The following is a 72,089-nucleotide window of genomic DNA, read 5'->3' on the forward strand; positions in this document are numbered from 1 at the left end:
TAAGCCAAGAAAATATTTAATCGACCCCTACCCCCAATTTGGATAGCCAGACGCCAATATTGACCATACCTACCTTGGATCTTTTCACCCTAAGGACCAAACTGAGCCTATCATTGGTCTTTACAAGGTGTCATTTTCATCGTAAAGGCCTTGGCAAACTTTAAGATGTGTTTTCCAACATAAATTGGTTCCTCATTAAGCGGAAAACACAATAAACCATCATAAAAGCCTAGAAAAACCAACATAAAGGCAAATATCCATAAGAGTGAAAATCTTCCCCCAGCACCGCCCAGGCATGCCATTGGAGTATGTTATAGCTCAAACTAAAGCTAAGGGTGTCTACTACATGCCTGAATCTTTATTTATACTAGAATATGTGGAGGTAAGTTAAGAAAATATTTAATCGACCCCTACCCCCAATTTGGATAGCCAGACGCCAATATTGACCATAACTACCCCGGATCTTTTCACCCTAGGGACCAAACTGAGCCTATCATTGGTCTTTACAAGGTGTCATTTTCATCGTATAGGCCTTGACTTACTAAAAGATGTGTTTTCCAACATAAATTGGTTCCTCATTAAGCGGAAAACATGATAAACCATCATAAAAGCCTAGATAACAAACATAAAGGCAAATATCCATCAGAGTGAAAATCTTCCCCCAGCACCGCCCATGCATGCCATTGGGGTATGTTATAGCTCAAACTAAAGCTAAGAGTGTCTACTACATGCCTGAATCTTTATTTATACTAAAATATGTGGTGGTTAGCCAAAAAAAATATTTAATCGACCCCTACCCCCAATTTGGATAGCCAGACAACAATATTGACCATACCAACACCGGATCTTTTCACCCTAGGGGCCAAACTGAGACTGTCATTGACCTATACAAGGTAACATTTTCATCGTAAAGGCCTTGGCTATCTTGAAGATGTGTTTTTCAACATAAATAGTTTCCTCATTAGGCGGAAATCACGATAAACCATCATAAAGCATAGAAAACCAACATAAATGCAAATATCCATAAAAGTGAAAAATTCCCCCAGCACCGCCAAGGCATGTCATTGGGGTATATTATAGCTCAAACTAATGCTTAGGGTGTCTACTACATGCCTGAATCTTTATTTATACTAAAATATGTGAACGGTAGCCAAGAAAATATTTAATCGACCCCTACCACCAATTTGGATAGCCAGACGCCAATATTGACCATACCTACCCCTGATCTTTTCACCCTGGGGACCAAACTGAGCCTATCATTGGTCTTTACAAGGTGTCATTTTCATCGTAAAGGCCTTGGCTAACTAAAAGATGTGTTTTCCAACATAAATTGGTTCCTCATTAAGCGGAAAACACGATAAACCATCATAAAAGCCTAGAAAACAAACATAAAGGCAAATATCCATAAGAGTGAAAATCTTCCCCCAGCATCGCCCAGGCATGCCATTGGGGAATGTTATAGCTCAAACTAAAGCTAAGGGTGTCTACTACATGCCTGAATCTTTATTTATACTAAAATATGTGGAGGTAAGCCAAGAAAATATTTAATCGACCCCTACCCCCAATTTGGATAGCCAGACGCCAATATTGACCATAACTACCGCGGATCTTTTCACCCTAGGGACCAAACTGAGCCTATCATTGGTCTTTACAAGGTGTCATTTTCATCGTAAAGGCATTGGCTAACTAAAAGATGTGTTTTCCAACATAAATTGGTTCCTCATTAAGCGGAAAACACGATAAACCATCATAAAAGCCTAGAAAACAAACATGAAGGCAAATATCCATAAGAGTGAAAATCTTCCCACAGCACCGCCAAGCCATGCCATTGGAGTATGTTAAAGCTCAAACTAAAGCTAAGGGTGTCTACTACATGCCTGAATCTTTATTTATACTAAAATATGTGGAGGTTAGCCAAAAAAATATTTAATCGACCCCTACTCCCAATTTGGATAGCCAGACAACAATATTGACCATACCAACACCGGATCTGTTCACCCTAGTGACCAAACTGAGCCTATCATTGACCTATACAAGGTGTCATTTTCATCGTAAAGGCCTTGGCTATCTTTAAGATGTGTTTTTCAACATAAATAGTTTCCTCATTAAGCGGAAATCACGATAAACCATCATAAAAGCATAGAAAACCAACATAAAGGCAAATATCCATAAAAGTGAAAAATTCCCCCAGCACCGCCAAGGCATGCCATTGGGGTATATTATAGCTCAAACTAATGCTTAGGGTGTCTTCTACATGCCTGAATCTTTATTTATACTAAAATATGTGAACATAAGCCAACAAAATATTTAATCGACCCCTACCCCCAATTTGGATAGCCAGACGCCAATATTGACCATACCTACCCCGGATCTTTTCACCCTAGGGACCAAACTGAGCCTTTCATTGGTCTTTACAAGGTGTCATTTTCATCGTAAAGGCCTTGGCAAACTTTAAGATGTGTTTTCCAACATAAATTGGTTCCTCATTAAGCGGAAAACACGATAAACCGTCATAAAAGCCTAAAAAACAAACATAAAGGCAAATATCCATAAGAGTGAAAATCTTCCCCCCAGCAACGCCAAGGCATGCCATTGGAGTATGTTATAGCTCAAACTAAAGCTAAGGGTGTCTACTACATGCCTGAATCTTTATTTATACTAAAATATGTGGAGGTTAGCCAAAAAAATATTTAATCGACCCCTACCCCCAATTTGGACAGCCAGACGCCAATATTGAGCATACCTACCCCGGATCTTTTCACCCTAGGGACCAAACTGAGCCTTTCATTGGTCTATACAAGGTGTCATTTTCATCGTAAAGGCCTTGGCTAACTAAAAGATGTGTTTTTCAATTTAAATAGGTGCATCATCAAGCGGAAAACACGTTAAACTACCATAAAAGCTTAGAAAACCAACAAAAAGTCAACTACCCATAAGAGTGTAAATCTTCCCTCAGCACCACCCAGGCATGCCATTGGGGTATACTATAGCTCAAACTAATGCATACGGTGTTTACTACATGCCTGAATCTTTATATATACTAAAATATGTGAACGTAGGCCAAAAAAATGTTACATCCACCCCTACCCCCACTTTGTATAGCAAGAAGCTAATATTGACCATACCAACCCCGGATCTTTTTACCCTAGGGTTCAAACTGAGCATGTCATTGGTCTATACAAGGTGTCATTGTTATCGTAAACGCCTTGGCTAACTTTAAGATGTGTTTTTCAACATAAAATAGGTGCATCATTAAGCGGAAAACACGTTAAACCACCATAAGAAGCTAGAAAACCAACATAAAGGAAAATACCAATAGGAGTGAAAATCTTCCCCAGCACCGCCCAGGCATGCCATTGGGGTGTTTTATAGCTCAAACTAAAGCCAAGGGTGTCTACTACATGCCTGAATCTTTATTTATACTAAAATATGAGGAGGTAAGCCAAAAAAATATTTAATCGACCCCTACCCCCAATTTGGATAGCCAGACGGCAATATTGACCATACCAACCCCGGATCTTTTCACCCTAGGGCCAATCTGAGCATATTATTGGTCTATACAAGGTAAAGGCCTTGGCTAACTTTAAGATGTGTTTCCCAACCTTAATAGGTGCCTCATTAAGCGGAAAACACGATAAACCATTATCAAAGCCTAGAAAACCAACATAAAGGCAACTACCCATAAGAGTGTAAATCTTCCCCAGCACCGACCAGGCATGCCATTGGGGTATATTATAGCTCAAACTAATGCTTAGGGTGTCTACTACATGCCTGAATCTTTATTTATACTGAATTATGTAAATGCAAGCCAAAAAAATATTTAATCGACCCCTACCCCCAATTTGTTTAGCCCGACGCCAATATTGATCATACCAACCCCGGATCTTTTCACCCTAGAGACCAAACTGAGAATATCATTGGTTTTTACAAGGTGTCATTTTCATCGTAAAGGCCTTGGCTAACTTGAAGACGTATTTTCTAACATTAATAGGTGCTTCATTAAGCGGAAAACACGATGAACCATCATCAAAGCCTAGAATACCAACATAAAGGCAACTACCCATCAGAGTGAAAATCTTCCCCAAGCACCGCCCAGGCATGCCATTGGGGTATATTATAGCTCAAACTAATGTTTAGGGTGTTTTCTACATGCCTGAATCTTTATTTATACTAAAATATGTCAATGGAAGCCAAAAAAATATTTAATCGACCCCTACCCCCAATTTGTTTAGCCAGACGGCAATATTGACCATACCAACCCCGGATCCTTTCACCCTAGGGGCCAATCTGAGCATATTATTGGTCTATACAAGGTGTCATTTTCATCGTAAAGGCCTTGGCTAACTTTAAGATGTGTTTTCCAACCTAAGTAGGTGCCTCATTAAGCGGAAAACACGATAAACCATCATCAAAGCCTAGAAAACAAATATAAAGGCAACTACCCATAAGAGTGTAAATCTTCCCCAGCACCGACCAGGCATGCCATTGGGGTATATTATAGCTCAAACTAATGCTTATGGTGTCTTCTACATGCCTGAATCTTTATTTATACTGAATTATGTAAATGTAAGCCCAAAAAATATTTAATCGACCCCTACCCCCAATTTGTTTAGCCCGACGCCAATATTGACCATACCAACCCCGGATCTTTTCACCCTAGGGACCAAACTGAGAATATCATTCGTCTATACAAGGTGGCATTTTTATCATAAAGGCCTCGGTTAACTAAAAGATGTGTTTTTCAACATAAATAGGTGCATCATCAAACGGAAAACACGTTATACCACCATAAAAGCCTTGAAAACCAACATAAAGGCAACTACTCATAAGAGTTAAAGTCTTCCCCCAGCACCGCCCAGGCATGTCATTGGGGTATATTATAGCTCAAACTAAAGCTTAGGGTGCCTACTACATGCTTGAATCTTTATGTATACTAAAATATGTGGAGGTAAGCCAAACCAATATTTAATCGATCCCTACCCCCAATTTGGATAGCCAGACAACAACATTGACCATACCAACCTCGGATCTTTTCACCCTAGGGACCAAACTGAGCATATCATTGGTCTATACAAGGTGTTATTTTCATCGTAAAGGCCTTGGCTAACTTTAAGATGCATTTTCTAACATGAATAGGTGCTTCATAAAGCGGAAAACACGATGAACCATCTTCAAAGCCTAGAAAACCGACACAAAGGCAACTACCCATAAGAATGAAAATCTTTCCAAAGCACCACCCAGGCATGCCATTGGGGTATATTATAGCTCAAACTAAGGCTCTGGGTATCTACTACATGCCTGAATCTTTATTTATACTAAAATATGTGGAGGTAAGCCAAAAAAATATTTAATCGACCCCTACCCCAAATTTGTTTAGTCCGACGCCAATATTGACCATACCAACCCCGGATCTTTTCACCCTAGGGACCACACTGAGAATATTATTGGTCTATACAAGGTTTCATTTTCACCGTAAAGGCCTTGGCTAACTTTAAGATGTGTTTTTCAGCATAAATAGGTGCATCATCAAGCGGAAAACACGTTAAACTACCGCAAAAGCCTAGAAACCCAACATAAAGGCAACTACCCATAATAGTGTAAATCTTCACCAGCACCGCCCAGGCATGCCATTGGGGTATACTATAGCTCAAACTAATGCATACGGTGTTTACTACATGCCTGAATCTTTATATATACTAAAATATGTGAACGTAAACCAAAATAATATTTAATCCACCCCTACCCCACTTTGTATAGCCAGAAGCCAATATTGACCATACCAACCCGGGATCTTTTCACCCTAGGGTTCTAATTGAGCATATCATTGGTCTATACAAGGTGTCATTGTCATCGTAAAGGCCTTGGCTAACTTTAAGATGTATTTTCTAACATTAATAGGTGCTTCATTAAGCGGAAAACACGATGAACCATCTTCAAAGCCTAGAAAACCAACATAAAGGCAACTACCCATAAGAGTAAAAATCTTCCCCCAGCACCGCCCAGGCATGCCATTGGGGTATATTATAGCTCAAACTAAGGCTTAGGGTGTATACTACATGCTTGAACCTTTATTTATACTAAAATATGCAGAGGAAAGCCAAAAAAATATTTAATCGACCCCTACCCCCAATTTGGATAGCCCGACGCCAATATTGACCATACCAACCCCGGATCTTTTCACCCTAGTGACCAAGCTGAGCATATCATTGGTCTATACAAGGTGTCATTTTCACCGTAAAGGCCTTGGCTAACTAAAAGATGTCATTTTCAACAAAAATAGGTGCATCATCAAGCGGAAAACACGATAATCCATCATAAAAGCCTAAAAAACCAACATAAAGGCAACTACCCATAAGAGTGTAAATCTTCCCCAAGCACCGTCCAGGCATGCCATTTGTGTTTTTTATAGCACAAACTAATGCTTAGGGTGTCTACTTCATGTCTGAATCTTTATTTATACTAAAATTTGTGGAGGTAAGCCAAAAAAATATTTATTCGACCCCTACCCCCAATTTGGATAGCCAGATGGGAATATTGACCATACCAACCCCGCATCTTTTAACCCTAGGGACCAACTTGGGCATATCATTGGTCTATACAAGGTGTTATTTTCACCGCAAAGGCCATGGCTAACTTAAAGATGTGTTTTCCAACCTAAATATGTGTCTCATTAAGCGGTTAAAAACGATAAACCATCATAAAAGCCTAGAAACAAAAATAAATAAAACTACCCATAAGAGTGTAAATCTTCCCCCAGCACCGCCCAGGCATGTCATTGGGGTATATTATAGCTCAAACTAATGCTTAGGGTGTCTACTACATGCCTGAATCTTTATTTATACTAAAATATGTAAATGTAAGCCAACAAAATATTTAATCGAACCCTACCCCAAATTTGTTTAGTCCGACGCCAATATTGACCACCATACCAACCCCGGATCTTTTCACCCTAGGGTTCAAACTGAGCATATTAATGGTCTAAACAAGCTGTCATTTTCATCGTAAAGGCCTTGGCTAACTTTTAGATGTGTTTTCTAACATTAATAGGTGCTTCATTAAGCGGAAAATACGATGAACCATCATCAAAGCCTAGAAAACCAACATAAAGGCAAATACCCATAAAAGTGAAAATATTCCCCAAGCACCGGCCAGGCATGCCATTGGGGGTATATTATAGCTCAAACTAAAGCTAAGGGTGTCTACTACATGCCTGAATCTTTATTTATACTCAAATATGTGGAGGTAAGCCAAAAAAATATTTAATCGACCCCTACCCTTAATTTGGATAGCCTGACGTCAATATTGACCATACCAACCCCGGATCTTTTCACCCTAGGGACCAAACTGAGCATATCATTGGTCTATACAAGGTGTCATTTTCATCGTAAAGGCCTTGGCTAACTTAAAGATGTGTTTTCCAACATAAATAGGTGCATCATCAAGCGGAAAACACGTTAAACCACCATAAAAGCATAGAAAACCAACATAAAGGCAACTACCCATAAGAGTGAAAATCTTCCCCCAGCACCGCCCAGGCATGCCATTGAAGTATATTATAGCTCAAACTAAAGCTAAGGGTGCCTACTACATGCCTGAATCTTTATTTATACTCAAATATGTGGAGGTAAGCCAAAAAAATATTTAATCGACCCCTACCCTAATTTGGATAGCCAGACTCCAATATTGACCATACCAACCCCGGATCTTTTCACCCTAGGGACCAAACTGAGCATATAATTGGTCTATACAAGGTGTCATTTTCATCGTAAAGGCCTTGGCTAACATAAAGATGTGTTTTCCAACATAAATAGGTGCATCATCAAACGGAACACACGTTAAACCACCATAAAAGCCTAGAAAACCAACATGAAGGCAAATATCAATGAGTGAAAATCTTCCCACAGCACCGCCCAGGCATGCCATTGTGGTATATCATAGCTCAAACTGATGCTTAGGGGGTTTACTACATGCTTGGATCTTTATATATACTAAAATATGTGAACGTAAGCCAAACAAATATTTAGTCCACCCCTACCCCCAATTTGTATAGCTAGAAGCCAATATTGACTATACCAACCCCGGATCTTTTCACCCTAGGGACCAAACTGAGCATATCATTGGTCTATACAAGTTTTCAATTTCATTGTAAAGGTCTAGGCTAACTTTAAGATGTGTTTTCCAATATAAATATGTGCCTCTTTATAAAAAGAACACAGGATAAACCATCATCAAAGCCTAGAAAACCAACATAAAGGCAACTACCCATAAGAGTGAAAATCTTTCCCCAGCACCGCCCAGGCATGCCATTGTGGTATATTACAGCTCAAACTAATGCTTGGGGTGTTTACTACATGCTTGAATCTTTATATATACTAAAATATGTGAACGTAAGCCAAACAAATATTTAATCGACCCCTACCCCCAATTCGGATAGCCCGACGCCAATATTGACCATACCAAACCCGGATCTTTTCACCCTAGGGAGCAAACTGAGCATATCATTGGTCTATACACGGTGTCATTTTCATCGTAAAGTCCTTGGCTAACTAAAAGATGTGTTTTTCGATATGAATAGGTGCTTCATTAAGCGGAAAACACGATAAACCATCATAAAAGCCTAGAAAATCAACATAAAGGCAAATATCAATAAGAGTGAAAATCTTCCCCCAGCACCGCCCATATTGAGGACAGGATATTTAGGCGGTCCTAGTAAACGTGTTGAGATTTTCTTCCTTAACTCGTATATGTGTGGGCATTTATCTCTTGTCAAATGAAAACCTACCAAATTGCTTTTATACCACTCCGGATATTTCCGGACTTCTTTCTCCGGTCGGAGGGAATTATTGAGATTTTCACCTACTAGTAGAATACGTATACGTCTGGACTTTCGACCTCGATCAAAGGGGAACAAACGAAATTTTGTTAGTAGTTTACCACTCTGATTATTTCCGGACTTCTTTCATCGATCTGAAGAAATCAATTGAAATTTCCACCCATGATCCGGTCATATCCGGATATTCATTAAAAGTCAAAGAAAACCTAGCAAAATTGTTATTGTACTACTCCGGACTACTTTCGCTGGTCTGAAGGAACTTATTGAGACATACACAGGTAATCCGTATACGTCCGGACATTCGTTCCTGGTCAAAGGGAGAACGACGAAATTGTTATTATACCACTCCGGATAATTCTGGACTTCTTTCGTCGGTCTGATTGAAATTATTTGGATTTCAATCCATAATCCGGATATGTCCGGACTTTCACCCACAGGAACCTAGCGAAATGTTGATTCAATTCATCAGGGTATTTCAAAATCTTCTGTTACTGGATGGCGTGATCTATTGAGATTTACTTCTACCATACGTTGTCATTAAAGGCTAATAAGCAAAATTAAAATCCAGTCAAACCAGAGTTTAATTATTTTACTTTACGACTATAAATGTTCTGTCATGTCATTTGCTAAAAACAAAGGAAATAATTTTTGATAAAACATTTTATTCATCGCTGCAAATATCACGAAGGGCCAATATAAGACTTGGACTATCCATGAATCTGAATATAAATTTTCTAAGGTAACGTCAATGGTGTTGATTGATGACGTCAAGTTAATTTCTTTTTTTTTTTTCATTTTCTCCTCGTTTTCTGTATATTTGTTCTCTTTTTTTTTGCTTTTTTTTTTTAGCACATTTTTTTTTATAACCTTATTGAAAATTTTGACTTATGAAAATTATCAACTGCATGCAAAAGAACTTAGTGTCAATAAAGCATAATCTGGATTGGTGCAGACTTTTATCTCCCGTCAAATGGAAATTAACGAAATTTGTATTGTATCGGTCCGGATATTTCCGGACTTGTACCACCGGTCTGAGGGAATTTAATGAGATTTTCACCAAGAATCCGGAAATATCCGGACTTTCAACCCCGGTCAAAGGTAAACCGACGCAATTGTTATTAGAACACTCTGTATAATTCCAGACTTCTTTCACCAATCTGAGGGAACTTGAGATTACCACCCATAATGCGGTTATGTCCGGACATTCAACGGAGGTCAAAGAGAAGATAGCTAAATTATTATCATATCACTCCCGATATTCAGGACAGGATATTTAGGCGGTCTAAGTAAAGGTATTGAGATTTCCTTCTTTAACTCTTATATGTTTGGGCATTTATCTCTTATTTAAAAAAAACCTACAAAATTACTTGTATACCACTCCGGATATTTCCGGACTTCTTTATCCGGTCGGAGGGAATTATTGAGATTTCTACATATAATACGTATACGTCTGGACTTTCGACCTCGATCAAAGGGGAACAAACGAAATTTTGTTAGTAGTTTACCACTCTGATTATTTCCGGACTTCTTTCATCGATCTGAAGAAATCAATTGAAATTTCCACCAATGATCCGGTCATATCCGGATATTCATTGAAAGTCAAAGGAAACCTAGCAAAATTGTTATTGTACTACTCCGGACTACTTTCGCTGGTCTGAAGGAACTTATTGAGATATACACAGGTAATCTGTATACGTCCGGACTTTCGTTCCTGATCGAAGGGAAACCGACAAAATTGTTATTATACCACTCCGGATAATTCTGGACTTCTTTCGTCGGTCTGATTGAAATTGGGATTTCAATCCATAATCCGGATATGTCCGGACTTTCACCCACAGGAACCTAGCGAAATGTTGATTCAATTCATCAGGATATTTCAAAACTTCTGTCACTATTGAGATTTACTACTACCATACGTTGTCATTAAAGGCTAATACACAATTTTAAATCCAAATAAAGCAGAGTTTAATTATTTTATTGACTTTAAATTTTCTGCCATGTCATTTGCTAAAAACAAAGGAAATAATTTTTGATAAAACATGTTATTCATCGCGGCAAAAATAACGAGAGGTTAATATAAGACTTGGACTATCGTCCATGTACCTGAATATGAATTTTCTAAGGTAACGTCAATGGCGTCGATTTAGAACGTCAAGTTAATTCCCGTTTTGATTTTTTCAATTTTTTTCTCGTTTTCGGTGTATTTGTTCTCTTCTTGTTTGTATTGGGGCATATTAGTTTTTTATAACCTTATTGAAATTTAAGACTTATTAAGTGATTCAAAAGAACTTAGTGGCAATAAAGCATAATCTGGATTGGTCCAGACTTCTATTTCCGGTCCAATGGAAATTAACGAAATTTGTATTGTATCGGTCCGGATATTTCCGGACTTGTACCACCGGTCTGAGGGAATTTAATGAGATTTTCACCAAAAATCCGGAAATATCCGGACTTTCAACCCCGGTCAAAGAGAACACGGCGAAATGATTATCATATCGCTCCCGATATTCAGGACAGAATATTTAGGCGGTCTAAGTAAACTTATTGAGATTTCTTTCTTTAACTCGTATATGTCTTGTCATTTATCTCTTGTCAAATAAAAACCTACAAATTTACTTTTATACCATTCCGGATATTTCCGGACTTCTTTATCCGGTCGGAGGGAATTATTGAGATGTCCATTTTATTTCATAAGGTATGGTTGTTACTAATTAATTCATCATTAAAGGTCTTATGTTATCTTTTTATATAAAAAAAATGTTTAAGACATCTTTTATGACAATAAGTAATATGATAAACAAAACTGGGCGTAAATAATATTTTGTTTGTAGTATTATTATTGAAACATTTTAAACTGATTGTCGTCATCCTTTTCTTTTAGGCATTTGTTTTATATAAGGCGTTATGTGAAACATTTGGTTTGAAATGTGTTGCAGGTGGCAATACTATTATCTTATTAAATCAACCCGTTTTAACTATTTATAAGTTGTATATTTCATAATTCATATTAAACTATAAAATTAAGATGTATTTTCTGAAATATTTGCCACTGCACGTTAAATAACCAAAACTGTATTAATATTTCGACTCCAGTCAAAGGTGACCAACTGATTTGTTATTTTAATCACTACGGATATTTCCAGGCTTCTTTGACCGGTCTGTGAAAGAATATATTGAGATGTCCATCCATTGTCCAGACATGTTTTTATCACCAGAAAAAGGAAACCACCAAAAAATATAGATGCCACCAAGGCAACAAGTGTTTTACGATATTTCTTCACACAAGACAGTTAAATTTAAGAATCGAACAATTATTTGAAACTTTGTACACAGTAAAATGTTTGAAAAGTACGTCCAGTGACAACTATATGTCATGAATATTCTGAACGATGGCAATTTTTAATCGAGTAGCAATTACTAATAATGAAACATTGTCATTGAGAAATTAATAACTACAATAAATTGTTTTATTTCTCAGAATACAAATTGCTGTTTTCAACTACAAAGAGAGTTCCAAATTAATCAAATCGTTAAAAAAAATACGTAGTATGAGTGCCAATGAGACAACGCTTTACAGCAGTCCAAATGACACTATATTCTAATTTATGTTAATATGTTCCGAACCATATGAGTATTTGGACCGTACGGTCTGACTAATTTTAAGAAGTTGGTCAAGTTCACTGATTAGACTAAAATATATATTACAGATCAAGATAACAGAAATCTCGAATCAATTTTAAAAGTCAAATTGTAAACTGAATAAAAACTAAATATTTTGACTATTTAAAAAAAAGACAGATTATTTCAATCGGTTAATCTCCTGTGTTTAGCAAATTACATGGATTGAACTTTCAATCATTGAAATTGAAGTTATTGGAAGTAATCATAATGTTTGAAGATCTTCTTTTGAGAATATTTACGAACTTTACCACAAAAACCGACAAAAACACTGGACAGAAATTAATAAAATTAATAAAAAAAATATATGGATATAAATTAAGTAATAAAAAAAATAAGGATTCATTAAGACAATTAAATAAATACTTAATTTCAATTGATTAAAATCAAATGTTCACTTATTCACTTTATTCATCTAATTGTTATAATATTGATTTTTAAAAAAACCAATAAAAGATATGTTCCAGCTCGTTATAGACTGTACGAGTATTCGCATACGTGGCACATACGGTCCGGACCGTACGCGTATTGTCCAAATACTCAATATGGTTACGAGTATACATTTGTACGCATACGGTCCGGACCGTGCGCGTATTACATGTCCAATTACTCATATGGTCTGGAACAAATTTAATACTTTTTTGTTAATGATTTTTACGGAAGCGTATTAGCGCCCACATTTTTTCCCCTATCTTTGCGTATAACGTTCTAACGCAAACATTTGCGTTTAACGCAAACCTTTCAATTATTCATTAAGTTTTGTATATATGTCCGTCTGTCATTCATTTCGGATGTGATTTACTAGTAGATAATAAAAGAAACATACATACAAGGCCAAATCATTATAATGAATATGCATAGGAATAATGGAATACTTGAAGTTCAATTATACATAAATTATGACTGATTTGTGTGTCAGAAAGGTATATAATTTAACAAGAAAATAGATATAGTTTAGTAAATAGTCATATTCAAAGTGAAAGATCAAAAATAATGTCATACAATTGCGAAACCTCCAAGTCAAATAGACAAAATGATCTTTCTGCTTTAAAATGAATTATTAATAAGGAAACATTTTTTTTAAATCTCAGAATATGATCAAGATTCTTTGATAGAAAGTCATTGAATTTTCATTTCAATATAATGAAGTATTTTTCAGATGCTTGGGTAGCAATTTGAATAGAGAGAACATAATTTTATTAATAAAACCTCTTCATTCTATACATTTATTGCCAACGGGTAGCTTGTTTAAATCTAACCTACTTTACACAGTTCTCAAACGAGAGCTTACTTTGGAAGTATATATTTATATTCGGTTATAGCTATATTAGCAGGGTTGATTTTTTTCTTCGGTATAACCTCAATTTACTCGATTTTCAATATGGATATCGTTTTGGGGGACCTTTATAGTTTGTTGTTCAGTGTGAGCCAATGCTCCGTGTTGAAGGCCATACTTCGGCCTATGATGGTTTACTTTTACGAATAGTGACTTAGATGGAGAGTTTTCTTATTGGTACTCATACCACATCTTCTTATGTTATTTTGCTCATTATTGGTAAATGATCTAATTATTCAAGCATTTTATTTTGCAATGACTACAAAGGTGATAAATTTTAATATATACAGCCTCCTCCATTAATAGCTACTGTTTCCTTTGAATCTTAAATAAGAAATAAGATAAAACAAATGTTTGCGTTACACAAATGTTTGCGTTATACCGCAAAGGTTTGCGTTATTTCGCAAATGTTTGCGTTATATCGTAAATGTTTGCATTATAACGCAAAGGTTTGCGTTTAACGCAAACATAGGAAGAAAAAATAAAAAAAATGTGTGGCGCTAATACGCTTCCGTAGATTTTCATTAATAATTGATAACTTTGTAGGGACATATTGAACATCCAATTATCGTAGGATACTGTAGGTTAAAAGGAAGTAATTAAATATGATTTCATCTAGTTTTAGTGGACACAACATAATGAGCATGGTAAGGGGAGAGTTTGGCGCCCGCTAACATGTTTAACACCGTCACATTCTGTATGTATTGATATGAACTAAGTTAGGAACCTGTTGTTCAGTGTCGTTTGTTGCTAGCTTGCTAAGTCACATATTTGCTTTTTAGTTTATTGTTTTGTGTATAGCTTAGGCTGCATTGGTTAGTTTTTCTCGATTAAATTGTTTAACATTTGTCATTTCTGGACCTTTTGTAGCTGATTATGCAGTATACGCTTTGATCATTGCTGAAAGCCGTAAGGTGAACTTTTGTTCTTAATTTTGGCGTCTTGTGAAGAGTTTTCTCATTGGCAATCTTACCCCATCATATATAAAGCCTTTTTATGACGTAACAATTGGAAATTTGAAGAAAAAAAAACAAGAAGAGTACGTATCATTAACGTGATTTAATCAAAGGACAAACGAATGAAATTAAATTAAACATGGGCCATGCTTTCCCAAGACGGTTCCGTCCTCACCGCATCATGTGCATGAGGGTCTGTTTGTCCGTACCCAGTCCCTAATTTCAGGTCCATAGGCTGGATTCTGCCAGGATTTTTTGGTACGTCGCCTTTAGATTCCTTTTAAAGGTTTTGTCACTGCTGAACTAGAAATATATAAATGTACACTCAATAAATAAGAATGAATCAATGCATGCAATTCCTTTTTCTCAAACACCTATTTTAAACAAACAAATAAAATGTGATATGACGGTTTAGCATTACGACATGCATTTTAATATGTGACATAAGTATTTTACCTACCATTTTTTTCTGAGAAGATACGCAAGATCGTCAGAAGAATTTCAGTGACTATCGGTTTTGGAACTACTTTTCTATTGTACCAGTATTATGTTCAGTTTTACAGATATATGAAAATCAGTCAATATTTATTCTGGATACTTTTTTTCAATATGAAACAAAGGTCTGTGAATTCGTTCTTGTTAACACGACAATGAATTGCAGATTGTATTGGCATCAAAATAATATTTTTTATATTTCTGTCTTCTCAAACTATAACAAGTATCTGTCATAGGTCGCTATTATCAAATTGTTTTTGTTAAGTGCGTTTTTGCTATTTTGTGTTTGTGCTGACTGCTGAGATAGTAGGACAATGGTTCGAGAAGAAATGCAACGTAACATCAGTGTTATGACATAACCATATAACGTTTTTTGTATGTAGATTTTTCTACTTCTTGATAAATAAAAATATATTTTTGTAATTTATCACCTTTCCCAAAATTCCTCTCTGCATAATGTCATAGGAAACGCGCTCCCATTCAGATGTTTAATCTTTGGTGGGTCTGTTACAATTTTATTTAGATCATGCTGTAAATTATATTTATAAACCATTTATTTGTAAATATCGCATATCTGCTCACTGTTTGAATATAGAAACTGGCCGATTTTATAATATTAAGAGACATCTGAGACTTTGTAATATGTGTGATAAACAAGTAATTGAAGATGAATATCATTTTATTTTAGTATGTGAAAGGTATAATGAACTTCGAAAGAAATTTATCAAACCATATTATTGGAGAAAACCATCGAATTTTAAACTCATACAACTGCTATCTGTTCATAACGTAAAGGAACTTAACAATTTAGGGAAGCTTTTATTTCTGGCCAAAAATGCACGTAATTAATTTTTTCATTAGGAATGCTTAATATGTGTTATGTTTTACCATACTCTGTTGTTCTGTTATATATGGGTATACTTACTTATATGATTTTTGACTAATTGTTTAAATGTAAATATATTTCACTGATGTAATTGAATATTTGTAATATTTATAATTCTGTAAGCTGTATTGCTTACGAATAAAAGATTATTAATTATTAACACTGGACACTTTTAATTTGCAAAACACTCATTTGCAAATCCGCCGCCGCCTCAAACAAGAGCTACAATATCATGTATATAACCAAAATGTGCAGAATAACATGGGATTCAATAATTTCATTGGTTTTCTACAGTTACTTTCATATTTATTTTGCAATTTGAATTATAAAAACATGGGATTTTCAATATCCCATGGGACAGGGCAAAATCCCATGGGATTTACCATTATCCCATGGGATTTTGGTTAAATCCCATGGGATTTTTTTTTGTCCCATGGGATTATTGTAGTCCCATGGGATATTTGTTGTCCCATGGGACAAAAAAAATCCCATGGGATTTTTATTATCCCATGGGATTTTTAATATCCCATGGGACAAATTAAAATCCTATGGGATTCTAATTGTAAATATATAGATATAAATAAACAGTAATGTGTATGTTACAATGTTTTCTATTTGGTAGTAAATTATTATAGGATGAATCTTTTTAATTGAATATCTTTTTTTCTTGGGAAATGTTAATTTAGCATATATTGTTCTTTAACTGTTCAAAACTTAACTTTTAAACAACAAAGCAGATAATGTAAGTATCAATATATGTTTATTCATGAATTATAGAATACTTTCTTGAAACACAATTATTTGCCATTTGAAATCAATAAAAACTCTATTGTTAGGCTTAACATACTAGTAGCTATTTAAGTAAATCTATTTTTTTTCACAATATCCCTCAACACAAAACATTAATAGTTTCTTATCATCCAGCATTGTTTGATGGTATAGTCCACTTTTTGTACATTCAGCACAGAACTTTGACATTATTGTGGTTTCAATATTTTTTTGAATTTAAAAGAACTTCAAATCATTGACAGAGTGATGAAAATAATAACTGATCCAACTTTTGTCTTTGAATTTATTCTGGTCTTGTTTCTATGTTTTCTCCATTTATTCTAGGTGGTGAATTTCAATCCTTCTGAAAAAGAACCAATAAAATCTAAAGTAATGGATTATACAAAATTGTTTTCATACATGTAGCAATAATATGATTTTCAATAAAAATAGCTATGCGATATGGATTTTACTGATTGTTAAAGGTTGTCCAGTGTCATCAGTTGCTAACGGCCTACATCCTTTGGTCTCTGATGGAGGGTTGTCAAATTAGCAATATACCACATCTTCCTATTCTAATACCATATAACAATCAATTAATTTATTCTTCTTTATAACATTTGGGTATTTTCCCAAGTTATATACATAATATATATATATATACTGTAAATTCGGAATTAATGCGAGTTTTTTTTTATTGCGAAAAATGCAACGGAGTTGTAAACGCAATAATTTAAACTCGCATTATGAAATATTTTATATGGATTAAACAGGATTTTTCTCAAAATCGTAAAATTTAAAATCGCATTTAAGTCTAAAATGACAGAATCGCAATAATAAATGCACGCAATAATTTATGAATTTACAGTATAAAGATCAATGTTAAAACTTTAGACAATTATAATAACATTCCATTATTCACAAGAATTTGCAATATATTATACAAAATGCAGACAACAGAAACAATATTTCTTTAAGCTTTTGAAGTTCAGACAGATTTCAATTTGTGTTTTATTTCAATGAAAAAATACCTTGAACATATTGGAAATTATAACATTGATACAAAAAAAAATATGTATGTTTTATCCTTATTTTTTGTGTTGTTGGCTTGCTGTCTCATTTTAATATACATTTAAACATACATCAATAATCTTCTTCTTTATTAAAAGTAAAAATGGGATATTTTTGATTTTATATCCCAAAACATTATAGTTCTATCAAACACCAATGTGTTTGATATTAATTTTAAGACATGTATAAATGTTCCAGACCATATCAGTATTCGGATGTTACTTTTACGGTCCAGAACTTACTGTCCCACCATATGTGTACAGTCAGACCATTTAAGTATATTTGTACTGTCTGGTACCAGCTTGACCAAACCTGTGTTTTTATTTTAACTGCAATTAAACTTTTTGTATTAATCTATTAAAGATTTCAGTTATGTTGATCTGTACTGTACATTTGTTTGTAATAAACTTGACCAACTTCTTAAAATTGGGCAAGCGTACAGTCCAAATACTTGTTTGTTCTGGAACATAAACATGATTAACAAGCATTTGGCAGGATGTCATGCTAATATCCCATTAATATTAGTACTAAATTTTGAGTATATACATGTAAATCCACAAGTTACTTACTGAAATTCATGGTGAACACTCACCAAAAACTTACAATTTAGAGGAAAGACTGGAAAGATGAATGCACTAACACTATCAAAACAGAGCATAAAACTTACCGAAAAACAAGATGTTTTACATTTATCCAGGAGCAGGATAATTGAAAAGTTGTTTTTTTCTTTCTCTGCTGTCCATCATATAACCTTTGATTTCATTCATGCAAAATATGAAAATCTGCAAAGGTAAGACCTAGAACCTCAACTTATCCACATTTTGAATTTTGAACTGCATACTTGTCCTTTTCATCTTGCTGACAACCTAAACATAAAAAAATGATAAAAACATAATTCTAGATTGACTTTGTGTTTTTATTTTTGTTGGTACATGTACAAACAATTTTCCCAACTTTAAAACGAAAACATCATCACCAAAGAGGAGGTCATACTAACCTCTGAAATATTTAAACAAACCGAAATTATTACTTGATTAAGATCTTGTCGTAAATTAATGGCATAGATACTCTTATTTTTGAAAACTTGATGTCTATTGCATACTTATATTCCTTTGTACGAGAGTATGCATATTAAGATGGACTCCATGGACTTTAATGTTAGCATGATTAATTTTACAGTCACTGACAGTTTTTCAGCTCTATGTGTACATTTTGAGAGAATCTTGCAATACTGTATATTCTGATATTCAGAACTTATTGTGAGGTTTTTATTAATACAACTGAAAGCTGTATCTCGTTTTCATTTCTGATACATATTTATGAGCTGAAGACCAGTGCCGAATTTTTCTCACTGCATTGAAGACCCATAGGTGACCTTCGGCCGTTGTCTGCTCTTTGATTGGGTTGTTGTCTCTTTGTCAAATTCCCAGTTTCCACTTCCCATTTTATATCATGTATGCTGATTTTTCTTAAATTACAATATTCAATCATGCAATTTTGTCCATTATTGAAAATACGATAAGCAAAAATAAATGCACAAAAAATTTAACATTGTTATATATGTAAAAGACTTTTTTTTAAATTCAAAACAGTTGCCTACACTGTTAATTTCCTTGTTTGATTTCATATTTTTAAAACCTTTATAGCTAGCTAGATGGTATGCCGGGGCGGATCCAGCCATTTTAAAAAGGGGGTTTCCCAACCCAAGACAAAGGGGATGATCCTATATTCATTTGATTTGTTTTATTGTCTCATACAAGAATATATATGGTTTGACGGTGGGGATCAGGGATCCTGAAATTTTTTCACCTAACCACTGGATGACAGGGGATCTCAACCATTTAAAAGTTTCTCAAACATGTGGGGGTGGGGGTGAACCCCATGGACTCTCCCTATATTTCCTTTTATTTGTTTTATTGTTCTATACAATAATATATAAATATGGTTTAGGGGTGGGGATCTTGACCGTTTACAAGTTTTCAAACTAGAGGGGGTGGGACTTCACTTTTATTTTATTTCATTATTAATTTTATTGTCCCCGACAAGAATATATATGGTTTAGGGGTGGGGATCTGGATCGTTCACAAGATAATAGCACATTCTCAAATTGAACAGAGTGGTGAAACCCCCAAAGACCTCCTTTTAATTTCATTTGATTTGTTTTATCGTCCCATTCAAGAATATATATGGTTTAGGGATGGGGATCTGGACCGTTTACAAGATAATAGCATATTCTCAAATTGAAAGGGGTGGGGATTACCTCCCATGGACTCACCATCCCTTCTTTCTTCCCCCCCGAAATACCTTTTAATAAGCCCCAATGCACAGATAGTTCACAGTATTTTCCCTTGATTTACACTAAAGAATATACACTATACAGGTGTAATTTTTTTTTAAAAAGATAATACAACTGAAGACCACCCTGACCACAGTGGTGGATCCAGAATTGTTCATAAGTGGGGCCCACCGACTGCCTAAGAGGGGCCTGCTCCTGCCATGACTCAGTGATTCCATATATAATCAACCAATTCTTTTCCCAAACAGGGGGCCCTGAACTCCTGATCCCCCCTTTTTTTCCCTCATTTCAATCACCCTGATATAAATTTAGTTTTATCACTTACAATAGGAATGGTTTGAATTCCCCAATAATTCTTATATACCATTAACATGATTAATATCAACATATTTCATTTTTGATAAATGAAAGGCAAAAGTTTTCTATGGGTAGAAATGGATAGTGGGAAGCTTTCAGATGAGGGACCTCATGGGGTTTTTGATTATGTGATTACTTGGCCGTTTTTTTAATGATTATTTGATTATTAGGGAGCTACCATTTGATTTTTATGGGGGGGCTAGGATGAAAAATTTTGTCCTGCTTTTTTTTTTAGTTGTAATCTCTGTCCTGCCTTTTTATTTTTTACTCTATTCGGTCCTGCCTTTTTTTTATTAGTTTATCCTGACTTTTTTTACACAAATTGTCATCCTGCCTTTTTTTTTACCAAGTTGCTCATCCTGCCTTTTTTTTTACTCAAAACTCCTGTCCTGCCTATTTTTTTCAAATTTCATCCTAGCCCCCCCCCCCCCCCCCCCCCCATAAAAATCAAATGGTAGCTCCCTTAAGCCAAATATTTCATGATTATTTGATTACCTAGGACTGTATTTTTAGTTTATGATTATTTGATTACTAAAGATAAGCAAATATTTAATGATTATGTGATTATATTGGCAAAAAATGGTGATTATGTGATTACTAGGACCCCCCCCCCCCCCCATGAGGGGCCTCTCAGATTCACACCATGCCGGTGGCTGTGTTCAAAGTGCTGGGTTTTTATTACCCTCGTTGTTTGCGGACTAACTATTTAGGCCAGTGGTGGATAATAGTGTGCGTGCATTAATCTTCTATACCTTCTTAATCAATATATTCAAATACTGACGGCAAGTGTGTGTTGTAATGATGTATCAATGTCTTTTTGAAAATCACCGTGCTATTTACATATGGGATCGAGAATGCAGGGGAAGGAAACTTGTCAATTATGTTTATTTCTAAGCCAAAATAAAATGAGCCGCCGTAAAATTAACCTTGGGTAATAACAGTGCATGTAAGGCTCGTCTCGGAGGGGTGTCTTTTTTTCTGTCTTCTTTTTTTAGTTATATTTTTTATAACTTACACTTTTTTCCATTATTCTCTTTCTTTCACTATTCTTTATTCCTTTTTTTTTTCTTTGTCCTTTGTTCTCTATTCTGTTAATTCACATCCATACCCTCTTGTGTGTATGTGGACTTACTGTAGTTTATTTTTTAGTTCTGGCAGAGATATTAGATACAATATATATGTCTCTGGTTCTGGTATTATGCGATAAGTCAATTTCTTTTTCATGCAGTGTCATAAAATATAATGGTTTTATGCATATCAGCCAAGATTGTGCGCAACATTTTAATAAACAATTCAACACTATATACACGTTTAATGTGAATTTTATTAAAATCGATGAAGAACATGAATTTGGCAGCTAGTGCCCCTTAAACAGGTAAAGTTCAATTAACAAATTCTGATCTACTGGCATTCAACACCAAATTACTTACTTGCTGTATATTGATAAATGTGATTGTATATTGTCAATACCTCAACATCGAGAATACGTCATGTGAGGTGTTGGTCGCTACGTTTGATACGGGGTCAAAGGTTGCGGCTTCGAGACAGAGAAAAACATCCAGGTAAAAAGTGTAGAATTTTGTTTTTGAAAATTTGAGTTGTAAATTTTCCTAAAAAGTACTTAATTCCGTTCATCTAGTTGTAAATTTTCCTAAAAAAAGTACTTATTTCCGTTCATCTATTATGGGTATAAACAAAACTGAACAAGAAAAGTATTAGTAAACAGACAGAAAGTCGTTGAACTAATTATTTTACAACTAATTGTTTAAATATATGAGAGAATGTTTTAGGCGAATTTTTATATGAGAGAATGTTTTAGGCGAATTTTCTTTAATTACAGATAAATGTATTTTAGGTTCAGGAAATGATTTATTCTTCGGGTACGTCTAAACAACCGCTCAGGACCTCCTGAGTGCACTCAGGACATACAAAGTGCACTCAGGACCCATTACCGTAATCATATCTGCACACATGATGGATGTTTATATTCGTTATACGCTTCTTATTTTAGAGTTAAATTTTGGTAGAAGTTGAAATCGCAGGGGCGGATCCAGCCATTTTAAAAGGGGGGGTCCTAACCCAGGGCAAAAAAAGGGGGGGGGGGGGGGTTCACAGGGGCGGATCCAGGAATTTATTAGGGGGTGGTCACCTTTTGAAATCTTAAATCAAAATTCAATTTTTTTATTGGTATCATGAAAATAGTTACAACTATAGAAGACAAAAGTTACACATTATTTATAAAATTGATTCCAATTTCATTTTTCTTGGATGCCTGCGTGCAAACATGTCAACTATAACATCAAGTTTCAACTCTAAATTGTAATGCACGTGCATCAGTGCAAGTCCATTTGGTCGGTCCTGGCCCATTGTTGCACGTAAAAATGTTTTCAGTAACCCGAGCTCACTATTCGAACGCTCACATTCACAACTTGTTACACTCATTGTGCAAACAATTTTGAGAATTGCATATCTATTGGGCTAATCAAGTTTGTTGCATTTTCAGCAGCTGACATGGGCAATGTATCTGTGGTATGTTTCCAGAAATGCAACCACCTATCTACTTCCGAAAAAATTCCAGATATAGTTATAGTTTATTCCAGGTTGGAAATGATTTCTTATCAAATTAAATTTCTCTTCGTTTCTTAATTTACGTGTTGATTGTTTTACAAAACCAATGTCGTTTGTACTTATATGTAAGTCGGGGGTTGTTTCTTTAATCTGATCACTTTTATTCGTATCAATGCTAGGTCCATTACAAGTCGTTGGTACTTCAGAGGGGGCTGATTTGTGGCGTTTCCTGAAGGAAAGAGGGTATAAGTTACTAAAAAATTGGAATGAACGAAACTTTTAGACAAACAGATGATGGAACGGGGGTATTCATTCAATATAGAATATTTATGTGACTTTAAAACTAAAATTATTTTTGAATTTTGGCATCACAGTAAAAAAATATTATTGGTCGAGAAAAGTTATTATACAAACTTTAAAAATTTAGATAAACGTTATGTAAAAAAAGTATAAATTACCTGCTGAAAACATCTAAGATTGAGGACTGTCTCTTCATTTTTACACCTTAACATCAAAGAAATCGACCAAGTAATTAGCGATTGTTGATTGCATGTTCATTGTATACACATACCTGTCAAGGTACATGTATTTAGCCTTAAGGTAAGTAATGACAACTTGATGACTGGTGATTACGACAGACAAATTGATTTGATCGACGAATTTATTTTTCAAAATGTTCAAGATGCACCATTTTTTGAGACATGGTGCACCATTTTTGCAAACCCAGGGGGTGGTCACCGGCACCGGGTGACCACCCCCTGGATCCGCCTCTGATCAACTACATGTCCCCATTCAAATGCATTGATCGGCCAAAAAAAGGGGGGTTCCAACCCCCCCCCCCCCGGAACCCCCTCCCCCCTCTGGATCCGCACCTGAATCGAACTTAGATAGATATGTTAATTCTTATAAAATAATGAGGGCACGTGTCACTGATTACACAACTACTGAGCCATAAATTATCCAATCAACAAAATTGATTGAATTATCTTTATTGTTTTTTAGGAATTGTATTGTTTAGTTCAGTTTTACCTTTAACATGAATTTGCATATAGAAAAAATAAAATATATATCTCATTCGATGTGCTTTTTCAGTTTATTTTTCATGATGACGGGTAAATTAATTTGTTGTGTTTTGCAGTTCACGAATAAAGAAAATTATTTTATAGTTTTTTTTCTGTAACAAGTTCGATTTTTGTTTTTCAGTGTGATTCTTTTCTCTCTCTCTATCTAAATCAAGTTTTTAAACAAACACAATGTTGACTGAATATCAAATTTTATTACATTTGTATATCTTTATTCTCAACAAACCATTATACAAGAGAAGACAATTATGTACAATATTCAGTTTAACCTTAACGGAAATCTGTGCACGAAGACTTAGTCGTGGTTTGAACGGATTTCGTGTCAATAAACTGTCTTCGAAATAGTCTTTCTTTGTTAATGTTTGTGTCATTTTGGTCTTTTGTGGATAGTTGTCTCATTAGCAATCATACCACATCTTCTTTTTTTATAATTTCTCGCTACTACAATCTAACTTACATATTTTTTTAGAAATAATTATACCCAAAATATCATAATTTTTAAAAAACGGAGACGAAAACGGAGACAAGTTCATTTTCAGAATTTATTTTCGCATTGAAATTCGTTTCAGGCTTGTGAAACTGGACAAAACGACTTTAATTAGAGAAAAAAACTTAATAGAAACGGATTTCTTAAAATATTCGTATAACTCAAAAATAAAATTCCTGGACAAGTTCGATAAAAATGAGAAATAACATCTAACTACATGTATATGAGTTTGATTGTTTGAAAAGTACGGCTTTTACCGTTTAGAACGGATTCCATATACAAAACTTTAATTAATATAAATTCTTTTAAAGTATGAACATTTATTTCCCTTTTCAAACTCGTGCAAAGAATTAATTACTGGTCCAGGACATGATAATAAAATTAAGAATAAAACTTAAAAATTTATGGAACGAAATCTTAATAAAAGACGAAAATCTTAAAACATCGTGATATTCATTCTAGACGTCACAATATTACTTCCCGCATGGTCACACTGTACTAACAACACAATGTATAAAACAACAATAAAGATAATCCAATTAATTTTGTTGATTGGATAATTCATGGCTCAGTAGTTGTGTAATCAGTGACACGTGCCCTTATTATTTTTTAAGAATTACAAATGTAACATATCTATCTAAGTTCGATTTCAAATTCTACCAAATTTAACTCTAAAATAAGAAGCGTATAAAGAATATATGCATCCATCCTGTGTGCGATGACTATAAAGGGTCCTGAGTGCACTTCGTATGTCATGAGTGCAATCAGGAGGTCCTTCAAGCGGTGTTTAGACGTACCGTTATTCTTCTGGAAGCTTCAATTTTTTTTTTATCAATAACTTTTACACAAGGAGACATTTTTGTTTTTTGACAGCATGAACCCCAGTTAATGAGCAAACACAAATTAAGAACGAAAATCGTTTACAATTAAATTTTATAGAAGGAAAAAGGGGGGGGGGTAATAAACAAATTTTATTTACGCTAACATACTTCTAAACAGATTTGCATATGTAAGCTCTCTATAGATAATGTTAAATTATTTCAGGAGTTTTGAAAAAAAGAATATATACACATACAGTTTAATTTCGACTAAAATAGTGATTCTTTTTATAGATTTGGTACCTCAGTTTCGACTCAACATTTCATTTTGAATTGTTATATGGCAAACTCTTTAGGCGAATATTGTATCTGTTCTTTATTTAATTATGGTGATATTGGCGATAATATTCATTATAACAAGGCCTTGTACAAATCCTTGATTATAGAATGTTTGGCAATTGAAAAAGACGAAAGTAGACAAACCCTAATTATGCAGGGTTTCACAAGTTGATCTCCAAGCGGCCCACATTTAACATATAATAAGATCTATATTTCTCAACGTTTTCAAAATGAAATAACTTGAATTGAAAATTTCCCAACTGTGAAAAATTGTTATTTCTAAACGTCTTTAATTATTATTTCGGAAAAAACAAATATTTAGCATATTCATATATTTTCATAATTTTTTCCGAGGAAACCTTTTTTTTTGCAAAGTTTACTTCTATGTGTTTTTAACCATCACCAGCGACTTATTCTCTGCCATCACCAATTAGTCCTAATTATTAAAGATCAATTGACCAAATTCAAATGATGATTGGTATATCGTATTGAATATGATCATCGGTCATCCGTGACGTATCCCAAATAACGACGCATGCCGATAGATAGATCATAGTTTATTAATTAGCGTCTCGCAATTTAAATTTCATCAAGGGGACTTAATTAAACCAGTTACTATACAAATCTTGAAAAAACGATGTACATGTACTTTTTAATAGTTTTTAAAACAAATTACGAAAACGTTTAGTGTAAAAATCACCGAATATAAATGTTTCTTTCTTGCAGGTTTTGGCATTTGTAAATAACATTAACGTTTTGGAATTCTAATGCAAAAGACAGTCTATTCAAACTGAAATAACTTCTTTAAAGATGGTTTGATTTTTTCAGAGACACACATATATATATATGTCTCAATACATGTATTATATGTCTCTGATTTTATCAAAACAAAAATAACAAAATTATAAAATATGTTAGTTATCGAATGTATACCCTGAACTCTTACTATTATATATATATGTCCTAAGTTACTTAATGTCCTGTGTGCAACCAGGAGATCCTGAACGGTTTTTATTATTTTATATGCATATATTCAAAGCTGTTCTTAATTATATGCATACTAGGTATCAGTGGCGGATCCAGGGGGAGGGTTTCGGGGGTTGGAACCTCCCCTTTTTTTGAACGATCAATGCATTTGAATGGGGACATATGGTTGGAACCACCCCCTTCCCCTTTTGTCCTGGGTTGAGATCCCCTCCTTTTCAAATGGCTGGCTCCGCCGCAGAGGTATATTTATATATATGTGTGTGTACCAGCCCCCCTCCTAAATCTTTGGAAACAAATGGTAGATTATATAGGGAATCACGGAAGCATGACTGGACGTGAACACTCTAAGGCAGTCAATGAGTCCTCACTTATGAAAATTTCTGGATCAACCATTGCTTAGTTCTAGTTATCTTAGGTCCTAGTGTGAAATAATGCCAATAGGTCTTTTAAAACACATCTTTATTCATACATGTATATATACGTTTTCTCACGGATTTGTTCATGCAATATTGGAATTATGTTTACTCAATGCGAAATTACTGAAGTTTATATTTGCTACTTTTCTTCTTAATTTCATATAATTTTTTTTTTGATTTTTTTTCTTCGAAAAATTAGTGGTGTTGAAATAGGGAATGGACACAGATACCTTATCACATTTAACCAAAGAAATGTTGTATAATGTCATCAATCTGTATTACACGTAGACAGGATGTTCTCTAGAAAACTATACGTTATACACACCAGAGAATACACGCACTGTCGAAATGGAAAATTACTGTATGTTATAGTTACCTGTAATCAGCTTTGCAACACCATGTCATGACAGTTCAAAAAGATTTTCTTCAAATCAAAATGGAGTATTCATTTTTTCTGTAAAATTTAAAACTTTAAAAAGTAGACTTTGACAAAATTATGAAATAGAAAGAATTGAACAATTTAAAATCGTATTTTAACAAAGATTTAGATATAATTTTACAACGATCCTTAAAAAATAACCAAACAAACGTTGAATCAAACGATATGAACCTACGCAGTTTTATATTAAAATACTGACACACACCAGTTTGCCATCTCAGTATGCAAGGCAAGGGTGCTTGGTGAGGTGCTGGAACTTGATGTACATGTATCGTTAATACAGTTCTGTTAGGATTGACTGCCTTTTTACAGAGACTTCAGTTCTATTCTTACTGTTATCAGTTAGTAGGCGGTTCCTGGCTTAGAATGATTCTCTGCTCAGCAAATGGTGCGTAATTAGCATTTGAATCAAATTTCTTATAGAAGTAAAAAACACAAATTAATGTATTTGACAACTTTATTCAGGAGCACAGTCTATATTATCCGGCGTAAATAACTTCGAGATTTATGTGGAAGTTTACTCTGCTGCTCGATCTATGCTAATCGATGTTCCAGTATATTTCATATTTATATTTATTCGCTGAGGCCTCGTAATCGTTTATATTCACTAAAAGCACAGTCGCCTAAATATTTTATATGGCGAAAAAATTGCGAAAATTGGGGGAAATAATATATTTTTAGTAGCATTATTATTTTAAAATCTTAAGAGGTTGCTTGCAAATTTAACTCTAAAATGAGATGTGTATGACGATCTATAACGAATATATACATCCATCATGTGTGCAGATACGACGGCGACTATATAGGGTCTGCCATGAGTGCACTTTGTATGTCCTGCATGTGTGCACCCAGGAGGTCCTCCTGAGCGGTGTTTAGACGTACCGGGAAAATCTTATCTGATTCAGGATCAATTCATCGGTTACACTCCCCTGTCACCAGTGATTCTTTTTTGCTGACATTCTGAAAAAGTATTGTGTAGTCCCTGTGTAAGTGTTGACTCTCAACTTGCACATGTGATTTTTTAACACTCCCCGGACTTCTGCAAAAAACAATTATTCAGTTCACTGATTTAGATGGAAGGTAAACGAACAGAAAGTCACAGGACATTCCGACAAAAAGTCACAGGACAAAAAGTCAAACACATGTCAAACTCAGGCATAAAGTAACAAAGTTGATAGGACAAAAAGTCACAAACAATTTGTTGACAATTGATTGAATATAAATGAAAAAAGATTTTGAAATATCTTCTTTTTATTACATATATTCATTTTTAATTTTAGGAAATTGTTCATAATATAAAAAAGAAGATGTGGTATGATTGCCAATGAGACAACTGTCCACAAGAGACCAAAATGACACAGACATTAACAACCATAGGTCACCAAACAGCCTTCAACAATGAGCAAAGCCCGAGGTAAAGCCCATACCGCATAGTCAGCTGTAAAAGGCAATCATACTATATCTTTTTTTTTATATTTACATGTTAAAAAATGCGTGCAAATGTAATCAAAAGCTGCACACAAACGTAATGATTTTTGTGTGCAAATGTAATGGTAATGTGCGCAAACCTAATGCACTGATTTATTTGTTTTTAATAAATTTTAATTTAAAAGTTGCTACATCATGTTCATGTATAAAACTTCAAGAAAAATACAAAAAGAGTGTTTTCTTGTTCAAAGAAAAATAATCTCAAAACTAAATTGTGACTTTTTGTCCTGTGACAGTGTGTGACTTTTTGACTGTGACTTTCTGTCCTGCATTCAGATTGAATAGGGGAGTTTGGTTGACCCCGCCTCCCTCTATCTGAGACTACTATCTCAGTGATGAGCTTTGTGTTTCATGTACAAATGTATTGTGCTTTAATTTATGTACAAAAAAATTGAAAAACAGATATGTTACACATAAACAAACGACAATCACTGAATTATCGGATCCTGACTTGGAACAGGCACAACCATAACAAATTGGCAGGGTATAAGGAACTTTGAAAATATTTAGTTTTTGTGGTTTGGTCTATTTTCCGGATACTGTAAGCAATAAGGCCCCTTTATTTAGTGAATGAAATAATTGTAAGATGCACTTAGCTGTCTGGCATATTTTATATGAACTTGACCTCATTTTCATGCATGGTTCATTGGTCAATGAAACACTGCATTGTTTTGTCAGTTTATCATATGTTTAAAGTTACAGGTAGATTATATTTGGTAGATATGAAACAATTGTAAGGTGTGCATGTCTGAATGGCAGATTCATATATAAACCATGACCGCATTTTATTGTTCTTTGGTCGATGATAAGTTTTCTTGGTTTTGTCATTTTATCAGGCCACATTTAAAAGAATGTCTGTTTCCCCTCCCCCGGGTCTACCCTTTGTAAACAGACTAGGAAGGCATTTTTTTTTTTAACTCACCTGACCTGAAAGGTCAAGTGAGCTTTTCTCATCACTTGGCGTTCGTCGTCTGTCATCCTGTGTCCGTCGTCCGTAAACTTTTACAAAAATCTTCTCCTCTGAAACTACTTGGCCAAATTCTACCAAACTTGGCCACAATCATCCTTGGGGTATCTAGTTTAAAAAATGTGTGGCGTGACCTGTCAAACCAACCAAGATGGCCGCCATGGCTAAAAATAGAACATAGGGGTAAAATGCAGTTTTTGGCTTATAACTCAAAAACCAAAGCATTTAGAGCAAATCTGACAGGGGTAAAATTGTTGATCAGGTCAAGATCTATCTGCCCTGAAATTTTCAGACGAATCGGACAACCTGTTGATGGGTTGCTGCCTGTGAAATGGTTATTTTAAGGTAATTTTGCAGTTTTTGGTTATTATCTTGAATACTATTATAGATAGAGATACACTGTAGACAGCAATAATGTTCAGCAAAGTAAGATCTACAAATAAGTCAGCATGATCAAAATTGTTAGAGGACCCCTTAAGGAGTGATTGCCCTTTATAGTCAATATTGAACAACTTTTCGTCATTTTTGTAACTTGTATAAAAATCATTTCTAAAACTACTTGGCCAAATTTAACCAAACTTGGCCACAATCATAATACTAGGGTATCTATTTAAAAAAAAAGTGTCTAATGACCCCGCCTACCAACGAAGATGGCCGACATCAGTAAACACATTAACAGGTGAGCGACACAGGCTCTTGAGAGCCTCTAGTTTTTTAGCTCACCTGGCCCGAAGGGCCAAGTGAGCTTTTCCCATCACTTTGCGTCCGGCGTCCGTCGTCGTCGTCGTCGTCGTCCATCGTCTGTCGTCCGTCGTCGTCCATCGTCGTTAACTTTTACAAAAATCTTCTCCTCTGAAACTACTGGGCCAAATTGAACCAAACTTGGCCACAATCATCATTGGGGTATCTAGTTTAAAAAATGTGTGGCGTGACCCGGTCAACCAACCAAGATGGCCGCCACGGCTAAAAATAGAACATAGGGGTAAAATGCAGTTTTTGGCTTATAACTCAAAAACCAAAGCATTTAGAGGAAATCTGACATGGGGTAAATATGTTTATCAGGTCAAGATCTATCTGCCCTGAAATTTTCAGATGAATCGGTCAACCCGTTGTTGGGTTGCTGCCCCTGAATTGGTAATTTTGAGGAAATTTTGCCGTTTTTGGTTATTATCTTGAATATTATTATAGATAGAGATAAACTGTAAACAGCAATAATGTTCAGCAAAGTTAGATTTACAAATAAGTCAGCATGACCGAAATGGTCAGTTGACCCCTTTAGGAGTTATTGCCCTTTATAGTCAATTTTTAACCATTTTTCGTAAATCTTAGTTATCTTTTACAAAAATCTTCTCCTCTGAAACTACTAGGCCAAATTAATTCAAACTTAACCACAATTATCTTTGAGGTACCTTGTTTGAAAAATGTGTCCGATGACCTGGCCATCCAACCAAGATGGCCACCACGGCTAAAAATAGAACAGGGGTAAAATGTAGTTTTTTGCTTATAACTCTGAAACCAAATCATTTAGAGGAGATCTGACAAGGAGTTAAATTGTTAATCAAGTCAATATATATTTGCCCTGAAATATTCAAATGAATTGGACAACCGGTTGTTGGGTTGCTGCCCTCCAATTGGTAATTTTTAAAGAAATTTTGCTGTTTTTGGTTATTATCTTGAATACTATTATAGATAGCGATAAACTGTAAACAGCGATAATGTTCATCAAAGTAAGATCTACAAATAAGTCCACATGACCTAAATGGTCAATTGACCCCTTAAGGAGTTATTGCCCTTTATAGTCAATTTTTAACAATTTTCATTAATTTGGATAATTTATGTAAATTTTTACCGAATATTTTTCTCTGTTACTAATGGGCAAAGTTCATTATAGATATAATTGTAAGAAGCAAGAATGTTCAGTAAAGTAAGAACTTCAAACACATCACCATCACCAAAATACAATTTTGTCATGAATCCATTTGTGACTCCTTTGTTTAATATGCACATAGACCAAGGTGAGCGGCACAGGCTCTTTAGAGCCTCTAGTTCGTAAATCTTAGTTATCTTTTACAAAAATCTTCTCCTCTGAAACTACTGGGCCAAGTTCATTATAGATAGAGATAATTGTAAGCAGCAAGAATGTTCAGTAAAGTAAGATTTACAAACACATCACCATCACCAAAACACAATTTTGTCATGAATCCATCTGCGTCCTTTATTTAATTTCACATAGACCAAGGTGAGCGACACAGGCTCTTTAGAGCCTCTAGTTTTAACTGGATGTGATTGTCATAGCATGGTCACATGAATGGTTTGACTTGTCCAGTCCAGGCCACTTATCAGTTGTTTGTGCTCAATTTGAGTGTATTTATTAAGATTATCAATCCTTCTGCTTTCAAGCATTTTCCAAAAATGGAAACAAATTATTTTCAGGAAAAAAATAATTTCGATTTTTTTGTGGAAAATAATTTTTTGACCTGGGCGCTTATTTTTGACCCGTGTGGGGGGAGGAGAAACAAACATATTTTTAATTTTGGCCTTAGATTTTTTAAGCATAGGTCTACTTGTTGTATGGAATGACTACAAGGTATCAAATAAAAAAAGATGTCTGCCTGCCAAGGTTAATTTTACTGTGACCTCATATTCATAGAATAATGATAATATTCATGATATTGAACAGCAAGAATGATGAGTAAGTTGATGTTATATACAAATAAGACAAAATTTTCAGTTGCCTACTAATTATGTAATACATGTAGTAGTTATTTTTGTCACTAAATGATGTTTACCCTTTTATGTGTAGGGCAAGAACATGAAAGATAAAGGGGAAACTATAAACAGAAGAAATTATCAACAAAATAAGATTTACAGAGGTCAACAAAGCCTAAATGGTAAGTCCACTGTTATAAAAAATTTTGTCCTTGAATAATGATTAAATATTTATTAAAATAAGATGTGGTATGATTAAAGAGAAAACTATCCATCAGAGTTCAATTTAGTGGATGTAAGCATTGTAATTACTTATTAGAGGCCATTGATGACCTGTAAGTAATGAGAAAACCCATACCCTATACATGTTATAGTAATCTATAAAAGTCAACACTAACCAAATTTGAAACAGAGCATCAATTCAAACGTCAAATATACCAGACTAATTTATAAAAACAAAAAATTATGAAAAATAAAAATGACGGGTATGAACCAACATCAACCACTGAACTATGTACAAGCTCCTGATTTTAGACAGGTATAATATGGCTGGGTTGATATAAAAATAAGAAACACTTAGCAGTCTGATTTCCAATGAGACATTTCTCCAATAGAGATCAAATGACATTTAAGGAGGCTCTAGGGTATAACAATTTCAGAAAAATGTTTTAATATTTTTTTTTCATAACTCAATTTATTTATATCTTTATCATATGGTACACCAAATCATTCAAAACAATCAATTCGGTTTGGCCCCAGATGACTTTTAAAATGCATATATCATTGAAAAAGCTCCAAATTATCTCCCTTTGGTGCAAAAATGCCATTTTTTGGCATTAAAAATGTAATATCTTATTTAACTCAACGGTGGCCTATATTTTTTATTATAATTTTAAATAAGCTGTACTTTAACTAAACTATTATAAAATTTAAGCGATTTCTGTAATTTAGTACTTGAATATTTAAATGAAAGTTTATCATATTAATCATAAACATGATAAAATAGCCATTTTATTGATCTCTTCACTGATAATTTTTGAGTTTGTGTATTTGTAGGTCAGAAATCTGGATGTTCATGGTCATCATTCACAGATCAATACTGAACGGAAAACTTAAAGCTGATATTTTTCTCCATAGTGCGACTTTTTTATTAATTTGATATGGAACATGTTTTTTCCTACATTTATTTGAAAGAGGAAATTTCAACATGATGACTATAAACAAAAAGGAGTCATATCATCACGATCATTGATGCACAAGAACTTGATCATATAAATACAACAATGTAATTATCAATTGAAAGATGGAACGAATGAACAAGATATTAGAATGTTGTTGTCCAAATAAACTTGCTTTGTCTTCTCATTTGAATCTCTCGATTCAATAAAGATGTACAGAGGAAGATCTTTGAAGAACAGATTGAAAAAATGTTTTGTCTAAGAATTGCAGGAATATTCTAGTGAATGAAATTATTTATTGTCTTCACTCTTATATAGTGGACTGAATAATTGTACATAGCAAGTTGTGAATAAAGAAAGCAAAAACTTTAACAAAAAGTGTTTATATTATAAATTTGCAAATATAAGCATACTATTATGTACACCACAAAGTTATATATTATAATTCAAATCGTTTGCCTATACAAGTATTGCAATGAACCTATAACAAAGAAAATCTTACCTCATGAAAAGAGTGAACTATTCAGTCAGAATATGAAATATTTTTTCAGTTCTATTTTTCATAATAGAATAAACAAGACAAAGATTTCAAAACAATATTTTTTCATTTATTTAGAAATTTCATCATTTTGTTTCAGTGAAAGGACTTTATTCTTTGACTGTAAAATATTATTATTATACATTCCAAAATAAGAATAATCTTTATTGTCATATAAACAAATAAAAAACATGTTTGTGACAAAATTTTAAAAAAGTTATATATATGTATATATAAAAAATTAAAAAAAAACTCGTATACATTTAAAACATTTTACTACCAAACAGCATTCATTGTAACATACACATAACTTTATATTTATATATATATATATTTATAATTTTAATCCCATAGGATTTTATTTTGTCCCATGGGATATTGAAAATCCCATGGGATAATTATAGTCCCATGGGATTTTTTTTGTCCCATGGGACAACAAATATCCCATGGGACTACAATAATCCCATGGGACCAAAAAAAATCCCATGGGATTTAACCAAAATCCCATGGGATAATGGTAAATCCCATGGGATTTTGCCCTGTCCCATGGGATATTGAAAATCCCATGTTTTTATAATTCAAATTGCAAAATAAATATGAAAGTAACAGTATGAAACCAATGAAATTATTGAATCCCATGTAATTCCGCACATTTTGGTTATATACATGATATTGTAGCTCTTGTTTGAGGCGGCGGCGGATTTGCAAATGAGTGTTTTGCAAATTAAAAGTGTCCAGTGTTTATTAATAAATCTAGAGCGGAAATAAATCGCAGCTTGATTTGACTTTTTAACTTTATCCGTTAATTAATCCCAGCTTCAACATGCGTGATTTATGACAATTTATTGTTGAGTGTGTAAATATTGACACCTGTGTGTAAACTAATGTCTATTTTTAAAAGATTTGATGTTTAAAACTACAAATGTATATACATGTACTTGTTGATTGGAAAAAGTACGATTTTTAAATTTTTTTAATTTCTATTTTTAATACACAATATCCCAGATTGAGATCGATTAACAGGTGAAATCATCTGACCATGAAAGAAATACCTAATCAAATTCTGTCTTTTCACAAAATATGTTCATATCAGTAAATGTTTAGTGCCAAGAATGTTAGTATCGCTATATGGAATATATGTCTCCATGACAAAATTCTCACATTACCAATTTTTGTGACTTTTTTTCTTCAAAACTGTCTTTTTGTGATTTTATTCAACATCAAACTTTCTTTTCAAACAAGATTTTCTAATTGAATGTCGTATTTTCTTTTCATTCCTATTTTCAAAGGAAACCAACAATTTATTTTAAAAAATACTGCCCCAAACCTCTTTCCACAAAAAAAGAATTTGATTGTCATTGTTTTATATATAATCATAAATAAACCGCAATTGCATATTATAAAACATAATCTGGAACTACTTATATATAAATACGTTTATCTATTAGTCCAAGCATACGGTAATATATGACAGTATATTTTTCCTGTTTCAATTACCATGTACATACATGTATGAGGCTAGGCATGGGTCATCATTTATGAGGATATGAATGATATTAGAGACATATATTATTTTTCTCTGATGTAGTTTGAAGAAAAGAGAATAATGCATGGTACCGATAAATGTAATTATCATATACTTAGACTAAATAACATATGATTTTTACCGTATGATAATAGCATTAAATTAAAGTATTTTCCATATTTTCCGAATTGGTGCTTAGCGGGCTGATATGAAAATTTTATCACAAGCTTCGATTGTTATCACATGCTTTTTCGTAAATATGATAAAAAGATAGATTATTACATGGCATTTTTCATATCGCATGTATTATCAGCCCTAGGTTCAATATCAGCCCAAGAGCCGCAATTGATCTCTATTATCTCTGATAATAACAGATTAAAGAGGTGATTGTTGGTTACTCAACGTCAAGTGGCAAATATTACATACATGCTTAGGACAATTATAATAGAGATCAATTGACTAAAGAAAAAAGTGAAATGTTAAAAAAAAAATAACGATAAAGAACTATAGAAATGTTGATCTGACATCTTTAATTTAAAATATTAAGTAGACCAATTTCAAAGAAACAAGGCCATTTAAAAGACTTAATTTTAAGTGGTTTAACTATGTAAAATCTGTGTTCAATGATTGTGGCTTTTGTGAACTATATAATTTTCCGGAGCAAGTTGATTATAATTATATTAAAATTAATGTAAGGCAGCGTCTCCAGGACCAGTTTATTCAAAAATGGTTCTCAGATATAAACAATTCATCAAGGGGGGAGTTTTATCTACACTTTAAAGAAGAGTTTTGCTTGGAAACATATCTGTTAAAATTAAGACGGGGGCATAGAGTAAACATATGTAAATTAAGGGTATGTAATACAAAGTTTCCCATCGAAACAGGAAGATGGAGAAATGTACCACGAAATGATAGGATTTGTCCACTCTTTAAAGCTGGTCTTGGAGATGTATACCACTATATATGTAAATGTACCAACTGTGAAGTTAAGGATTTAGGGGGGAAGTTCATACCTCCATATTATTTAAAATATCCAAATGAAAAAAAAGTACTTGGCATGCTTAAATATAGTAATAGTAATGTGCTGTCTAAGCTGTCAATTTTTATTCAAAAGGTAGAAAAGATGCTTGTCTAATTTAAAACTGTAATAAACACAAACTTATTTCTGAAGATGTATAATTTAAAAATGTATTCTGTTTGTATTATGAACTATGTTGTAATTAATATTGTGTATATAAATATGCTCCTGTTACGCAGTCTTCTGCGGCTGAGTTTTCTCTAATAAACTAAACTAAACTAAAAAGTTAATGAAATTATTGTTATATAACGTAATTAAATCATTATAATGACTAAAATATTACCATTACCACGCACACTCACATAAATGTTTATTAAATATATAATTTAGATCGCAATACCCCCCCCCCCTTTACGAATGTAGGACAGAAAGTCACAGGACAAAAAGTCACAGACAAAAAGTCACGGACAAAAAGTCACAGGACAAAAAGTCACAATTCATTTTTTCTGATTATTTTCTTTGAATAAAAATCGCTTATTTCTACAAAAATATTTTTGTATTTTTCTGGAACTATTGTATAAAAACTAACTTTGTAAACAATATTTATCAAAAAAAATTCAAAGATGATCAAATAATTGTCAAAAAAACAAAATGTCAAAGTGGGTTGTCACTTAAATGGCTTAATAGTGCCAAGCAATATATCTTTTGCATGATTAAAATTAAATAAACCTTGATTTTTCAGGTATAATGACACATTTCCTAAACTTTAGTATGAATATATGTATTTAAAAGTAAATATTTCAAGACATTTCTCTTATATATTCAAACAATTGTCAACAAAATATTTGTGACTTTTTGTCCTACCAAATTTGTGACTTTATGTCCTGTGACTTTTTGTCCTGTGACTTTCTGTCCGTTTACCACACACACACACCGACTTCAAGGTTCTGGATACGCTGTTATTTGTTGGGTATATTTTTTAAACGTGTTAATCGGTATACTTTCTCATTTTCATGTTATAAGATTACCACTAAAACACTTACCGGCTTTTTTGTATAAGTAGAATTGCTCTGTACTATAGTGTACCACTTTCCAGACACCTCGAATCGGGCGGCATAAAAGTTACTAAGTGGTGACTCTATTTTATAAAAAAGAAAGACTTCCTTTCTTGGATTGGATGTTGAACTGAAAAAGAAACATGCATATAAATACATTACGTATTTAAAACTTGCAAAAGACACAAAAAATACGACCAAAAGACGATTTATATATTATATGTCACAGTATGGCCTTTAACGATGTACAAAACCAATACCATATAGTAAGCTTTAAAGACCTGGCATTCTATGCGGCCCTTACTATGAGGGGCGTTTTAAAATAAATTTATAGACAAAGAACGTATTTGAGAAGAAGAAAAAACGTGTCCGCTTTCATACTCCAAACCTCTCATAAAAAGGTAAAAAGATCGTACCATAATACAATTTCTTTCGAAAGATTACAGGTAAATGTTAAATTGGATTACACAGTGTCCATGTATTTTTTTGTTGTTACCAGACTTTACCTGACATTATACAATCTTACATAATAATACCTATGTGGTTTAGTATTAATGAGGATATTTGTCACTTGCAATATACAGTATAATAAATAACAACCATATCAAAACTTATTTTGTTAAAAAGTTAATGAAATGATTGTAACATAACATAATTAATCAAATCATTAGAATGAATAAAATATTTAACGTAATCGAAAATTAAAAAAAAGTTCACTAATAATTTAAATGAGGACCCAAAAAACTAGAATGTAAGACAGAAAGTCACAGGACAAAAAGTCACAATTCATTTTTTTTTATATTTTCTTTGAATAAAAAACGCTTATTTCTACAAAAATATTTTTGTATTTTTATTGAACTATTGTAAATAAACCAACCTTGTAAACAAAATTTATCAAAAACATATCAAAGATGATCAAATAATTATTAAAAAAACAAAATGTCAAAGTGGCTTCAGTTGGCACTTAAATGGCTTCATGGTGCAAAGAAATCTTTCTTTTGCATTATAAAATTTAAATAAATCTTAATTTTTCAAGTATAATGACCATGATGACACATTTCTTAAACTTTAATATGAATATATGTATTAAAAAGTAAATATTTCAAGATATTTCTCTTATATATTCAAACAATTGTCAACAGATTATTTGTGACTTTTGTCCTGTGACTGTTAGGTGACTTTATGTCCTGTGACTTTTTGTCCTGTGACTTTCGGTCCGTTTACCAAAAAATAGATAGGGCTCTCTGATCTGTTCTTGGTATTGTGATCTATTATAGATAAGAACTGTCACAAACGGCTCCATAGGGTAGAATCAATTCAAGTAGATGATAGCTAAAATAAACATAAGGCAGGAACATAGCCCCCTATGACTTTTTTCAAAGCGCTTTTAGGACTAGAGGACATGACTTTTTTACTTAGAACATGTGCGTTTATCAAACATGTATCTTCGGAAAAGTCATAGGAATCGTCTCATTAATCACATGGACTCTTAGATGTAATTTCAATTTAACAATGTTGAAAACTTAATCGTTCTATTCTATAACATAAAATAACAGTTAATAAGGGTTTTATTCAAGGGGGAGACTCCTTCCTAAAAATGGGAACTCTATATACTTCATACAATGCTATTCCTAAATCTGTCCCGAAGTCGAACTATTAATTGTTTTAAATTTCTTAACGAAAATTATCTTAAATTAAAATATAATTATTTAATTTGATCAATTATAACTGTTAAAACCAAAACAACTTGAAGAACCAAAATATTCGTACCGTATTCTATCTTTGTTCTCTCTTTGACGATATTCCATTACTAATCTTCTTTTTGCTGGATGAAATACTGTCGCACTCACGGTTGAAGTTCAATTGTAAAACTACACATGACAGTACTTCTTTAACCAAAGCATTTTGATTAAACCAATCAAAATACCTACATTGAAAGACTTGTTCCCTGTCTTTTAAAGGATATCTGAGATACCCGTATATCAGAGATAGAGGACCAGCCTATTGCATTTACTGCATGGTTTCGAATTCTAGATAGCATTTCTTATTATATTATTTCTATCTTAAACCTACATTTACTATAAGTATTTTAAAATTATGCGCGAATTAAAACTGAAAAAAATACCGTATTCTGTCATAATAAATAAATTGAAGTGCAATCGGCAAAAGGTTCTGTTTGCAACACATTTGTATCGTTTATGTTACATAATTATTCAAATTGCACTTAGTCTAACGGTATATTTTCTATCAATAATTGATGTTTCATAGGTTTGAAGGTTGTACAGATATAATATATATACAAGTCTAAAGAAAGTTAAACCTATGATTGCTTTGGATTTTTTTTACACATGTGCATGCAAAACAAATTTCTTGGTAGAGGGGTCTAAATACAGCACAAACAACATTTTTTAAAAGACCGAACAGTGAACAAGTATATTTCGACAAATGCATTTGACTAACAGGTCGAACAAAGGATGTTTTTGAATTATATGCCATGATACAAAAAGCAAACAATAATCAATTACTCAACTGCCATGGACATAATATTGTTTTGTAATTCCAAAATGTTTTTAATCAAAATATAAATAAAATAGATAATTTGCTTCAGTTTAAAACCGTTTATAACTGACTATGCGGTATGGGCTTTGCTCATTGCTGAAGGCCGTACGGTGACCTATAGTTGTTAATTTCTGTGTCATTTTGGTCTCTTGTGGACAGTTATCTCATTGGCAATCATACCTCATCGTCTTTTTTATATGTGTCTGTGTGTGGAAAAAAATACAAGAACAAAAACAATTTGGAAAGGGGAACTTCTTATTGTCCTTTTAATAGCTGATCATCAAACGTCTTTAAATTTTGCTCATAGGAATCTTTACTCTAAAATCATTTTGCTACAAACGAAACAAACACAGAAATAGGATAAGTAGCTTCTTATAACATATCATTTTCCTTGCGTAACTATGTTTTATATTAATAATTTGTACAGATTTCTTATGTCTCATGCGTAGGCCTAAAAATATATATGTATGATACATTAACTACTGTTATACTAGTTCCAATCTATACATAATTCTTATAAATAGCAAACGGCGAAAATCCAATTTCAAACAAAAAGAAATATATATAAATATGAAATGGAATGAAGTTAGGTGATATATAATCGCCATTGTGGCGGAATGAGCATGCGTTTCCGAATTTTCCTTACATAGACATATAGGTTGAAATCACAAATTTTTAGGTAAAATTGTAACCAATTAGATAATTGGTTGTTTTGATACATTTCCATGTCTTCATATAGATTGGTAAAACAGTTTACAGTAAGTAAGTAAGTAATTTTTATTATAGTGACATGTGTAATATATCAGTTCAGTAAAGTTCAAAATATATATTACATACACAACAAGTGTGGACACAGATGAGTGTGGATAGTATGTTTGGATGTTTGACAGTGTTTAATATGACAAAAGGAGTTCTGTGTTGTTCCTATATGGTGTTATAATATTAATTGTGTTAACTGAGACACTAATTGCATTAATTACCAAATGGTTACGATAGAATATGTTCCAGATCTTTGATTTTGGATACATTTTGGAGCTAGGAGAGCAACACATAAAAAAAATATTTTTTCATGTATTTTTTTTTTGTTGTATATTAATAAGGCCGTTTTCTCGTTTGAATTGTTTTACATTGTCATTTCGGGCCTTTTATAGCTGACAATGCGATGTGAGCTTCGATCATTGTCAAAGCCATTCGGTGACCTGAAGTAATGTTTGTGTCATTTTGGTCTCTTGTGGGGAATTGTCTCATTGGCAATCATACCACGTATTTTTTACATGTACATGTTTTTGCTTATTACAAAACAAACAAACAAACAAACAAATAATTTATTAGAGTCTCACCTCTTTAAAACATTTGATATACAACACAATATAATATTAACAATTTATAAAAAAGAGCCACTCTAAAAAGAGTTATGAGAGACTGTAAAAACACAGATTAAAATACATTTATATTACATCTATTACATATATCAATATATCTTAGCATAAAACACCATACTATTAAAAACACTTATACAAAAGAAAACAAACAACATTATAGAAACTTATTACGAGTATAAAATACACTTTCTCTTAAAAAGTACTTCATGGCAGATTTTGGCTGTAAAATAACAAACTCTATCATCATGAAACATAAATAAAAACTTTTCTTCATTACTTAAATTACTAAAACTACTTTCTATATTACATACACTGTTAAAAAATATCGTTCGCAGATCTGCATATTCTGGGCATTCTAATAAAACATGTTTTTCATCTTCAATTATATTCAAATCATTTTTTCTACAATTAAAACAGAACCTTTCATTTACATCTATACCTTCATATCTGCCAGTTTCAATTTTAATCGGAGCAACACCTGCTCTAAATTTAGCATATGCACTTCTAAATTTACCGGGCATAGTAATACTTAAATATTTTTCTGTACAATAATTTGATTTAAATAACCTGTAAGTACGCAATTTACTGCTTTCATTAGCTAGTAAATTTAAATGCCAATTATTTTGGTACATAATAAATAGATTGTTTTCAATATCTTTAATAACAGACTTGCTCAAAATACATTCAATATTACAATACTGATTAAGATCAAGTTCTTTAAATGTACATGTATTTGTATGGTTCTATTATATAACATTCTGGTGGATCATAAGTATCATTAGTAAAACATTTTGCTAAAATGTCGAATTGTTTTCTCAGATTAGAAGAAATTTATTGTTTTTTAGTAATGACAATGCCTGACATGATGCTTTGCTCTAGATAAGCTAGAAAGTAAACTTATGTGTTGTTTTCTTTTTTTTTTATCAATTCTTTGAAAATAACTCCTCCAAAGTTGGTCAAAGCAAAAAAAAAAGTTTTGACCAATAGGAAAATGATATCACCAAAAGAACCTTAGTGAGCATGCTTCAAAGACTGATAACTGCTCCAAAGGTTATCTGATAGAATTTTACATACACAATAAAATACACCCGACCCATTGGGTCTATAAGTCACTTAACAATCATAAAACGTATTTCTTTTATCACAGATTTCAAACAAAATAATGAAAAAAATTTATTTACATTTGTTTATATAATGATAATCATTGAGTTTCTGTAATCAACATCAATGTGAAATCATAACGCAGAGACTCCAGAGACACATGTAGTGCTTATGTAAAAAACCTTGGTCGGTTGCTTTTGTCAAATTTGTTTTTCTAATCGGCTTTTAAAAACCATTATTTAAGAATTGACTGCTTCTTTTTGTAACTTCATTGGGATGTAAAAGCGTAGTCCGAAGTACATTTTGTGCGAAAATTGTAAATTTCTAAACAAGTCTAAAAATGTGCACACGGTCAACGCTTTTACAACCCTATGAAGTTACAAAAAGAAGCATTCAATACTTATTATTACATTTCTTTCAGTTAGGATCATGAAAACACGGTTTTCATCAAGTTTTTATTTAACTTACAAGTGCACTTTCTTGTGGAACCTCGTGTCATCATGAATGATAAATGTTATTGTGTTATGAAGTTGACTAAGGAATAACGCGAGATTGCAATGTAGCCAAATAAAATAATGTATAATGAAACATACATCTAATGTAATTATTTCTTCATGACAATAGTTTAAACTTTGTTATATATTATGTAAGATGTAAAATTGTCAATGACTAAATGTTATCCTCTGTATGTTGTCGTAAGGCCCTCAACAACGAGTCAGATTTATGTTTTGTTTAACTTTTCATAGTGGACATATACGACACCATTATTTGAAAGAGAGACATTTCAGAAGTAAAACAGATCCCAGAATTATTTTGCGATTTAAAGTTAAAAAAAATCAGATATCATTTTTTTACCAGAAACAAAAGGAACAACCACAAAAAGTAAATTTTAATCTTTGACCAACCTGATGTTCAAAGTTTATTTTCTATAGTCATCACGACCTCTATATTCACAATAAATTTATATTGAATGTGAAAGAAGTGAAGAAAGTGCTTCGTGATAAATGTATCGACCCATTAAAGGGCATTTGAAGTATACAAATACAAGAAAGATATATTTTATTTGAATACCAAATGTTCATATATCTCTCTTTTTTAATTGTTAAACAAATTTTAACTTGAATATTTCTTTCTTATTCTTGTCACTTTTTATATATATCATCACAGGAACAAGCTATTGGAATCCTATTTAATGTATAACTCTCATCATGAAAATACTACACACATTTGTCACTGCACGAACTCATTATTAGACTGAATTTTAATTACAAGCACCGAAAAGGGATTTCAATCTGTTATTTTTACGAATGTTTCCTTGATTTTGATTTAAACGTTCTCCTGAAACACAAAAAGGCCATAAAAATGTGCTCCGGAATATTCCGGACTGGACGCCAATTTCAAAATTGGGCATGGTGAATGAGTCCGGAATATTCCGGAGTGGTCGGAGTCCGGAGCCGAGGTGACTCCGGAATATTCCGGACCAGTCCGGACTATTCCGGAGTGAGGGAATCGGGATTCAGGTCCAGGTCCGGAATATTCCGGAGTGGTCCGGACAAATCCGGAGTGAGGGAATCGGGATTCACCTGGGTCCGGAATATTCCGGAGTGGTCCGGACCATTCCGGAGTGGGGGAACCGGGATGCAGGCGGAGGGAATCGGGATTCAGGCGGAGGGAGGATCCCCAATTTTTAACCTCAATTTTCTCGAAAACAAGCACGGTGACCTATGTTTTATTTTGTGTTTTATTTTATATCTCGCCAAGGCCTACAACATATTACAAATTTATAAAAATGACATTTAATCGAGAAACTGTATCGGATGCCCTTAACTGATAAAACTATGTAAATATTTATCTATATTTTATGTTAATCTTTTGTACAGATATTAGGGTAACAAATTATTATCGACTTATTTAAATTGTATTTATCATAATTACTTTATATGTTATCTTTTGTTTTTCATAGATAATTTGATATTAATTTAAGTTTGTAAACTATTCGGTACTGGTTTTAACACTTTGTGAAATGTTGTAGATTATCTAAGAATATATAATGCAACATAACATTATGATGATATAAAGTCAAGTAGTATTCTGTTGATTTAAATGAAAACAATTAGTAGTATGTATGATAGCTTATAAAGACAATACATGAAATGGATTTACAACTTTATATTGATTTTAGGTTGTGTTACCAACGTTGTTTGGATGCATATGTAAGATACCTATAGTAACAACACATGCATTTAACTTAATTTTTATCTTGATTTCAGGGTTTGTTACCTGCGTTGTGTGGATGTATATGTAACATACCGAAAGAAACAACACATTCATTTAACTTAATTTTTATATTGATGTAAGGGTCTGTTACCTGCGCTGTGTGGATGATTATGTAAGGTACAAAAATGTACCTAAAGAAACAACACATTCATTTAACCTAATTTTTATCTTGCTTTCAGGGTATGTTACCTGCGCTGTGCGGATGTATATGTAAGATACCTAAAGAAACAACACATTCATTTAACTTAATTTGTATCTTGATATCAGGGTTTTTTTTTCACCTGCGCTGTGTAGATGAACATGTATGATACCTAAATGAACAACACATTCGTTTGACTTCAATTCTATATGTATTGCAGGGATTGTTGCCTGCCCTGTGTGGATGTTTATTTATGATACCTAAAGAAACAACAAATTTATTTGACTTTTTATATTGATTACAGAGTTTATTGCCTGTGCTTTGTGGTTGCATGGTGATACTTAAAGAACCAACAACTTCAGTTGTCTTATTTTTTTATATTGATATCAGGGTTTGTTGACTGCACTGCAAAGATGCTATTGTATGATATAGAGATCACAAATTAGTTTGACTTAAATTCTATATTTATTGTAGGGCTTGTTGCCTGCCCTGTTAGATGCTTATTTATGATACCTTAAGGTAGCGCAATACAAAGATTTTTTCACTCCCAATCAGACAACTTTAAACTGATGTAATTCATTTCATCCTTCTTTTTATTTTATAAATGAGGTACCAAAAGAAAGAAGAAAAATTAATCTTTCAAATATTGATAATTTCATTATGACATGATTATTACATAACTAATTACAATGTATTATGTTATAAGTTGCTATATTGTGATGTCCACACTTGAATGAATTTAGCGTCTTTGTTCTTCATAGCATCCCAAAATATTTTATAGATTCTTGTACAACACAGCTTGACCTCCAAAACTGTGTCTCAGACTTCCAAAAACATTAATAAAACAAATTTTATACCCAATTGAATTAAGTGGTCTCTAATGAATTGATGTTGCAAACTTCATTGAAGATTTATGAGAGAATGAAAGAGAATAAGAAAAATCTGAGACACGATTTTGGAGGTCAAACTGTTTTGTGCAAGAATCTATAAAAAATTTTGGGATGCTATGAAGAACAAAGAAGCTAAATTCATTCAAGTATGGACAGCACAGAATGGCAACTAATTACATAAAAATTAATGATGTAATAATTATGTCATAATGAAATTATCACAATTCGAAAGATTAATCCTTCTTCTTTCTATTGGTACCTCATTTATAAAATTTAAAGAAAGATGAGTGGAATTACATTAGTTTAAAGATGTCTGATTAGGGATGAAAAATCTTTGTATTGTGCTACCTTAAGAAACAACAAATACATTTGACTTACATTTTTTTATTGATTGCAGAGTGTGTATCCTGCGGTGTGTGGATGCACTATAACGTGTCTTGGTGATCTGATTTATGTTCCCTTGTATTTTACAGTAATATGTTTTTGTTTATGGTAGAGATATCTATATCTATCATTATTCCGCTTACACGTTTGATGCTGTCACATTCGGTATATGTCTGTTGCTAGTAAGAAGACCCTAAATCAAAACAAAATCAAACCGTTTTCCTGTTTAACATGTATTTTTATTGTTTTGAACATACATCTGGCCGGTATTTATGTAGTTTTATAAACGTGATTTAAATGTTCTTGTCAGCCTATATATTGCTCATTGTTGAAGAACGTTCGTTAACCTATATATGCTAACTTTAACGTCATTTGACCTGTATTGTAGAGATATCTTATTGATAATATTATCACATCTTATTCCTTTTATATTAAATCAATCAGATTCATGAAAGAAACAAATGTTTTTAAACTTTAAAAGTTAAAAATAAACAAAGGGGTGTAAAGCGTGGCGGAAGAAAACACAAAAAGTAGGAGAAATTTCATAATGAAATCAAAGTAAAAAAGGTAATTTTAATTTTATGAAATTTTATTTAATTAGACTGCATGCCATTTTTCTGAAACAAAAATAACAGCTAATGTTTTCAATTAGTTTCGGTTGTCTTTTTATAGTAAGACAACTTATTTATTTTTGTCATTTACATGCAAAAATAGCCGGAAATTTATCATTTAAAGACTCTTTGTAAATGTTCATGATAAGTATTGGATAGCAAACATGACAACATTGGGGGCACGCATTTTCCATTATATCCTAGAACATATTTTCCAATTTCAACAAACTTGACAGAAATGATGTTATTGGAAGTTTCCATAGACAATAACAATCACAACCAAGGAGTAAACAAAGACTCACACAACCAAGGGACATGTACATCAACAGTTATATATAATAAATAAGAAACAACACGAACTCCTTTAAAAAACGGGTGTGTTATCAGGTGGTCTGGAAGAGTTGCATTCCCTGCATCGTATATGGCACTCGTCCCGTTATTTCTGTGTAATGATTATCATTTGGTTCTTACGAGTTGCAGACAACGAACATCATAGACAATCTTTTGTATGAACAGACGAAGAACGCCATCACCAGAGGCATATTTAAATTATGATTGAAAAAAATTCGTCAATTAGAGGAAATATGTTTTTCCATTATAATAAGATTTTGACCAACAGAGGCATTCATTAATTCTTATAGATGAGGACTGCAAGTACCTGAGGCAGTTTTTTAATACTTATTGATGAACAACTGAAACACTAAGGGCAACCTTTATTTATAATATATGATGGCTATAACCACCTACAATTTTGTTCGCGCCTACGACTTTTGTTGCAGAAAGCGGGACATAGTGTTAGTGAATAACTTTTTAAATGATTCATATCTAAGAAATAAGAAGATATTGATACACCATACTTTGTATATAAATGCCTTATGTTATGAAGTTTCCGTCTGACAAATGTCCATTGTCCTTGACCTCATTACATGGTTCATTGACTACTTGAAAATATTTTTTTTAGATTTTTTGTTATGTTAATTTCTCTCTATAATTATAAGTAATAGGATAACTAATTTATTATTATGATTATAAAATGTATAGGGTGTATATGCCTATCTGACTTGTAATATCATACCGTGACCTAGTTTTCATGATTCATTGGTCACTGTTAAGGTATCATGGTTTAGATACTGTAAGCAAAAGGTAAACGATAATTAATGCACAGATTGATTGAACGGCGAACTTGTCAGTCTGTCATGGTTTATCTTATTTTGGCCTAATTTGCATGGTTCAGTAGTCAATGTTAAGTTTATTTTCGATCTATGAGTTTGACTGTCCCTCTGGTAACTTTCACCCCTAGTTTTTGTTCTGTTCTTCCATTCTTTTAATGTTATCGGTACTTTGATTGATAACCTGTATTTAGACAACATAAAAGAATTAAACAGGCTCATTTGGGTGTCTTTTTTAATTTTTTGATACGAGTGCACATGTTTTTTTTATAAGAATTATAAATAACCACCATTGTAAAAAACTGTTTCCTACAAGTTGCGTTATAGTGAATTTTGTAAATAGTATATTCTACATTATTATTTTTTTTATCAGATATGACATTTGTATATGTATAGTCTTAAATATTTATTTTCTGTTATCATATATGAATGACAAGTGTTCCTACCAGTTGTGTAAAAATGAATTGTCATGTATATATTAAGGTTCATTTTGTGGTGTAGTTGTTTAACACATTCATCTCATGTTCTAACCTTTATTAAGTGTTTTCATGATCAAGAGACAATTTAAAACATGTAAAATGCAATATTTAATAATATTGTTGTTTTCTTTCTTTTCAGTATTTAACTGATAGTTACACTTTTTTGCAGTTAACATTATTATATGCAGTCTACGGCTAGAGTTTTTCAGACACAATAACTTTTTGAATGTAGCAGGGAATTTTACAAAACTTGGACCATTAATTTTTCCAATAGAAAAAAAAATATATTCTGAGCAATATTTTGGAAAATCTTAAAGTTTTTTTACTATTCCGTATTTTTTTGGTTAGTGTATATGATAGATAAAAAGGGGAAGGAATATCCATCCATGACCCACAATCAATATGTGCACAGCAAAACACAAACCCCTCAAAGTCACAGTGTGGAACTAACAAAAATCTGACCTCTCTGCAAGTTTTAAGATAGCATCTAGCACCGCTGTGAGCGGAATACTTCGCAATCAAACGATTACGCCTCAGCAATGATATGAAGAACACAACCATGGAGTAATAGTAAGAATATAAACCTGTATAAAATCAAACACGTTCTGTCCTAATTTAGCCTGACTAACACAATGAAGATATCTTAATTGATATAACAATTTATGCAACCTTTATCGGCATCGACATAAATATTATATAATTTGACAGGAAATAATGTTATATTTGGTAAATGTTATGGGTAGACTCTGTATGTTCAACCACCAACTAGTGCAAAAAAAGAACATAATAGAAAGAACTGCTAGTACATATTAAAAAAAAACATAGTAGAAAGTAGTACTGGTACATATTAAAAACAAAATAGTTCCTACTCATAGGTATAGATATCAAACGTTATTGCAACGCGGGTAAATTATCACGTTGAAATGGGTTTAACGCCGTCACGTGGTGACCCCCATATGAGACCGTAGTACTTGTTCATATTAAAAACAAAATAGTTCCTACTCATATTTGTAGATATCAAAGTATGTAGAATATAAAATTGATAATGTATTTTAGTAATTTAGGTATCAAATGAAAGATAAAGGACTAATGACCTTCGTCGGACATCATTTTACTGACAATTTTTAAATAAAATTGAGAGCATAAATAGGCTGTTTCTAAGATATAAACCTGTTTTTGTTTTTCCGAAGTTCCGGAAACCAGTATATTGACTCCTTCCCCCGTATATGTTTCAAAGCTGCAAACATTAAACGAAGAAAGCATAACAGATGTGACCTGTCTTAAGAAATACTTGTATTATTTTAGATAACTTGGCGGACATTAATAGTTTTAAAGTATATAAATAGCAAATAGCTATTCACACTTAACACAGGTTACGTTTAGACTTTAGATACAGTCAGGATTTCAATTTGTTAGACATCAATATGTATGTCATATTCATAGAAGTTGAAAAAGCTTCAATATGGTGAGGAGAGAAATAATTGTTATTTTTTGCATTTATCATATTTCTGGAATAAAATTGTATTTGTCAAAATGTGGTTTAAACCTTCTGGAATGTTATTACACTTAGTTATACGTATCTTCAGGATCAAGAAATGGCATTAGCCGAACAAGTTTGATTTGTTTATAAATTTCCGTAGTTAACTAATATACAAACTTTGACATGTTCCCCATTTTTATTCTCAACTTTATTGTTCTTATGTTGTGCTGTTTGGCCAGTATATTTTTTTTAGTGGTTGTTATTTGTTGAAATCTATCATATTTGATGTTTTTGTTCATTGTTTTGCAGTTAAGAAGGTTCGTCATTTCAGTTTGAATTGTTTTTCATTTAGAAAGGTCAATGTTTATAGCTGCTTACGTAACGATGTAGGTCTTCTTATATTTGTTAGCTGAACCTATAGCTTCTTAAATCCATTTTGAAATTGCTATATAATTTTACCTTTCTTGTACCATTGGCAATTTTACCAAATTACCTTTTCATATGAGGTGTGTTTGCTGTGAACAATACAGTTTGACCCTGACAGCAGTAATAACATTGTATAACATGATCATCTATCATCAAATGTTCATATATATTGTGATTATGCATAAAATAATGTTATACTAAACAAACCATTTTGAAATACGTACATGTTTGCATATATATTTTATATTAAAAAAATTTGTGTCGCTGTGATGAAAATCTTATAATGCGAGGATTTGAATACTAATACGGCAGCGGGAGCCCCAGCCCAAACTTTTTGTATACATCTTTTTATAAGTTAAAAGGAAGAAGACTAGAATTCATCATGCCTTGTATATGGATGCCTTGTATTGCAATATGTATGTCCGTCATATGTCCTTTATCCTTGACTCAGATTCATGGACTCCTTACAATATTGTCATGTCACTTGTGAGTAATATAACATTAGTGGCAATAAACCTAATAGATATAACATACGACAGCCATCGGAGGCAATATGCTATGTTAATTGTTGAGCAAAAGGACCAACAGATGCAATCTGTAATTCAAATTATGGATAATCTTTAGTGGTCTATTAAAAAGTCAATAGGACTGCATTGAATAGAATATTGATATTTAATCTTCATTTAAAAGAAGTAATATCCCGTTCTTTTCCTTTTAAATTTTAAGGGAACAGTCAATGGCTTTTACATGTATGCATATGGTATGAAAGAAGGACGAAAGATACCAGAGGGATAGTGAAACTTATAGATCGAAAACAAACTGGCAATGTTATGGCTGAAAACAATCAATGACATGACTGCCATGGACCAAGTGTTACCAATGGCCTGCCCGTAACAGAACAACTACAATCAATGACATGACTGCCATGGACCAAGTGTAACCAATGGCCTGCCCGTAACAGAACAACTACAATCAATGACCTGACTGCCATGGACCAAGTGTAACCAAAGGCCTGTCTGTAATAGAACAACTACAATTAATGACCTGTCTGCTATGGACCAAGTGTAACCAATGGCCTGCCCGTAACAGAACAATTACAATCAAAGACCTGACTGCCATGGACCAAGTGTAACCAATGACCTGTCCGTAACAGAACTAATACAATCAATGACATGACTGCCGTTGACCAAGTGTAACCAATGGCCTGTCCGTAACAGAACTAATACAATCAATGACCTGTCTACCATCTAACAAGTGTAATTAATGTCCTTTTTGTAACAGAACAACTACAATCAATGACATGACTGACATGGACCAAGTGTAACTAATGGCCTGTCCGTAACAGAACTGATACAATCAATCACATGACTGCCATGGACCAAGTGTAACCAATTGCCTGTCTGTAACAGAACAACTACAATCAATGGCCTGACTGCCATGGGGCAAGTGTAACCAAAGGCCTGTCCGTAACAGAACTAATACAATCAATGACCTGACTGCCATGGACCAAGTGTAACCAATTGCCTGTCCGTAACAGAACAACTACAATCAATGATCTGACTGCCATGGACCAAGTGTACGCAATGGCCTGCCCGTAACAGAACAACTACAATCAATGACCTGACTGCCATGGACCAAGTGTAACCAATGGCCTGCCCGTAACAGAACAATACAATCAATGACCTGACTGTCATGGACCAATTGTAACCAATGGCCTGTTCGTAACAGAACAAATACAATCAATGACCTGACTGCATGGACCAAGTGTAACTAATGGCCTGTCCGTAACAGAATAACTACAACCAATGACCTGACTGCCATGGACCAAGTGTAACTAATGGCCTGCCCGTAACAGAACTAATACAATCAATGACCTGTCTGCCATCTAACAAGTGTAATTAATTTCCTTTCTGTAACAGAACAACTACAATCAATGACATGACTGCCATGGACCAAGTGTAACTAATGGCCTGTCCGTAACAGAACTAATACAATCAATGACATGACTGCCATGGAACAAGTGTAACCAATGGCCTGTCCGTAAAAGGACAACTACAATCAATGACATGACTGCCATGGAACAGGTGTAACCAATGGCCTGTCCGTCACAGAATTACTACAATCAATGACATGACTACCATGGACCAAGTGTAACTAATGGCCTGCCCGTAACAGAACTAATACAATCAATGACCTGTCTACCATCTAACAAGTGTAATTAATGTCCTTTCTGTAATAGAACAACTACAATCAATGATATGACTGCCATGGACCAAGTGTAACCAATGACCTGTCCGAAACAGAACTAATACAATCAATGACCTGTCTGCCATGGACCAAGTGTAACCAATGGCCTCTCTGTAACAGAACAACTACAATCAATGACCAGACTGCCATGGACAAATTGTAACTAATGGCCTATCCGTAACAGAACAAATACAATCAATGACCTGACTGCCATGGACCAAGTGTAACCAAAGGCCTGTCCGTAAGAGAACTGATACAATCAATGACCTGACTGCCATGGACCAAGTGTAACCAATGGCCTGCCCGTAACAGAACAACTACAATCAATGACATGACTGCCATGGACCAAGTGTAACCAATGGCCTGCCCGTAACAGAACAAATACAATCAATGACCTGACTGGCATGGACCAAGTGTAACCAATGGCCTGTTCGTAACAGAACAAATACAATCAATGACCTGACTGCCATGGACCAACAGACAAACCTAATATTTAATCTTCATTTAAAAGGAGTTATATCCCGTTCTTTTCCTTTTAAATTTTAAGGGAACAGTCAATGGTTTTTACATGTATGTATATGGTATGAAAGACGGACGAAAGATACCAGAGGGATAATGAAACTTATAGATTGAAAACAAACTGACAATGTTATGGCCAAGTGTAAGCAATGGCCTGTCCGTTACAGAACAACTACAATCGATGACCTGCCTGCCATCTAACAAGTGTAACCAATTGCCTGTCTGTAACAGAAAAACTACAATCAATGACCTGACTGCCATGGACCAAGTGTAACCAATTACCTGACCGTAACAGAACAAATACAATCAATGACCTGACTGCCATGAACCAAGTGTAACCAATTGCTTGTCTGTAACAGAAACACTACAATCAATGACATGACTGCCATGGACCAAGTGTAAGCAAAGGCCTGTCCGTTACAGAACAACTACAATCAATGACCTGATTGCCATGGACCAAGTGTAACCAATTGCCTGTCCGTAACAGAACAACTACAATCAATGACCTGACTGCCATGGACCAAGTGTAAGCAATGGCCTGTCCTTTACAGAACAACTACAATCAATGACCTGCCTGCCATCTAACAGGTGTAACCAATTGCCTGTCTGTAACAGAAAAACTACAATCAGGGACATGTCTGCCATCTAACAAGTGTAACCAATTGCCTGTTTGTAACAGAACAAATACAATCAATGACCTCACTGCCATGGACCAAGTGTAACCAATGGCCAGCCCGTAACAGAACAGCTACAATCAATGACATGACTGCCATGGACCAAGTTTAACTAATGGCCTGTCCGTAACAGATTAACTACAATCAATGACCTGACTGCCATGGACCAAGTGTAACTAATGGCCTGTCCGTAACAGAACTAATACAATCAATGACATGACTGCCATGGAACAAGTGTAACCAATGGCCTGTCCGTAAAAGGACAACTACAATCAATGACATGACTGCCATGGAACAGGTGTAACCAATGGCCTGTCCGTCACAGAATTACTACAATCAATGACATGACTACCATGGACCAAGTGTAACTAATGGCCTGCCCGTAACAGAACTAATACAATCAATGACCTGTCTACCATCTAACAAGTGTAATTAATGTCCTTTCTGCAATAGAACAACTACAATCAATGATATGACTGCCATGGACCAAGTGTAACCAATGACCTGTCCGAAACAGAACTAATACAATCAATGACCTGTCTGCCATGGACCAAGTGTAACCAATGGCCTCTCTGTAACAGAACAACTACAATCAATGACCTGACTGCCATGGACCAAGTGTAACCAATGACCTGTCCGAAACAGAACAAATACAATCAATGACCTGACTGCCATGGACCAAGTGTAACCAAAGGCATGTCCGTAAGAGAACTAATACAATCAATGACCTGACTGCCATGGACCAAGTGTAACCAATGGCCTGCCCGTAACAGAACAACTACAATCAATGACATGACTGCCATGGACCAAGTGTAACCAATGGCCTGCCCGTAACAGAACAAATACAATCAATGACCTGACTGGCATGGACCAAGTGTAACCAATGGCCTGTTCGTAACAGAACAAATACAATCAATGACCTGACTGCCATGGACCAACAGACAAACCTAATATTTAATCTTCATTTAAAAGGAGTTATATCCCGTTCTTTTCCTTTTAAATTTTAAGGGAACAGTCAATGGTTTTTACATGTATGTATATGGTATGAAAGAGGGACGAAAGATACCAGAGAGATAATGAAACTTATAGATTGAAATCAAACTGACAATGTTATGGCCAAGTGTAAGCAATGGCCTGTCCGTTACAGAACAACTACAATCAATGACCTGCCTGCCATCTAACAAGTGTAACCAATTGCCTGTCTGTAACAGAAAAACTACAATCAATGACCTGACTGCCATGGACCAAGTGTAACCAATGACCTGACTGTAACAGAACAAATACAATCAATGACCTGACTGCCATGAACCAAGTGTAACCAATTGCTTGTCTGTAACAGAAACACTACAATCAATGACATGACTGCCATGGACCAAGTGTAAGCAAAGGCCTGTCCGTTACAGAACAACTACAATCAATGACCTGATTGCCATGGACCAAGTGTAACCAATTGCCTGTCCGTAACAGAACAACTACAATCAATGACCTGACTGCCAGGGACCAAGTGTAAGCAATGGCCTGTCCTTTACAGAACAACTACAATCAATGACCTGCCTGCCATCTAACAGGTGTAACCAATTGCCTGTCTGTAACAGAAAAACTACAATCAATGACATGTCTGCCATCTAACAAGTGTAACCAATTGCCTGTCTGCAACAGAACAACTACAACCAATGACATGACTGCCATGGACCAATTGTAACCAATGGCCTGTCTGTAACAGAACAAATACAATCAATGACCTGACTGCCATCAACCAAGTGTAACCAATTGTCTGTCTGTAACAGAACACCTACAATCAATGACATGAATGCCATGGACCAAGTGTAAGCAATGGCCTGTCCGTTACAGAACAACTAAAATCAATAACCTGACTGCCATGGACCAAGTGTAACCAATGACCTGTCCGTTACAGAACAAATACAATCAATGACCTGACAGCCATGGACAAAGTGTAACCAATGGCCTGTCCGTAACAGAACAACTACAATCAATGACCTGCCTACCATCTTACAAGTGTAACCAATTGCTTGTCTGTGTAACAGAACAGCTACAATCAATGACATGACTGCCATGGACCAAGTGTAACCATTGGCCTGTCCGTAACAGAACAAATACAATCAATGACCTGACTGCCATGGACCAAGTGTAACCAATGGCCTGTCCGTAACAGAACAACTACAATCAATGACCTGCCTGCCATCTAACAAGTGTAACCAATTGCCTGTCTGTAACAGAACAAATACAATCAATGACCTCACTGCCATGGACCAAGTGTAACCAATGGCCAGCCCGTAACAGAACAGCTACAATCAATGACATGACTGCCATGGACCAAGTGTAACCAATGGTCTGTCCGTTACAGAACAACTACAATCAATGACCTGACTACCATGGACCAAGTGTAACCAATGGCCTGCCCGTAACAGAACAGCTACAATCAATGACCTGCCTGCCATCTAACAAGTGTAACCAATTGCCTGTCTGTAACAGAACAAATACAATCAATGACCTCACTGCCATGGACCAAGTGTAACCAATGGCCAGCCCGTAACAGAACAGCTACAATCAATGACATGACTGCCATGGACCAAGTGTAACTAATGGCCTGTCCGTAACAGAACAACTACAATCAATGACCTGACTGCCATGGACCAAGTGTAACCAATTGCCTGTCTGTAACAGAACAAATACAATCAATGACCTGACTGCAATGGACCAAGTGTGACCCATGACCTGTCCGTAACAGAACAACTACAATCAATGACATGACTGCCATGGACCAAGTGTAACCAATGGCCTGTCCGTTACAGAACAACTACAATCAATGACATGACTGCCATGGACCAAGTGTAACCAATTGCCTGTCTGTAACAGAACAACTACAATCAATGACCTGCCTATGATTTAACAAGTGTAACCAATTGCCTGTCTGTAACAGAAAAACTACAATCAATGACATGACTGCCATAAACTAAGTGTAAGCAATGGCCTGTTCGTAACAGAACAAACATAATCAATGACATGACTGCCATTGACCAAGTGTAACCAATTGCCTGTCTGTAACAGAACAACTACCATCAATGACCTGACTGCCATGGACCAAGTGTAACCAATTGCCTGTCTGTAACAGAACAACTACAATCAATGACATGACTGCCATGGACCAAGTTTAACCAATTGCCTGTTCGTAACAGAACAACTACAATCAATTACCTGCCTGCCATCTAAAAAGTGTAACCAATTGCCTGTCTGTAACAGAAAAACTACAATCAATGAAATGACTGCCATGGACCAAGTGTAAGCGATGGCCTGTCCGTAACAGAACAAATACAATCAATGACATGACTGCCATGAGTCAAGTGTAACCAATTGCCTGTCTGTAACAGAACAAATACAATCAATGACCTGACTGCCATGAACTAAGTGTAACCAATTGCCGGTATGTAACAGAACAACTACAATCAATGACATGTTTGCCATAGACCAAGTGTAAGCATTGGCCTGTCCGTTACAGAACAACTACAATCAATGACCTGACTGTCATGGACCAAGTGTAACCAATGACCTGTCCGTAACAGAACACATACAATCAATGACCTGACAGCCATGGACCAAGTGTAACCAATGGCCTGTCTGTAACAGAACAACTACAGTCAATGACATGACTGCCATGGACCAAGTGTAACCAGTGGCCTGTACGTAACAGAACAAATACAATAAATGACCTGCCTGCCATGGACCAAGTGTAACCAATTGCCTGTCTGTAACAGAACAACTACAATCAATGACATGACTGCCATGGAACAAGTGTAACCAATGACCTGTCCGTAACAGAACAACTACAATCAATGACATGACTACCGTTGACCAAGTGTAACCAATGACCTGTCCGTAACAGAACAAATACAATTAATGACATGACTGCCATGGACCAAGTGTAACTAATGGCCTGTCCGAAACAGAACAAATACAATCAATGACCTGACTGCATGGACCAAGTGTAACTAATGGCCTGTCCGTAACAGAATAACTACAACCAATGACCTGACTGCCATGGACCAAGTGTAACTAATGGCCTGCCCGTAACAGAACTAATACAATCAATGACCTGTCTACCATCTAACAAGTGTAATTAATGTCCTTTCTGCAATAGAACAACTACAATCAATGATATGACTGCCATGGACCAAGTGTAACCAATGACCTGTCCGAAACAGAACTAATACAATCAATGACCTGTCTGCCATGGACCAAGTGTAACCAATGGCCTCTCTGTAACAGAACAACTACAATCAATGACCTGACTGCCATGGACCAAGTGTAACCAATGACCTGTCCGAAACAGAACAAATACAATCAATGACCTGACTGCCATGGACCAAGTGTAACCAAAGGCATGTCCGTAAGAGAACTAATACAATCAATGACCTGACTGCCATGGACCAAGTGTAACCAATGGCCTGCCCGTAACAGAACAACTACAATCAATGACATGACTGCCATGGACCAAGTGTAACCAATGGCCTGCCCGTAACAGAACAAATACAATCAATGACCTGACTGGCATGGACCAAGTGTAACCAATGGCCTGTTCGTAACAGAACAAATACAATCAATGACCTGACTGCCATGGACCAACAGACAAACCTAATATTTAATCTTCATTTAAAAGGAGTTATATCCCGTTCTTTTCCTTTTAAATTTTAAGGGAACAGTCAATGGTTTTTACATGTATGTATATGGTATGAAAGAGGGACGAAAGATACCAGAGAGATAATGAAACTTATAGATTGAAATCAAACTGACAATGTTATGGCCAAGTGTAAGCAATGGCCTGTCCGTTACAGAACAACTACAATCAATGACCTGCCTGCCATCTAACAAGTGTAACCAATTGCCTGTCTGTAACAGAAAAACTACAATCAATGACCTGACTGCCATGGACCAAGTGTAACCAATGACCTGACTGTAACAGAACAAATACAATCAATGACCTGACTGCCATGAACCAAGTGTAACCAATTGCTTGTCTGTAACAGAAACACTACAATCAATGACATGACTGCCATGGACCAAGTGTAAGCAAAGGCCTGTCCGTTACAGAACAACTACAATCAATGACCTGATTGCCATGGACCAAGTGTAACCAATTGCCTGTCCGTAACAGAACAACTACAATCAATGACCTGACTGCCAGGGACCAAGTGTAAGCAATGGCCTGTCCTTTACAGAACAACTACAATCAATGACCTGCCTGCCATCTAACAGGTGTAACCAATTGCCTGTCTGTAACAGAAAAACTACAATCAATGACATGTCTGCCATCTAACAAGTGTAACCAATTGCCTGTCTGCAACAGAACAACTACAACCAATGACATGACTGCCATGGACCAATTGTAACCAATGGCCTGTCTGTAACAGAACAAATACAATCAATGACCTGACTGCCATCAACCAAGTGTAACCAATTGTCTGTCTGTAACAGAACACCTACAATCAATGACATGAATGCCATGGACCAAGTGTAAGCAATGGCCTGTCCGTTACAGAACAACTAAAATCAATAACCTGACTGCCATGGACCAAGTGTAACCAATGACCTGTCCGTTACAGAACAAATACAATCAATGACCTGACAGCCATGGACCAAGTGTAACTAATGGCCTGTCCGTAACAGAATAACTACAACCAATGACCTGACTGCCATGGACCAAGTGTAACTAATGGCCTGCCCGTAACAGAACTAATACAATCAATGACCTGTCTACCATCTAACAAGTGTAATTAATGTCCTTTCTGCAATAGAACAACTACAATCAATGATATGACTGCCATGGACCAAGTGTAACCAATGACCTGTCCGAAACAGAACTAATACAATCAATGACCTGTCTGCCATGGACCAAGTGTAACCAATGGCCTCTCTGTAACAGAACAACTACAATCAATGACCTGACTGCCATGGACCAAGTGTAACCAATGACCTGTCCGAAACAGAACAAATACAATCAATGACCTGACTGCCATGGACCAAGTGTAACCAAAGGCATGTCCGTAAGAGAACTAATACAATCAATGACCTGACTGCCATGGACCAAGTGTAACCAATGGCCTGCCCGTAACAGAACAACTACAATCAATGACATGACTGCCATGGACCAAGTGTAACCAATGGCCTGCCCGTAACAGAACAAATACAATCAATGACCTGACTGGCATGGACCAAGTGTAACCAATGGCCTGTTCGTAACAGAACAAATACAATCAATGACCTGACTGCCATGGACCAACAGACAAACCTAATATTTAATCTTCATTTAAAAGGAGTTATATCCCGTTCTTTTCCTTTTAAATTTTAAGGGAACAGTCAATGGTTTTTACATGTATGTATATGGTATGAAAGAGGGACGAAAGATACCAGAGAGATAATGAAACTTATAGATTGAAATCAAACTGACAATGTTATGGCCAAGTGTAAGCAATGGCCTGTCCGTTACAGAACAACTACAATCAATGACCTGCCTGCCATCTAACAAGTGTAACCAATTGCCTGTCTGTAACAGAAAAACTACAATCAATGACCTGACTGCCATGGACCAAGTGTAACCAATGACCTGACTGTAACAGAACAAATACAATCAATGACCTGACTGCCATGAACCAAGTGTAACCAATTGCTTGTCTGTAACAGAAACACTACAATCAATGACATGACTGCCATGGACCAAGTGTAAGCAAAGGCCTGTCCGTAACAGAACAACTACAATCAATGACCTGACTGCCAGGGACCAAGTGTAAGCAATGGCCTGTCCTTTACAGAACAACTACAATCAATGACCTGCCTGCCATCTAACAGGTGTAACCAATTGCCTGTCTGTAACAGAAAAACTACAATCAATGACATGTCTGCCATCTAACAAGTGTAACCAATTGCCTGTCTGCAACAGAACAACTACAACCAATGACATGACTGCCATGGACCAATTGTAACCAATGGCCTGTCTGTAACAGAACAAATACAATCAATGACCTGACTGCCATCAACCAAGTGTAACCAATTGTCTGTCTGTAACAGAACACCTACAATCAATGACATGAATGCCATGGACCAAGTGTAAGCAATGGCCTGTCCGTTACAGAACAACTAAAATCAATAACCTGACTGCCATGGACCAAGTGTAACCAATGACCTGTCCGTTACAGAACAAATACAATCAATGACCTGACAGCCATGGACCAAGTGTAACCAATGGCCTGTCCGTAACAGAACAACTACAATCAATGACCTGCCTACCATCTTACAAGTGTAACCAATTGCTTGTCTGTGTAACAGAACAACTACAATCAATGACATGACTGCCATGGACCAAGTGTAACCAATGGCCTGTCCGTAACAGAACAAATACAATCAATGACCTGACTGCCATGGACCAAGTGTAACCAATGGCCTGTCCGTAACAGAACAACTACAATCAATGACCTGCCTGCCATCTAACAAGTGTAACCAATTGCCTGTCTGTAACAGAACAAATACAATCAATGACCTCACTGCCATGGACCAAGTGTAACCAATGGCCAGCCCGTAACAGAACAGCTACAATCAATGACATGACTGCCATGGACCAAGTGTAACCAATGGTCTGTCCGTTACAGAACAACTACAATCAATGACCTGACTACCATGGACCAAGTGTAACCAATGGCCTGCCCGTAACAGAACAGCTACAATCAATGACCTGCCTGCCATCTAACAAGTGTAACCAATTGCCTGTCTGTAACAGAACAAATACAATCAATGACCTCACTGCCATGGACCAAGTGTAACCAATGGCCAGCCCGTAACAGAACAGCTACAATCAATGACATGACTGCCATGGACCAAGTGTAACTAATGGCCTGTCCGTAACAGAACAACTACAATCAATGACCTGACTGCCATGGACCAAGTGTAACCAATTGCCTGTCTGTAACAGAACAAATACAATCAATGACCTGACTGCAATGGACCAAGTGTGACCCATGACCTGTCCGTAACAGAACAACTACAATCAATGACATGACTGCCATGGACCAAGTGTAACCAATGGCCTGTCCGTTACAGAACAACTACAATCAATGACATGACTGCCATGGACCAAGTGTAACCAATTGCCTGTCTGTAACAGAACAACTACAATCAATGACCTGCCTATGATTTAACAAGTGTAACCAATTGCCTGTCTGTAACAGAAAAACTACAATCAATGACATGACTGCCATAAACTAAGTGTAAGCAATGGCCTGTTCGTAACAGAACAAACATAATCAATGACATGACTGCCATTGACCAAGTGTAACCAATTGCCTGTCTGTAACAGAACAACTACCATCAATGACCTGACTGCCATGGACCAAGTGTAACCAATTGCCTGTCTGTAACAGAACAACTACAATCAATGACATGACTGCCATGGACCAAGTTTAACCAATTGCCTGTTCGTAACAGAACAACTACAATCAATTACCTGCCTGCCATCTAAAAAGTGTAACCAATTGCCTGTCTGTAACAGAAAAACTACAATCAATGAAATGACTGCCATGGACCAAGTGTAAGCGATGGCCTGTCCGTAACAGAACAAATACAATCAATGACATGACTGCCATGAGTCAAGTGTAACCAATTGCCTGTCTGTAACAGAACAAATACAATCAATGACCTGACTGCCATGAACTAAGTGTAACCAATTGCCGGTATGTAACAGAACAACTACAATCAATGACATGTTTGCCATAGACCAAGTGTAAGCATTGGCCTGTCCGTTACAGAACAACTACAATCAATGACCTGACTGTCATGGACCAAGTGTAACCAATGACCTGTCCGTAACAGAACACATACAATCAATGACCTGACAGCCATGGACCAAGTGTAACCAATGGCCTGTCTGTAACAGAACAACTACAGTCAATGACATGACTGCCATGGACCAAGTGTAACCAGTGGCCTGTACGTAACAGAACAAATACAATAAATGACCTGCCTGCCATGGACCAAGTGTAACCAATTGCCTGTCTGTAACAGAACAACTACAATCAATGACATGACTGCCATGGAACAAGTGTAACCAATGACCTGTCCGTAACAGAACAACTACAATCAATGACATGACTACCGTTGACCAAGTGTAACCAATGACCTGTCCGTAACAGAACAAATACAATTAATGACATGACTGCCATGGACCAAGTGTAACTAATGGCCTGTCCGAAACAGAACAAATACAATCAATGACCTGACTGCATGGACCAAGTGTAACTAATGGCCTGTCCGTAACAGAATAACTACAACCAATGACCTGACTGCCATGGACCAAGTGTAACTAATGGCCTGCCCGTAACAGAACTAATACAATCAATGACCTGTCTGCCATCTAACAAGTGTAATTAATTTCCTTTCTGTAACAGAACAACTACAATCAATGACATGACTGCCATGGACCAAGTGTAACTAATGGCCTGTCCGTAACAGAACTAATACAATCAATGACATGACTGCCATGGAACAAGTGTAACCAATGGCCTGTCCGTAAAAGGACAACTACAATCAATGACATGACTGCCATGGAACAGGTGTAACCAATGGCCTGTCTGTCACAGAATTACTACAATCAATGACATGACTACCATGGACCAAGTGTAACTAATGGCCTGCCCGTAACAGAACTAATACAATCAATGACCTGTCTACCATCTAACAAGTGTAATTAATGTCCTTTCTGTAATAGAACAACTACAATCAATGATATGACTGCCATGGACCAAGTGTAACCAATGACCTGTCCGAAACAGAACTAATACAATCAATGACCTGTCTGCCATGGACCAAGTGTAACTAATGGCCTCTCTGTAACAGAACAACTACAATCAATGACCTGACTGCCATGGACAAATTGTAACTAATGGCCTATCCGTAACAGAACAAATACAATCAATGACCTGACTGCCATGGACCAAGTGTAACCAAAGGCCTGTCCGTAAGAGAACTGATACAATCAATGACCTGACTGCCATGGACCAAGTGTAACCAATGGCCTGCCCGTAACAGAACAACTACAATCAATGACATGACTGCCATGGACCAAGTGTAACCAATGGCCTGCCCGTAACAGAACAAATACAATCAATGACCTGACTGGCATGGACCAAGTGTAACCAATGGCCTGTTCGTAACAGAACAAATACAATCAATGACCTGACTGCCATGGACCAACAGACAAACCTAATATTTAATCTTCATTTAAAAGGAGTTATATCCCGTTCTTTTCCTTTTAAATTTTAAGGGAACAGTCAATGGTTTTTACATGTATGTATATGGTATGAAAGACGGACGAAAGATACCAGAGGGATAATGAAACTTATAGATTGAAAACAAACTGACAATGTTATGGCCAAGTGTAAGCAATGGCCTGTCCGTTACAGAACAACTACAATCGATGACCTGCCTGCCATCTAACAAGTGTAACCAATTGCCTGTCTGTAACAGAAAAACTACAATCAATGACCTGACTGCCATGGACCAAGTGTAACCAATGACCTGACCGTAACAGAACAAATACAATCAATGACCTGACTGCCATGAACCAAGTGTAACCAATTGCTTGTCTGTAACAGAAACACTACAATCAATGACATGACTGCCATGGACCAAGTGTAAGCAAAGGCCTGTCCGTTACAGAACAACTACAATCAATGACCTGATTGCCATGGACCAAGTGTAACCAATTGCCTGTCCGTAACAGAACAACTACAATCAATGACCTGACTGCCATGGACCAAGTGTAAGCAATGGCCTGTCCTTTACAGAACAACTACAATTAATGACCTGCCTGCCATCTAACAGGTGTAACCAATTGCCTGTCTGTAACAGAAAAACTACAATCAGGGACATGTCTGCCATCTAACAAGTGTAACCAATTGCCTGTCTGTAACAGAACAAATACAATCAATGACCTCACTGCCATGGACCAAGTGTAACCAATGGCCAGCCCGTAACAGAACAGCTACAATCAATGACATGACTGCCATGGACCAAGTTTAACTAATGGCCTGTCCGTAACAGATTAACTACAATCAATGACCTGACTGCCATGGACCAAGTGTAACTAATGGCCTGTCCGTAACAGAACTAATACAATCAATGACATGACTGCCATGGAACAAGTGTAACCAATGGCCTGTCCGTAAAAGGACAACTACAATCAATGACATGACTGCCATGGAACAGGTGTAACCAATGGCCTGTCCGTCACAGAATTACTACAATCAATGACATGACTACCATGGACCAAGTGTAACTAATGGCCTGCCCGTAACAGAACTAATACAATCAATGACCTGTCTACCATGGACCAAGTGTAACCAAAGGCATGTCCGTAAGAGAACTAATACAATCAATGACCTGACTGCCATGGACCAAGTGTAACCAATGGCCTGCCCGTAACAGAACAACTACAATCAATGACATGACTGCCATGGACCAAGTGTAACCAATGGCCTGCCCGTAACAGAACAAATACAATCAATGACCTGACTGGCATGGACCAAGTGTAACCAATGGCCTGTTCGTAACAGAACAAATACAATCAATGACCTGACTGCCATGGACCAACAGACAAACCTAATATTTAATCTTCATTGAAAAGGAGTTATATCCCGTTCTTTTCCTTTTAAATTTTAAGGGAACAGTCAATGGTTTTTACATGTATGTATATGGTATGAAAGAGGGACGAAAGATACCAGAGAGATAATGAAACTTATAGATTGAAATCAAACTGACAATGTTATGGCCAAGTGTAAGCAATGGCCTGTCCGTTACAGAACAACTACAATCAATGACCTGCCTGCCATCTAACAAGTGTAACCAATTGCCTGTCTGTAACAGAAAAACTACAATCAATGACCTGACTGCCATGGACCAAGTGTAACCAATGACCTGACTGTAACAGAACAAATACAATCAATGACCTGACTGCCATGAACCAAGTGTAACCAATTGCTTGTCTGTAACAGAAACACTACAATCAATGACATGACTGCCATGGACCAAGTGTAAGCAAAGGCCTGTCCGTTACAGAACAACTACAATCAATGACCTGATTGCCATGGACCAAGTGTAACCAATTGCCTGTCCGTAACAGAACAACTACAATCAATGACCTGACTGCCAGGGACCAAGTGTAAGCAATGGCCTGTCCTTTACAGAACAACTACAATCAATGACCTGCCTGCCATCTAACAGGTGTAACCAATTGCCTGTCTGTAACAGAAAAACTACAATCAATGACATGTCTGCCATCTAACAAGTGTAACCAATTGCCTGTCTGCAACAGAACAACTACAACCAATGAAATGACTGCCATGGACCAATTGTAACCAATGGCCTGTCTGTAACAGAACAAATACAATCAATGACCTGACTGCCATCAACCAAGTGTAACCAATTGTCTGTCTGTAACAGAACACCTGCAATCAATGACATGAATGCCATGGACCAAGTGTAAGCAATGGCCTGTCCGTTACAGAACAACTAAAATCAATAACCTGACTGCCATGGACCAAGTGTAACCAATGACCTGTCCGTTACAGAACAAATACAATCAATGACCTGACAGCCATGGACCAAGTGTAACCAATGGCCTGTCCGTAAGAGAACAACTACAATCAATGACCTGCCTACCATCTTACAAGTGTAACCAATTGCTTGTCTGTGTAACAGAACAACTACAATCAATGACATGACTGCCATGGACCAAGTGTAACCAATGGCCTGTCCGTAACAGAACAAATATAATCAATGACCTGACTGCCATGGACCAAGTGTAACCAATGGCCTGTCCGTAACAGAACAACTACAATCAATGACCTGCCTGCCATCTAACAAGTGTAACCAATTGCCTGTCTGTAACAGAACAAATACAATCAATGACCTCACTGCCATGGACCAAGTGTAACCAATGGCCAGCCCGTAACAGAACAGCTACAATCAATGACATGACTGCCATGGACCAAGTGTAACCAATGGTCTGTCCGTTACAGAACAACTAAAATCAATGACCTGACTACCATGGACCAAGTGTAACCAATGGCCTGCCCGTAACAGAACAGCTACAATCAATGACCTGCCTGCCATCTAACAAGTGTAACCAATTGCCTGTCTGTAACAGAACAAATACAATCAATGACCTCACTGCCATGGACCAAGTGTAACCAATGGCCAGCCCGTAACAGAACAGCTACAATCAATGACATGACTGCCATGGACCAAGTGTAACTAATGGCCTGTCCGTAACAGAACAACTACAATCAATGACCTGACTGCCATGGACCAAGTGTAACCAATTGCCTGTCTGTAACAGAACAAATACAATCAATGACCTGACTGCAATGGACCAAGTGTGACCCATGACCTGTCCGTAACAGAACAACTACAATCAATGACATGACTGCCATGGACCAAGTGTAACCAATGGCCTGTCCGTTACAGAACAACTACAATCAATGACATGACTGCCATGGACCAAGTGTAACCAATTGCCTGTCTGTAACAGAATAACTACAATCAATGACCTGCCTATGATTTAACAAGTGTAACCAATTGCCTGTCTGTAACAGAAAAACTACAATCAATGACATGACTGCCATAAACTAAGTGTAAGCAATGGCCTGTTCGTAACAGAACAAACATAATCAATGACATGACTGCCATTGACCAAGTGTAACCAATTGCCTGTCTGTAACAGAACAACTACCATCAATGACCTGACTGCCATGGACCAAGTGTAACCAATTGCCTGTCTGTAACAGAACAACTACAATCAATGACATGACTGCCATGGACCAAGTTTAACCAATTGCCTGTTCGTAACAGAACAACTACAATCAATTACCTGCCTGCCATCTAAAAAGTGTAACCAATTGCCTGTCTGTAACAGAAAAACTACAATCAATGAAATGACTGCCATGGACCAAGTGTAAGCGATGGCCTGTCCGTAACAGAACAAATACAATCGATGACATGACTGCCATGAGTCAAGTGTAACCAATTGCCTGTCTGTAACAGAACAAATACAATCAATGACCTGACTGCCATGAACCAAGTGTAACCAATTGCCGGTATGTAACAGAACAACTACAATCAATGACATGTTTGCCATAGACCAAGTGTAAGCATTGGCCTGTCCGTTACAGAACAACTACAATCAATGACCTGACTGTCATGGACCAAGTGTAACCAATGACCTGTCCGTAACAGAACACATACAATCAATGACCTGACAGCCATGGACCAAGTGTAACCAATGGCCTGTCTGTAACAGAACAACTACAGTCAATGACATGACTGCCATGGACCAAGTGTAACCAGTGGCCTGTACGTAACAGAACAAATACAATAAATGACCTGCCTGCCATGGACCAAGTGTAACCAATTGCCTGTCTGTAACAGAACAACTACAATCAATGACATGACTGCCATGGAACAAGTGTAACCAATGACCTGTCCTTAACACAACAACTACAAACAATGACATGACTACCGTTGACCAAGTGTAACCAATGACCTGTCCGTAACAGAACAAATACAATTAATGACATGACTGCCATGGACCAAGTGTAACTAATGGCCTGTCCGTAACAGAACAAATACAATCAATGACCTGACTGCATGGACCAAGTGTAACTAATGGCCTGTCCGTAACAGAATAACTACAACCAATGACCTGACTGCCATGGACCAAGTGTAACTAATGGCCTGCCCGTAACAGAACTAATACAATCAATGACCTGTCTGCCATCTAACAAGTGTAATTAATTTCCTTTCTGTAACAGAACAACTACAATCAATGACATGACTGCCATGGACCAAGTGTAACTAATGGCCTGTCCGTAACAGAACTAATACAATCAATGACATGACTGCCATGGAACAAGTGTAACCAATGGCCTGTCCGTAAAAGGACAACTACAATCAATGACATGACTGCCATGGAACAGGTGTAACCAATGGCCTGTCTGTCACAGAATTACTACAGTCAATGACATGACTACCATGGACCAAGTGTAACTAATGGCCTGCCCGTAACAGAACTAATACAATCAATGACCTGTCTACCATCTAACAAGTGTAATTAATGTCCTTTCTGTAATAGAACAACTACAATCAATGATATGACTGCCATGGACCAAGTGTAACCAATGACCTGTCCGAAACAGAACTAATACAATCAATGACCTGTCTGCCATGGACCAAGTGTAACCAATGGCCTCTCTGTAACAGAACAACTACAATCAATGACCTGACTGCCATGGACAAATTGTAACTAATGGCCTATCCGTAACAGAACAAATACAATCAATGACCTGACTGCCATGGACCAAGTGTAACCAAAGGCCTGTCCGTAAGAGAACTGATACAATCAATGACCTGACTGCCATGCACCAAGTGTAACCAATGGCCTGCCCGTAACAGAACAAATACAATCAATGACCTGACTGGCATGGACCAAGTGTAACCAATGGCCTGTTCGTAACAGAACAAATACAATCAATGACCTGACTGCCATGGACCAACAGACAAACCTAATATTTAATCTTCATTTAAAAGGAGTTATATCCCGTTCTTTTCCTTTTAAATTTTAAGGGAACAGTCAATGGTTTTTACATGTATGTATATGGTATGAAAGACGGACGAAAGATACCAGAGGGATAATGAAACTTATAGATTGAAAACAAACTGACAATGTTATGGCCAAGTGTAAGCAATGGCCTGTCCGTTACAGAACAACTACAATCGATAACCTGCCTGCCATCTAACAAGTGTAACCAATTGCCTGTCTGTAACAGAAAAACTACAATCAATGACCTGACTGCCATGGACCAAGTGTAACCAATGACCTGACCGTAACAGAACAAATACAATCAATGACCTGACTGCCATGAACCAAGTGTAACCAATTGCTTGTCTGTAACAGAAACACTACAATCAATGACATGACTGCCATGGACCAAGTGTAAGCAAAGGCCTGTCCGTTACACAACAACTACAATCAATGACCTGATTGCCATGGACCAAGTGTAACCAATTGCCTGTCCGTAACAGAACAACTACAATCAATGACCTGACTGCCATGGACCAAGTGTAAGCAATGGCCTGTCCTTTACAGAACAACTACAATCAATGACCTGCCTGCCATCTAACAGGTGTAACCAATTGCCTGTCTGTAACAGAAAAACTACAATCAGGGACATGTCTGCCATCTAACAAGTGTAACCAATTGCCTGTCTGTAACAGAACAAATACAATCAATGACCTCACTGCCATGGACCAAGTGTAACCAATGGCCAGCCCGTAACAGAACAGCTACAATCAATGACATGACTGCCATGGACCAAGTTTAACTAATGGCCTGTCCGTAACAGATTAACTACAATCAATGACCTGACTGCCATGGACCAAGTGTAACTAATGGCCTGTCCGTAACAGAACTAATACAATCAATGACATGACTGCCATGGAACAAGTGTAACCAATGGCCTGTCCGTAAAAGGACAACTACAATCAATGACATGACTGCCATGGAACAGGTGTAACCAATGGCCTGTCCGTCACAGAATTACTACAATCAATGACATGACTACCATGGACCAAGTGTAATTAATGGCCTGCCCGTAACAGAACTAATACAATCAATGACCTGTCTACCATCTAACAAGTGTAATTAATGTCCTTTCTGCAATAGAACAACTACAATCAATGATATGACTGCCATGGACCAAGTGTAACCAATTGCCTGTCCGTAACAGAACAAATTCAATCAATGACCTGACTGCCATGGACCAAGTGTAACCAATGACCTGTCCATAACAGAACAACTACAATCAATGACATGACTGCCATGGACCAAGTGTAACCAATGGCCTGTCCGTAACAGAACAACTACAATCAATGACCTGACTGCCATGGACCAAGTGTAACCAATTGCCTGTCCGTAACAGAACAACTACAATCAATGACCTGACTGCCATGGACCAAGTGTAAGCAATGGCTCGTCCGTTACAGAACAACTACAATTAATGACCTGCCTGCCATCTAACAGGTGTAACCAATTGCCTGTCTGTAATAGAAAAACTACAATCAATGACATGTCTGCCATCTAACAAGTGTAACCAATTGCCTGTCTGTAGCAGAACAACTGCAACCAATGACATGACTGCCATGGACCAAGTGTAACCAATGGCCTGTCTGTAACAGAACAAATGCAATCAATGACCTGACTGCCATGAACCAAGTGTAACCAATTGCCTGTCTGTAACAGAACAACTACAATCAATGACATGACTGCCACGGACCAAGTGTAAGCAATGGCCTGTCCGTTACAGAACAACTACAATCAATGACCTGACTGTCAAGGACCAAGTGTA

At 35.5% G+C, this 72,089-nt stretch overlaps 3 long non-coding RNA genes across 3 annotated transcripts; 1 reads left to right on the forward strand and 2 right to left on the reverse strand.

The window, feature by feature from the left end:
* Positions 1 to 14,891: 14,891 nt before the first annotated feature.
* On the reverse strand, positions 14,892 to 38,537 carry LOC139503861 (uncharacterized). The gene is made up of 2 exons (XR_011659206.1): positions 38,279 to 38,537; positions 14,892 to 15,106 (listed from the first exon to the last, which is right to left on the reverse strand). It is a non-coding gene; the product is annotated as an uncharacterized lncRNA (long non-coding RNA).
* Positions 16,928 to 21,548, reverse strand: LOC139503859 (uncharacterized). Its single transcript, XR_011659204.1, has 3 exons — positions 21,429 to 21,548; positions 18,691 to 18,889; positions 16,928 to 17,316 (listed from the first exon to the last, which is right to left on the reverse strand). It is a non-coding gene; the product is annotated as an uncharacterized lncRNA (long non-coding RNA).
* On the forward strand, positions 28,566 to 34,821 carry LOC139503860 (uncharacterized). The gene is made up of 3 exons (XR_011659205.1): positions 28,566 to 28,892; positions 33,071 to 33,158; positions 34,033 to 34,821. It is a non-coding gene; the product is annotated as an uncharacterized lncRNA (long non-coding RNA).
* Positions 38,538 to 72,089: the final 33,552 nt, after the last annotated feature.

The sequence above is a fragment of the Mytilus edulis genome, chromosome 14 (assembly GCF_963676685.1).
Source record: "Mytilus edulis chromosome 14, xbMytEdul2.2, whole genome shotgun sequence".
Classification (NCBI taxonomy): Eukaryota; Metazoa; Mollusca; class Bivalvia; order Mytilida; family Mytilidae; genus Mytilus; species Mytilus edulis.